Genomic DNA, 72,089 nt, shown 5'->3' on the forward strand with positions numbered 1-72,089 from the left:
GGTTGCAGGTCAGTTTCTCATAAGCAGATTTCATTTCTTTTGGATATATTCCAAGAAGTGAGATAGCTGGTTCATACAGTAGATTAATTTTTAGTTGGTTCTTGATCCATTTAGGGCTGACTTTTGTATAAGGTGAGAGGTGGGGTTTTGCTTCTTACTTCTGCAGGATGTTATCCAGTTGTCCCAACAGCATTTGTTGAAGGTATAAAATTTTTTCATGGGTTATTAATAGAACTATAACCAGGACTGAGCTTTAATCCGTAATTAAATCCCTCCCAACAAGAAAAATCCTGGACCAAATGGCTTCATTGCTGAATTCTACCAAACATTTCATGAACTTACACTAGTCCTCCACAAGCTATTCAAAACAATAAAAAGGGAGGCAATTCTTCCAAACCTCACATTTGCACTAGTTGGTGGGTTCTGTAATCTGGCACAGGCCAGCCTTCCTCCTGTTCCAGCTCATGCTGCTGAGTGCTGCAGCCAAGCCTGGCCTGAAACATTCTGGCTCTCACTGTTGGATGCTACAGCCCAGTCACACCTGGTATGCCCCTCAACACAGCTCTAGCATGATTCAGTGGGTGCAGAGACTTAATCCAGCTGGTCTTACATCACCCTAGCTCCCACGAGCACCAGCGGGTGTTAGAGCCTAGACCAGTCTGGCACACCCCAGACTCAGTCTACACCTATACCGAGGGATGTTGCAGCCATGTTCACTCCCCTTTTCAGCTCTTGTGCTCACCAGTGGGAACCACAACCCAACTACAATCTGACAAAGCCTGTCTCCAGTCACAGATCTTGTGTATGCCAGTAGTTGCTATAATCTTACCTGGCATAGCCCAGCCCTACTTTTGCCTTTGCCATTAGTTGCATCAGCCTGACCTGTCCCAGCCCTCCCCAGTCCTAGCTCTAGCTGGCAGGTGCTGCAGCCCAGCTCTGCCTAGTCTGCTCCCATCCCTGGCTTTCATGCAAACTGGTAGGTGTGATAACCTAGCCTGACATGGGCTGTACTCCATCCTGGCTCCTGCACATGCCAGTGTGCTAAGGTTTGACCTGGCGCTGATCAGTTCACCATCCCTCCCCAATATCCTTACCCTCTTTCCCCTCTCCCACCAGTATCAACCCATACTCTTGCCAGCAAGTGGAGCAACCTTATCTGACCTGACCAACACCCAATACTGACTCACATGCTCACCAGCTGAAGCTAAACCTTACCAGGGGAGTTTCCCAAGTTTCCCACCTGGCCTACTCCCTGACCCAGATCTTATATGTGCCAGTGTGTGTTAAGCCCTTACATGGTATAGTTAATCCCCTATCTTGGCCTTTACATGTGCTGACAGATTTGCAACTGGGCCCAGCCATACCCTATTCCTGGGTGCTCATACAGGTGCTGTAGCCTGGACTAGCCCAGCCTGTTCGCCACCCCATTACCCATGAATATCGGTGGGGTGGGGGAGAATTCCTGTCCCCTGCCCTAGCTCCTGAGCAAGGCAGCAGATATCAGAGTTACACAGCTGTGAGTCCATATTTCCCCTACAGAATCTGTCCCTAGACCTGGTTCTTGCATGCTGGTCATTGTCATGGCTCAGCCTATCATTCATTACTCATCCCCTGTTCCGATACTCACTGGCAGATACTGTGATTGAGCCCTGCCAGAGAGGGTCCCAGTCCTAACTTTAGTGTGAACCGAAGGGTGGTAGCCAGTGGTGATGGATGCTAACTAGCCCAGCTCACGTGTCCTGTGTGGGCAGGTGAATTACTCTGACTCAGAAAGGTCCTCTAGCTTCCCTCTACCAAACTGCTTAGCCTCAGCCGCTCAGTTACCTGTAAGTACAGTGGCCTTGTCAGCATAAGTACCCTGAAAGTCATCCCTTACCTGCAACACACTCCCTCAGCGGAAACCCCTCCCACACATCCTATCCCCCTTTCCTGGTCAGTCCACAGCCCTTGCACCTGGGAACTCAGGTGTTTCTCAGCTCAGTCTCCCATTGGGGCTATATGATGGCCTTGGGCCCTGCCAGCCCACCTGGAGTCCCAGAACCAGTCCTCTGGCACACATGCCAGCCTTAGACCCAAACCCTCTGTTCAGCCAGGACTCAAGCATGTTAATAAGTCCACAAGTCCAGTGCACTAACATATCATGCCAGCATGCGAGCCTGGGGCAATCTGGGACCCAAAATGTTGGGAGTTTCCAGGCCCACTCTGCTCTACTGGCCTTGGGGGAATAATGGTGCCTATGCAGAATGGCACCGCGGCCCACATAATTAATTTTAATATGATGTTGAGTACTGAAAGTTTTCCCTGAAATGAAAGTTAGTTTTAGGTAAAAACACAGGCATAAGTGAAAGACAGAATGCTGAGATCATTGCAGACCACTGGGAAACTTTAATTAAACTTGAAACCTATGAGCCTTTTGCTGAGAAGAGCTTATATACTTGATCCTTAATGTGAAGCACTGGAATATTAGAAAACTTTATTTAATCTCTTCTGCCATGGAGGTCCAATGGGAGACTGCGAATTATGTAGAAAAAGAAATGTGAGAGCATATAAAATGTCACACGATTAAGTCTTGGTATAGAAAATATCTAAAGTTTTCTAAAATATTTGAGAAGAAAATATCTTAGGGATACCTGTTTATAATCATGTAACAAAAGAGAGTTAACCAATTATAAAAAAAACATTGAATATTTGAACATTGCTTGGGTAAGTAGTTTTCAAAGGGTTATTGAAATTAATTGCACACTTCTGGATTTCTTTGCATATGATATAATGAATATTTGAGAAATTTTACCACAATTCTATTTTGTAAATTTCATTCACTGATGAGTTTTTACATTGATTGATGTCCACTGTGTTGCATGAAAAAATGAAGGAAAAAAAGGTAAAAGGAAAATGGTAAGAATACACCAATGACATATCTGCCAAAAATATTTAATATTTGCCTAATCAGCTTATAGAAGAGAAATGGCAAAATCACTATAGCTCTCTTTACAGAGAACTAATTCCTATTGATGTAGATAATTTCTAAAGATGAAACATCAATTTTGCATTATTTGTTTGAAAAAAAATAAATTTGAACAATTTAAGATGAGCAAGCACAATGTTAGACTTACTACAGAGCTTCCTAAGACTTTCAAAGTGTTTTACTGTATTTTATATATGCCTTTGCCTTTAAATTACAGCCTACTGGTACTAAAATAAATTGTTCCAGAGGAAAAAATTTTCTGAAAATAGCAACATGTTTGCCAGTTGAGAGAGTCATGCACAGATATTGACCATTTTATAGTCCTTGACTATGTAGATTACTTTTGTACTTTTGACAGGCATGATTAAAAATTTTGGTTCTTTGCTAGAAATAATTGATACTTACATAAGAAAATCAGGTTCATTTGCCAATTCTATACAAAATATTTTCAGACTCATATTCCCCTTATTTTTGGTTAAGGTTATCTAAATGTGGCAATAGAAGTAGCAATAATGTATTATAGTATGCTGCATCATGAACATTAGTTTTTCTCATGGTGGAGAATAATCTTCCAGGATTGTTCCTATAAGTATAAAGCCCAATAATAACAATTTCAATAGTAAGGTACTAAAAATACAGTTTTCTCAAAGATCTATTGTCAAGTAATCTTTGTAAGTGGGGGTGGGCAACTGTTTTGGAAGAATTTTTTAGGAAATCAGCAAATATTCCTGTACAAAAGGTTATATCTGTACAACTTCAAATTTCTTTAATTCTGCCTGTTTCTATATTTGCAAATTGAAAGTTGATGGCTTTTCAGAAGTTTCAAGTGTTGGGAAAAAAGTAACATTTTGTTGTCAGGAGGAATTGAATATTTTAAAATGCAAAATTGATCTAAATGGGTAACTATGAAAATAGAGAAGCTTTTTAAAAATTACAGTTTTCTTTAATGGCATATCCATCATTAATGGCTTGAATTTAAAAGTGCAAATTTTTATCAGATGTTAAAAAAGAATGCCAAATCATTACAAACATTCAATCCAATAATGTTTTCTGAATTATTTATAGTATTCTGAAGGCAATATTTAAAATTTGGCAGATTGAGAACCTGGTGTGATATTTGTTTGGAATTTCCAGTTCTGCTATACCTTGCTTGCCATTTGTGTGCTGAAGCATTTTGCTCTCTTCCCCTAATGAAGTGCATTAGTGGAGAGCTCAGTGACCTCTGACAAGGCTCTGTACGGGATTATAGCCTGACAGGGGGCAGCTGGAAAAAATACTTGATAATTCACACTTAAACTAATCCTGCTAAATTGCACGGCAGTTATGAGGAAGAAATAATTTGGCTTCCTTGTGAACAAGATTAACAAAAGATATTCAAGCAGAGCTTAGAAACACTAACTATAGTTCTTACATTAAAGCTAAATCATCAAATTCTCTTAGAACCAATCAATAGCAAACATGTTTTCGTGAATAGATTCAATCTACAACCCAATTTCAAACAGGTCATTCAACCACTTTAGTCTGTTGATAGAAACCTCATTCAGTCAATGGATTATCCATAATTGACTAACTTCTTTAATAGAATTTTAAAACATCTCTCATGTGAAGACATTCCATCAAAGGCTCACACAGAAAATAGTTGTAATAAAAAATATAAAGTGGCCATTTTCTGCAAAAATTATTGCAAAAAAATCAATAATACACACTTTGCATGTAGGTTTGTATTGTATCATGTTATTTTATTTAAAATGTGTTTTTAAATAACTACAATAATTTTGTCAAAAATCATGTTGTCTATTTAGCAAAAATATTTTAAAAATAACTTTCAAACATTACACATTTAGTATAGTATATTAAACAAAGAAGCCCTATGTTTAAAGAAGCTATATATAACATATCTGAATAATATATTTAAATTTAAAGATACAGTTTTATTTTTTAATTTTAAGTCTCTCTAGTAACTTCTCCCTCTATCTGAGTCCTAGAATATCAGATGTTTCCATTTCTTTATTTCTTGGGAGGACTCATTTTACTTTATTTCATTTTTCCCTGGAAAGGCAGATTTATCAATAGTAAGAGAGAGAAAAGGATCTTCCATGCACTGATCTAAGTGACTGCAACAGCTGTGGCTGAAGTGGAAAGTTGAGCAGCTGGGACATGAACCAGTGCCCATATGGGATCCTGACACATGCTAGGTGAGGATTTTTAGCCACTGAGCCATCATGTTGGGCTTCAATGTTTCCTTTTTCTATCTGCTGTTATTCTCTTACAATTGTGATTGAAACGCTTTCCACAGAAAAATGAAATAAAAGTAAATGTAATCTATGAATTGTCTTCTTGTACAGTGCATGTTTCTTGACCTATATGTAGCAAGTGTCCAATAAATGTGTGATGGTTTAAATTGAAATAATATCACCATAAGTATTATTACTATTAGCAGTTCTTATAATTATTAATATTTTGTCGAAAATTAACTTTGTCAGGTCCTTCAACAAATAGATTATCATATGATACCCATATTGCAAAATAAGGAATTTCTAATTTTAATAAGTCTTTAAAACAATTCTTCTCTTACTTTCTGCTGTACTCAACATTAAACTTGTAAATTCCCTTGCTACATCTAAGGTTCACATTAAGCATAACTGTTTTATAAGCCCGTATTTATTTAGACCAATCCCTGGTCATTTGTAGCATTCTTTGTGTGAAGGTAGAGTAGCAAACTTTTTAAACCATAAAACATATTATGTTTCTAACTTTCCACCTGACAATATCATCATATCTAGTTATGCAGGTTCTTTCAACATTTGTAGTTTGAGGGTTGACTTCACTATGACCCTACAACCACAAGATGCTTTACATATTTTTACGATGTAAAGATGGTCAAAGGAAACAAAGTCAAAATCCGCTCAGACATGAGAGCAGGTAAAGGCTGACCTCCTAATTCCTTCCTTAAACACATAATTTTGAGGTGTACTAACTGCCTGAGTATAGGGGAAATTTAGATCCTAACAATAATGTAATAAGAACGTCGAATATTGTCCAGGCCTGTAGGACACGACGCTCAAACCCTGAGGGTGGACTGGGAATGCCGGGCTGCTAGCCACCGGGCTGCTGGCCCAAGAAACACATGGACACATGTACTTGGTGGAAAAGAGTGTCTCTTGCTCTTTATTTTACTCCTCATATATATACCTTCTTCTCTAGGGGAGGAGGAGAAAGGGAGGAGTTTCCTGGAATTAATTATCTATATTGAAACAGGGGAGGAACTAATCATCTATATTGGAACAGGGGAAGAATTAATTTGAACAGGAACAAGAGTGGAGGTTCTATTCCCCTTGCTTTGCACGGGATGTTCTGGCTGTAATGTCCTGCTTGCTGTGGCCCTGCTTGCCCAAGGTAAGTTTTGCAATGCAGCAGGTTGTCGGGTAGGCCAAGTCTAAGGTCCATAAGTCTGTGGCTGCTAACAGACTATACAGCAGCTATAAGATAGCATAACAGGTCGAAGGGTCTCATCATTCTCCTGTGTGATTATTTCGGAACTACCGATTTAAGCTGGGTGGACAAGCTGTTTACTTTATGTTACTCAAGTAGATTACAGAATCTTCATTAATTTAGTTTCCCTTCCCCATTCTTGATTGACATTGTCTTGGAAAATGTTAACTAAAGGAATATATGTTTATTGCCTGTTGATCTATATTTATTGAGATCTACTGAAAACAATATTATCTCACATGGGAACCCAAGTGCTAGCATGCCATGTATCATACTTTTGAGTTTTTGTAGATTACTTCAGGTGGTTTTTTTCTCATAAATTATTTATCTTGACGTAAAAGGGGGGTTTTTTCCTGTTCTTGCTTAGATTTTTAGCCATTATTCCATTACATAAGAGTTCCTAGAACTCTTATTAGTAAGATCTCATCTCTATCACCTACATCTGATTATGAGCTACTGTTCAACCCTTTCTAGACTTGCCTAATTTCTGCACTGGTAAGTTTGAGATTAAAAATCTGTAACTCAGGGGCTGGTGTCATGGCTCAATAGGCTAGCCTTCCACCCTGTGGTGTTAACATCCTGTATAGGTACCAGTTTGTATCCTGGTCCTTCCACTTCCAATTGAGCTCTCAGCATATGGTGTGGGAGAGTAGCAGAGGCTGGCCCAAGTTCTTGAGGTCCTGTGCCCATGTAAGATACCAAGAAGAAGCTCCTGGCTCCCAGCTTGGAGTCAGCTCAATTCTGGAAATTGCAGGCATTTGGAGATTGAACCAGTGGATAGAAACCCTTCTGTCTCTTTCCTTCTCTCTCTGCAAATCTTTCAAAAGATATTAAAACATACACACACAAAACAAAAAGTGTAATTCAAAAGATTGCAAAAATAATGTGAGAGGACACTGCTGTGTATATTTTTAAAATTCAGTCATTATATTTATTTAAAACAACATTAAACTATGGTTTACTAATTTCCTTCACATACATATATTTCTGGTCATGAAATTCAACAAAATCCAGTCTACATTCAACAATATCTAGATTATGTTTACTTTTTTTAAAAGAAAACCATATATACATATGTGTGTGTGTGTATATATATATATATATATATATATATATATGTAAAACTAGTGAAAGGTAATTTTCTATGAGAAGATTAGTACTCATACGAGAAATTTGTCCTTTGAATTTTACTTGCAGTTTTCATACCATTCACAGTCTTTCCTCAGAAGTGTTGAAGTAGCTGAATATAATGATGAGAATCCATGGTTGGGGATATTTTTCTAATCAGAACTATGTTCAGTACATTTTGAAGGCCTTGTGTGAGACTTGTCATTGCTGTTAATGTTTAGGAAATAGTAAAATACAAAAATTTTTTTCAGAAAAATGGAATTGCATTATATACAATGTAAAAGCAGCTTAGCCAGAATACCACCTACACTGTTTTGACTGGTATTTCATAACCTCTTTATGCTTTCCTAATTTCAGTTTTAAAATTTTTATAAACCTGGGCCCAGCGCGATAGTCTAACGGCTAAAGTCCTTGCCTTGCACATGCCAGGATCCCAAATGGGAGCCAGTTCTAATCCTGGTGGACTCACTTCCCATCCAGCTGCTTGCTTGTGGTCTGGAAAAACAATCAAGGAAGGCCCAAAGCCATGAGACCCTTCACCCATGTGGGAGACCTGGAAGAAGCTCTGGGCTCCTGCCTTCAGTTTTAGCTGTTGTGGCCAGTTGGGGAGTGAATCAGTGGGTGGAAGATCTTCCTTTTCTCTTCTCTTCTCTTCTCTTCTCTTCTCTTCTCTTCTCTTCTCTTCTCTTCTCTTCTCTCCTCTCCTCTCCTCTCCTCTCCTCTCCTCTCCTCTCCTCTCCTCTCCTCTCCTCTCCTCTCCTCTCCTCTCCTCTCCTCTTCTCTTCTCTTCTCTTCTCTTCTCTTCTCTTCTCTTTTCTCTGTACATCTGACTTTCCAATAAAAATGAATAAACATTTTAAAAAGTATGTTCCCATGATTGCTTTGTTTCACTGTGAATACTATTAGACATATTTTAAATCAATTTAAAAAAAAAAACTGAATTAAAAACTTTGATTTCAGTGAAGGCTCTTTACCCTGCTGTATGTCACTCACAAGTGTCTACTTTCTCCAAACATGTATTTTACATCCTGGGGTTGGGAATATGTTCTTCAAACTGTTGTCCTAAATACTTCAGAAAGTTACCCAGACTTCCATATTTGCCCCCTTCCTTTGAAAACAGCTGAGAATTTCCTTCTGTGAATGTCTTTGGTTTTTGTAGACCTAAAACACAGTATTCAGTGAAGCAAAATCATAAATAGTGGCTCCTGTACCTGAGTGAGGTTAATTATTTTATGTTGTGTTTTTATTAAAAAATTAAATAATTTGTTTTCCATCACATTGGAATATTTTCATGTTAGTGTTTATAATGGCTGTTCTACAGCTTAAGCTCACAAGGATAATCAAGTTGATGACTGATGATACTGGTATTCAAATTCAAACTCTATGCAGCCTCAATCTGTCTCCTTTAAATTCAATTTTCAGCCATGTGTGGATAACTGAAGAGTAAATCTTCCTTTTCCATATCAAATGAAAAGCTAGATATAAAGCAAGTTGTAAATGTAATGAAGTCTCAAGAGTAATGATTAGAGATAATTTTTATCATCCTGTGTATCCCACCATCTAGTACCATGCAAACATAGAGTAAGCCTTATGAAATATTTGCAGAATGGTTAATTGTTGAACAAGAGGCTAGGGAGCTATTGAGAGATGATGGCTTAAAAGAAGTGTGTTGTCTTAAACTTACCAGCTTTCCAGCATGTTATTTGTCACTATTTCTCCACATATCTTTTGACCCTTATCACTCTTACTATTCTCTAGTACTTCTCTAATTTGACTCAAGGGTATGTTTAGTCTTTTTAATGAAATATCCAGCTGTTACATATACCACAGACTGAATATCATTTGTATCATCTGATCTGAAACCTGGCCAATCTGATAAAGTGACCAATGTATACAAAATTCCTTGTAATCCGTTTTACTTTAGCAGGTAGTGGTAAGAACGATATCATAACAGTATAAGAGATGATGAGCAGTTTGATTAAGGGAGACTCATCAGTGTGCAAAAATAGCATAAGCAAAAATCTGGGAAGAATCCTTGACAAAAACAAGAAATCAAGTAGGGCTCATGGAAGACAGAAGAAAATGTTGGTGAAGTTGAAGGGCTAGTGAAGGAAATGTGATGGAGTCTAGTGGCAGCATTTTCACATTTTTCTGACATATGGGAAACACTCAATAGATGTTTAACAAATTACTGAATGTTCTCTTTAAACGTATCAAATATCTCAGAGAGGTCAAATAGTTAAGGACTTGTAATAACTAAAGGCAATTATGAGGTCACTGCTGACTTTTCTAAAAGCTACAGTAGATTTGTGGGGGGCAAAAGTCATGTTTTAGAATAATGAGGAATAAATTTGAGCAGACGAGGCTTTTGTGATAATAATAAATTACTCTTATAAGAATTTTGACCAGAAAGAGAATAGTTCAACTCAAAAGCATCTGTTTTCCATTCATTTTTTGTAAAGGTGATTCTTTTTAAAAGAGATTTATTTATTTATTTATTTAAAAAGTGGAGTTGCAGAGAGAGAAGAAGAGACAGAGAGAGATCTTCAATCTTTTGGTTCACTTTCTAGATGGCTGTAACAGCAAGACAATGGTCAGGCCAATGCCAGAAGTTCAGTGCGGGTCTCCTACATGGATACTAGGGTCCAAGTATCTAAGTCATCTGCTGCTTTCCCAGGGCGCCAACCAGCATCTGGATCAGAAGTGGAGCAGCTGAGCAGATATCATAAGTTCTCTTTGATATAAGGCAATATTTGTACAAAAGAAAAAAACAAATGGGCATATAGTTGAACAAATAAGCTGAATGCCAAGAAAGACAAAGCGTAAGATGATATGGACAATGGAGTCAGGAAAGAAAGACTTAATTGAGAAAAAAAAGATAGCTAGGTAAAACTACATATAATGGGGGAGTTAGACAAAGATTGGTGGGGGCATCAGAAATGAAAAAGACTTTTATTGGCTCTGTAATTGCTGCTTTATACCTATTAATTGTCCCATTTAGCATACTATATTTTATACTTAGCATTTTGTTTAGAGGGCAGATCTGGTGTTAAAGATTCTTATCAAAGTAATAATAACAAAAAGGAACAAAAGGAATATTATTGTTGAGCAATACGCAGGGCTGGGCAAGCTGCTTTCTGCCAAGGGTCATTTCGATGTTTATTATATCATTCATGGGCCATCAGAATTATCAGCTTAAAAATTATCCTGGCTTTCATCTATTGCCTCGCTTGTGGTTGCCTTAGCAAGGATTATCGAATGATTTCTTGAGACTTATGTCTACACAGACCAGAAGTTTCAAACTGTGATATGAAGAGATAAAAATAAGAAAAAGCATAGAAGTTTTAAATTATAAAACAGATATTATTTATATCCATGAATATGCCTGTAATTCATATAATATTCAATTTCGTTAGCATTTTTATACTTAGCAGGAATTTTTAAGTGTCATTCTTATGGATTCTTACAGCTGGGATAAATTAATTTTTTTATTATTTGGTTGCACAATGTAAGAGATACAATGAGAATTTGTCTCTTAGGCATTTGGACCTTTTCCAGAATTTTGTTTTTTCAACACTGTACATTTGAAACATTCATGTATTTAAGCTGTTGTTTAAATTTTTCTTTAGCACCTACCTAAATCATAGAACTCTATAATGAATAGAAATCTGATTACCATTTCCACATAATGTCAAATAAAATTTGAGACCCATAGGTTTTTTGAGGGTGTAAAAGAATTTTGAAATTGTTAGCAGAGATAGACGGGAAGATAGTAGACAAGGAAAAAAATATGTTAGTTCATGTATGTATGTATGTGCTGTTTTTTGCTTTTTTTCAACCAAAGGAACACAGGAGTATATTTATGAGAGCACATAAAAAAACTAACGAAGGGAAAGGTTTTTAAGATAAAAGTGCAAGATGACATAATTAATGGTGGGTTTCCAAAGGCCTAGGGAGAATGTGACTTCAAGATCATAGGTGAGACAGAAAAGAAAAAAACAGTTAAAGCTCCAAAGCATCAAATGAATAGAGACAGCAAGACTAACGTGGGAAAAGAGAGGAAAGAAAAATAAACAAACGAGAGTCTTCCATTCTCACTGCCCTGTGGTGCTTCGTACTGGTTGAAAACTGGTAAAACAAACAAGCCATAGCAATGCAGTGTAAAAGTAAAATGTACTACTCATTAACTATTAAAAATAATTGTTTCAGGTGTATAAGGTGGATATATATACATATACATATAAAATTTATAGTTTTTGCCATATATCAATTCCATTTAACAGATATTAATTAAGTTCATGAGCACAACATTAGAACTGACTCTGAGTCTCTCATGTAGGTGCTAGGGGCTCAACCTCTTGAGACGTCATGCATTGCCTCCCACAAAGTTGGAACTGGAAATGAAGAAACTGATACTTGAACCCACATCTCAGATATGGTTTTTGATATTGCAAGTGGGCCCTTAACCACTGTGGGAAAAACAAACAATAATCTGTCTTTGCAAAGGAAACATTTCAAAACGGTTCTCTCGGATTTATCCCTTGAAAACTGTTTCTTGAAAATTGTGTCACCATTTCCTACAGAGAAAAAGCTGCTTTCTTTAAGAAAGTATGTGTCTAGTTGAATAATCTGAACTATCATAAGATCATTTAGTTAGGTAGAAAGAGGGAGAGACAGGGAAGAGTGATGATCTTCCACCTGTTGGTGCATATGCTAAATGGCAGCAGCAACCAGGTTGTTGGGCCAAAGCCAGGAATCAGGAATCCCATCTCGGTTTCCCACGTGGGTGGCAGGAAAATAGTGGATCATTATCCACAACCTCCTACAAGCCTTAGCAGGGAGATACTTTGTAAATGGAACAGCCGAGAGTCAAAGTACCACCATGATAGCTTGTCTCACTGTACCACAACCGTCCCAGATATTTGCTTTCACTATTGCTTTTGCTGTAACAATTATATAATGGGATATATATATATATATATATATACACATATACATATATACACACATACCATATATATATGGTACATATATATATACCATTATATATATATATATATATGCCTTGACCATTAATATCTGTTACAATTCTAAAATAGGTGGTGTGTACATAAACAACTATTCAAGTTACCTAAAGTAAGGATGTTAGTTAATCATTTGTTCAGGTACATGTGTACATTATGGCTTTTCATTTTTTTTTGTATAAACTCATGTATTTGGAAATTTTTGCGTACATAAAAGGTGTGCATGATCTGTCTTTAGTTCACCTACATGTTTGGACCTTAAGAGGAAAGGTACTGTTTACGATGTTGGAATGTAGGTTTTGATATTCTAACTTTTGCTTCAAGAAATGGCTTTACAAGTGCAATTGTCAGTATGTATTGGTAAGTAAAAATTAACCAAAGGAGCGTTTGTTTCCCGATTTCCACCACTGTTTGTATTTAGGCTCCAGACCCATCAGGCTCTTTGTCTGTTCAGTCTAATTTGCTTGTATTTGATGACTCAATTCCTTGTGTCTACTTTATGTTTTATAAATCCTTAACAATTTGCTTATTTTGTTGTGAAGAAAGTATTTACAGATGAGCTTGAATATGTAAGTGTTACTTATGTAATATTTAAAATGCCTTGATGGCAATCATTGGGAAATGGCTTTATTAAAATCAGTGTCCATGCCTTGTTTTTGTTGCTATCTGAGACTCAGAAGTTCCACATCCCACAGCCATGATGACTTCAGCTTTAGTTAAAAGTAAGCAGCTCTATGTTTGGAGAACTTTTTATAATTTATATGACATGAGAAGTATATTTCCACTCTGCAGGCAAAGGTTTCAAGAAAAGTCTTGTAGATACTCTAATACTTCATATGAGGTCATCAGAAGCACATATGCACTTATTCTTTCATAAAAACTACCATGTGCGTAACATATTAAAACTCAACATGGTTTTTCCATTGCTGCTGGCTCGAAGGTCGCAAACAACGTTAACCTCAGGTGGAAAGATAAACATGTTGCTTGTGGTCTCTTAAGAGAAATAGTTTCCATTTTCTTTATAAACCAGACCCCATCAGAAAAGATCTGTGATTCTTATTTATAAGAGAACATTATAATCTCTGTCTCAAACTTTTGAGTTTTATACAGACTTGGTTTCAGCACCCATTCCCCTTGTCTCCCGGTGGAATCCAAATAGTCTCAATGCAATATGAAATAGCCTTTTTCTTTTTTAAAGCTTCACTTCTCCTCTCCAGACATAAACTTGAAAATAAAAGTTATATGAGGAAAGTAGCAGTTATTCAAAATGTATCTGTCCAGATTTAGGGTGGAATTTAGAAAAAATCCTCTTGTAAAGTGAAAAGTTATAAACTGGCCTCCCAAACTAGCTGCTGATAACCTAATTCGTCTGTCTTATGTCTGAGAGCTGAGCTGAACTCAAAGATGGGGCAACCTTTCCCACTCGGGTCAGCGTGAGAAGAAGCAGGGACAGTGTAGGTAGGAGATGATTTATGCATCCTTGAATTCCCTTACCTTCCTCAGATACCCTGGAAATATTTCAAAGACCTTTTTGCCCTATTTATACACAATATTTTTAAAACTCTTTCCTTTTGGCTTTCAGTGTATGGGCAACTACAATGAGTCAATTAACGTGTCCTTTAAAAGCATTTTTTATAAAATGTGTGTATTTTTCAAATACGTTCTTCGTCATTATCTCATTTAGCTACTCTAGATAATTATAAATTAAGGAGATGTAATGTGATTATTTTCCTGCTTAGAAAACTACTTAAGCCGAAAGTTATAAAAATAAATTTCTCAGAGTCACATGATTAATGAATAGTAGGTACAATTCTAGATTCTTGACTCCTAACCCAGTGCTCTTTTTAATCCTGCACCCTATTTTGTAATGAAATAGGAAGCATTTGTTTCAATTCACGGGCAGAATCTTATTTTGACATTGAGTGTTTAATTTCTTTCCTGGTTAGAATCATGCTTAGACAAATTTGCTATAACCAGTTCTCAACTACACAAAAGCTTCTTTATCTGTGTAAGTATAAATCAATTAACCTCCTTCACTTTCTGCTCAAAGTTCCAAACTTAAATGAATTGCCCTTTAACTTTGACTGTATGCCCAGTGTACTCTTGACAATGAAAACAAGCATCTAACATGCTGAATGCACTATTATTATTATCAACCCAGGCTTTTGTTTTTAAAGATTTACTTTATTTTTATTACAAAGTCGGATATACAGAGAGGAGGAGAGACAGAGTGAAAGATCTTCCGTCCAATGATTCACTCCCCAAGTGACTGCAATGGCTGGAGCTGAGCTAATTCAAAGCCAGGAGCCAGGAACTTCCTGTTCGGGTCTCCCACACAGGTGCAGGGTCCCAAGGCATTGGGTCGTCCTCGACTGCTTTCCCAGGTCACAAGCAAGGAGCTGGATGGGAAGCAGGGCTGCTGGGATTAGAACCAACGTTCATATGGGATCACAGTGCATTCAAGGTGAGAACTCTAACCGTTAGGCTTCCATGCCAGGCCCCAATCCAGGTTTTTAATGTATCCTCTTAAAAAAAACATGAGGAGCTGACCCTGATACTTTTATATCTTGGTAAGATTTTGGTGATAGGAAAGCTGTTATGGATTGTTGACGGCCCTAAAGAACCAACATTCCTTCTAATAGTTTGTAACAAGTCTTTTGATAGGAAAGCCCCAAAATTTCAGGCTCCCGTATGCCAAATAAGTGCACATTCAGCACAAAATTTTCACAAGTATACAATGGGAAAATGAGCCAAATGTGCAATTTACATAGCACTTAGCAAATGATTTATGAAGGCTCATTTTTTTTCCATGTAGTAAAGTAAAATTACTCAATTTATTTCATTAAACAAAGCTGGTTGTCTAAAGCTACTTGAGACAGAACCAAAAATCAAAGAATCAACCAGGTATACCACAAGAAAGTTTACTGGTATTCCAAAGAGAAAATATTTGAAGTGCTGCTTTTCTTTTCTTCTTTCTCTCCCTCAGTTACTCCGTGTCTCCCTCTTCCTAATCCTTCTTGCACCTTCCCTTGTCTCGCTGTTATTGATGAGAGAAATGATTCGTAAATGTGACCTGTCACAGTTTTTTACAGAGTTCGGACCATGTTATATAGATAAATAACTGCTTACAGGTTTCCGTTTTTTAAAACAATTTTTGAATTGCAAATAACTAATTGGCCTATCCTACCACAAGAATGCCATAAAATTCCCACTAAACCTGGTCTTGCCCAAACCCTCTTCAACTAGCCAAGTCTCCAAATCATACGCTTGAATGTTCTGGATAGCAGAAATGCTATTCTGACCTTGTCTCTTCAAGGATTTGTAACCCAGAGTTCATTTACCAGCTCTGAACAAGCCACTGTCCTAGCTTTCCTGGCCTTTGGTGGTGATGAGTTTTAGGCTGCATGTTCTCTTCTATGACTCTCCCCTAACAATATTTCCATATAGAGCCACAGGCTCTTTTAAAAATGTAAATAGCTGAGCGAACTCTGGTTAAAATGCTTCACAACTTCTAGTTTCACTTAACGGCCATCATACTTGGCCAACGGAAGAATCCTCTATGAACTAATGCTGTCATTTTTCCTGCTGTTCCAGTGTTTTCAGTTTTTTACTACTGTTTTGCAGTTTGGCCTTGTTTCTGTGAGTCCGTGTACCCTCCATTTTCTAAAGCTGAGCTCTACTCATCTCTGGATCAAGGTCGGACATAGTCCGCAAAGCCCAGATAAAAAATATTTTTAGACTTTCAGTTTATATAACCTATGTCACAACTATTCAATTAAGCCACACAGAGCAGAAGCAGTCTTAGCTAATTTGTAAATGAATAAGCAGGGTTGCATTCCAATAAAGTTTTATGGACACTAGAATTTCATTTTTATGTACTTTGCATTGTAAAGAAATGTTCTTTATTTGGTATTTTAAATATTTATATGTAGCTCAAGGGATTACTAAAACAGGTAGAATAGCTTATGTATCCTCAACTAAAGTAGCCTAAATGTCATTTTATGATGATTTGATCTTGTTTAATCATCATCATTAACCCAGGACTTTATTAGCTTGCATTTTAATTTCTGTTCTTTCGGTAATTGTTCCAATGTGTTATTTGTTTATTCTGTTTTTTTCCCCATTCAAGTGTAACTCCTCTAGTCTTGATTCTCCCACTGATCTATGTCTAGCACATGGTAGGTGTTCAATATTTGTTGATTAACTTAATTAGTTATGTGAATTCATTTCACTGTAACTCAGAGTGTTTTTAAACGATGAGCTATGTCAGTTCATTTTTGGCATTTAAAAGTCCAGAATAGAGAAATATTTAGTGATAGTGAGATGGACTGAAGCCTGGAGTACTAGCGAGTATAGGAAGAATTGAGAATGACTGCTAATGGGTATGGAGTTTCTTTCTTGAGTGATGAAGATAATCTAAAATTAAGGGAGGTGATGTTTGCATAGCTCTATGAATGCCTAAAAACCATTGGAATGAACATTTTAAATGGATGAGTTATTTGATATGTGAATTACATCTCAACAAAATTGCTTATAAAGCACTGAGAATGGAATTTACTGAGCACAAAAGGCTGGTAACTTTCTCATTATGTTCTGTCTTTAAACTTTTAACTCTTATTTGTTTAGCCTACAGGAGGCATAAACAGAAAGTCTTTACTTTCACGTTAAGCATCTTATTGTGTTTACATAACGATCATACAATGAGGCAGCATATAATTACAATCTTCAAGAATTTCATTTGACATTCAAACTGCAGTCATTTTGATAGAAATAGATTTCTGTGGTATCATTCCAGAATCCTGTGTCATGTCTTTGTGGAATACAGCTAGAAGTAGCCAAGTCCCTATGACAATTATTGCTGGTGCTGATCTGTCATGGCACATATCCCCTCCCTCTTTCTTAGTAGCAGAGTTGTGGGATTGTGTGCCCAGGAAAGCCGACCCTCTTTACGCGTAGAGTGAACGTTAATTCCTCTTAGCCAGTGGTGACACTCTGATCCTTCTTTGCTCATGGAATCATTTGGCAGGAACCAATGCTACCAAAAGAGGTTTGTTACAGAATTTCAGAAAAATTTTCCTCCTTATCAAAACAGACACAAAAGAGTATTGCTTTTTCTATCTTGGAAAGAGGCCACTCAAATGCACAAAGTGTAAGGAATGTGCATATAAAGATGAAAAAAACTGCAGAGAAATTTGCTGGGCTATTAGCTCTCAGTTCTTCAGACATAATTAAGCATTCTCAAACTAGCATGTGCATCCAAATCTCTGGTTAAATGTGTAGTAACAATTCAGTAAGTTTCTCTAGTTGCTGGTAAAGCTGATTTCCAAGATCACACTAAGTGTAGCGAGAGTGAGGTCTCCATTAATATTTCTTTCTCTGAAAGTACCCTAACTGCTGTATTAAGCATACCAAATCTACATAAAAGTGACAAACTGATTTCTCGACCTTCATATTCAAAGAATATACAAGTAAACATAGATTATACAATGCTTAACAATTGTTGTAAAGTGGAAAAAATCATATTCTATCTTCTTAACACTCCACTTTCCTGTGAAGAAGTCATCAAACTACAAGAGACTCATTTTTGTGATGGCAATGAGTTACAGAAAATAGCAACTTAAAACTTGAGCATTTTTTCAATCGCAAGAACTTGGAAGCAACCTACATGCTCATCAACAGAAGACAGGATAAAGAAACTGTGGTTCATCTACACTATGGAATATTACTCGGTAATTAAAAAAAATACATTACTTTGTGGCCAAATGGGCCAAACTAGAGACCATAATGCTAAGGGAAATGAGTCAATACCAAAAGGTTAGATATCGTATGTATGATATAATATAATATAATATAATATAATATAATATAATATAATATAATATAATATCCAGAGATATCATATGTGAATCTTATTCTGTGTTAATCAGTATTACTTCATACTTGTTTGTACCTAATGTAACAAGAACATGTGATGTGATTCATTGATTAATGATCCACAAGAGGTGGATTGTTCATAACCGCCTGTGATTGTGTCAACATATAACTGTTATTGATATAGCCCATAAACAACTAAGGCCTAATCCTCACTGTACCTATATTAGGGTGCTAGGATACAAGAATAAACCTACAATGAAAAGTTATTCTTCTACATGGTTGGGAGATACTTCAGTGGAAGCATGATGGACTTGGGAAAATTCACGATGGACACACATTATGATTCTAGAGAGGAGAACAGAGGGGAGGGAATTTGGGGAGGGGGAGGGGAGACCCCACTGCCAACTAAATTGAATCAAAAAAGAATAAAAAGTACAAAAACACTTTAGTTTTTGACATTTAATAATGGTGTGCTTTTTAGCATTATTATTCAAAATTGACAAATGTTGAAAATAAATATTTGGGAAATCTATTATGTGAAATATGTTCATTTGGAAAATGATTTAAATTTTTTTTCAGCTAAACCAGCTGCTTAAATAAGCACGTACACAAATTTTTCTGCACTAGTGGTTTTTCAAGCATTATTTTTATAGGTATGTCAACACGACTGAAACGTAAAAGGTAATCAAAATGATGAAGAATAAAGGATGCATTTCTAAGTCCTAAACATGTAATCTGAGCTTTCTAATTTGGGCCTTCATTTTGAGACTTTTACATTCACAGACCTTCTAAAACAATGTGAAGATTATGACACTTTGCAGCAGAACAACAGACTGTGAACAATAGTGTATCAGTACAAGAATTGAAATGAGGAAATATATGGGATTCTGGTGCATGCAAGCCTAGGACTTTAGCCACTAGGTTACCACTGAAATGAGGAAATAGAAATTACGTGTTGTAGATGAAAACTCAATCTCACGCAACATATAATGAACTGTCTCTGATGATTTGTTGCTACTTACAGGAAATCAATACTGTTTGTTTATTACATTTTTCATGATTATTTCTGTTTACCTAATATTGCTCATATAATATCTATCAAATATGTTTTAAATGATGCAAAAAATTATTGCGAAGAAGTCTGATTTCATCATGCTCCCTTTTCATATTTCCTCAATCAAAACAGAAATTAGGTTAAAATCAAAAGCTCATTCCTTCTGTAAATGAGTTGTTAGCTAGATTAGTAGTCAGCCAGATGCAAGGCCATTGGATAGGTTATTAAACAAGATCAGCAGTACATGAACATAATGTTGATTTTGGCCATTCTCTGAATAAGGTTTATCAAAAATCAGAGAGGAGCTGACTTTAGTTTTAACATAAAATCTGCAAATCTCTATGTGAGCTTATTCTTTAATGAAACTATGAAAGAAATACCTTCCAATTCATAGGTTTTTTCTAGCTATGTATCTATACACATTTTTAAAAAATATATTTATTTATATACATAAAAGGCAAAGTTACAAAGACAGAAGAAAACATAGTGAGAGAGAAATTTTCCATCTGCTGGTTCACTCTCCAAATGGCCACAATGCTGAGCCAGAAAGGCTGAGAGCTAGGAACTGCACTGTGGTCTCCCACACTAGTGGGCCATGTTATACTGCTTTCCCAGGCACAATAGCAGGGAGCTGGAGGGAGCTGGAGCAGAAGAAAGCTAAACAAGCACTCCATTTGGGGATTCTAGCAGATGTAATTTATCCCACTGTCCCACATGGTTGGCTCAGATATTTGTATTTCTAGAGAAAAAAAATCCATGTCTGACTGAAAGAGATGAGAAAATGACATATTATTTTTTAGAACCCCAGTGTTTAGACAAATCAGATTAAAGGCTAAATTATATTTCCTCGTCCTGTAGACTCAATATTGGCTCATTCCATCCTAAAATTTAAAATACTTTATGTCTCTAACCACATGGTGACTTTGAGAATTGATTTATTAACAAATATCTATTACTTGTGTTGGGTGTATATTACTTGTGTTATGTCTTATTACTTTTTATATGTTTTTAAAAACAGCTCATACTATGCATTTTGCTATTAGAAACAGTAACTTGTAAACTGAATCATCATTAAGAACTAGATATCAAAATGGAAACCTGTTCTGTAATAAATTACTTCTAATACAACTGAATAATAAACATATGAGAATCTAACATCTCATGTTTACATAATATAAAAAGAATTGAGGTGTGAACATGTCTTGTTTTGAGAATCTTTAGATAGGATTTAACTTGCAGTGAGGGTCTGTTTTCCTCTTGTAATAAAAGAGTAAGTGAACAAATCAATACATCTTTAAGTTTTAAAAGTGCTTTGGGCCATTGTTAAATTCTAGATTACTATGGCTACTGAGAAAAGAAAAATTAGACAACACTGTTTTCTTTTAAAAAGATCAATAGAAAGTAATTTTATTTGAATTGTGATTTTCAAAATTATAGCCTAATGGTATAGTTTCATTGTATAACCAATTCTTTGAAGGGCTGGGTAGGATCATTAGGCTAGCTTCACAAGAACAAATTGCTAAAAGATACGTGTTTAGGCATCATGTGTTTGGTTTTCTATGTTTAAAGAAGCATCATAATTCATAATAAAAACAGCACTGCAATGCATATCTGGAACATATATTCTGGAATAATAGAGTCAAGTACTGTTTGTCAAGAACTAGCTTATGAAGGATTGGCTCTAATAATGATGCCTATCACATATGAGTTACTCACCATGGGCTGGATGCTGTGCAAAATGCTTAACGTAAATCTCTCATCACATTATGCTACAACAGAAAGGTAAGTGCTATGTTTCTATTTAAAATGCTGGAAACTGGGGCACAAGGTGATTGAATAATCTATTCAGGGTAAAAAAATGAGCAAGCATGTGTGAATGTCTGAATCCATATTGTATTGCAACTGTTCTTAGTGAAGTCTTGACAGAGTTTGAGATCCTGAATAGGGCTGTTCAATTTTTTTTCTCTTGATAGCAACTTAAGTCCATGCTCCAACCACTTTCATTTTCAAGGTTTTTCCTTTACACTCCCTGGACCTCAATGCACAAGCTGTAGTCATCACAAAGCTAGGCAATAAACAGGTAAGGGCAGTCTTGTTGCCTTAGAGAATCTGCAAATTATTCAAATTATCCAGTCCACTGGGATTTCAGGAAATCTAGCCAACCCCACCCCATGGTAGCATACTGGAGTCGCTCCCTACAGCAACAACTTGCTTTTTCCTTTGCCCAAAGAACAACCACTTGTTGGCTCTGCTTTAGAACTTTGCAACTGTAGGTAGCAAACAGTTTTGCTTTACTTCTGAGTGTCAGTGTATTGTGTCTGATGAGCAAAGCAATCTTAAATTTCATAAAACACTGGGTCTAGTTCCCAAAGCTTTATTCCTTCTTCTGTATGGTAAAGATAATCTGAAGCTATAGAGGAAAGTTGTTTAAGTTATTATTCTTCAGTTTAGATCAGTTAGTTCTGTGAAACATCTATACCAGGATTAAGACTTATAAATCTATACACTTAGTTGGTTTTAACTTGTTTTAGTTAGAATTTATTACAAGAATTTCACTACCTACTTTTTCCATCTGTGACAAGAAGTATTACATTTAAGACAATATTGAATTAATTGACAAAGTGAAGCTTATAAAATATAAAAAAAGAATAGACTTTAAGTTACATTATACTTTCTGGCAGGTTTATGAATAATCAATTGCAAAGATAATTTATCAGAACAAGAAAAGGATTATTAAAATCTAAACAATTCAATATAGTTAAAATTTAAAAAAAAAACCTCCATTGAATAGTAACTCCAGTAGTCCCCTCTCTCTTGAGTACTTCAGAGATGAAAGCATTTGTAATCCCCTCTAAAATGTAGAAAGGAAGTGATTACGATGTATTAGCCTGCTATGGATTACTTGAATAGACTAATATCTGAATTTTAAAAGCTCTATAGAGTCAGGTAGTAAATATTTTATGCTTTGTGAGATGCAAAGCCACTGTCCCAACTTTTTAGTATGCACTGCTTTTTAGTATGAAGTGATGGAAAATAGATAAATGAATGGGTGTATCTGTATTCCAATAAAGCTCAACCTACACAAACAGCTAGCCAGTTGAGTCTGGCCCTTGAGCCATAGTTTGCTGATGGCCAGTGGTTTTAAAAAAATTCTCTGAAAGTGAATCAGGCTTCCATTCTTATTCATTATCAATACACTCTTATGTAACTGACTTTGACACTTAAGACAATAGGAAACACAAAAACTCTCTCTCTCTCTCTTTTTTTTGTCTTGCCATAATTCAATTAGTTTTAAGGGATACTTGGAATAGGTCACATAGATAAAGAGTGCTTTGCTGTAATACTGGCAGTTTCACAAAACCACCAACTTTAATTATGAGGTTTATTAGTTGCTGGTCTGGATTTTCAATTTGTCAATTTACAAAAACAAAAACAGAAAATTGAATAGCCAGTGAGGTATTCATATTTCATATGAAATAAGCTTTCAGTTGGGGCTAGAAATAAGTAACTCCATTTTGTTGCCAATGAATAATAATAACAAATATAGGAATAATAATTGCCACTAGTGTTGAATATTTCCGTGTGAAATCCTGGTTCTTTTCTAGGCTCAGGTCCATTTTCCGCAGGAAGCCTTCTTTAACTCCATGGCCTAGCTTTTTATTCTCCTATTTCCCCACTCTTCATGGCTGTTTTTCGTTGGGCTGTGCTACTTATTACACTCCAAGGTCCAACAGTTAACTCTCTTCAAAATGATAACAAGTGCCTAGGGGTCAGAAACCATGAACCATGATTTTTTTCAGTTTTGCATCTTTGAGCTGTCACACAATGCCTGTCTTGTAATAGGTTCCCAATCTGTAAACGTTTATGAAGGAAATGGGTGAATTAAAAAAATTTACAAGTTGTCAAAAGACAGATTTACAGAGATGAGAGACAAAGAGAAAGATCTTCTATTTACTGGTTCACTCCCAAGTGACTACGACGGCCAGAGCTGAGCCAATCTGTAGCCAGGAGCTTCTTCTGAATTGCCCACATGGGTGCAGGATCCTGAGTCGTTCGACCACTCTCTACTGCTTTCCCAGGCAACAAGCAGGGAGCTGGATGGGAAATGGAACAACTGGGACATGAACTGGCACCTATATGGGATGCTGGCAGTTGGAAAGTGAGGACTTACTCACTAAGCCATCCTGCTAGGCATGAACAGGTGTCTTGATACACAGTCGGTGGACTGGCCTCCTGAAACTTTCAGAAACTGCAAGGAAACACTGACGCCTGGTATATCGTTCAGGTTCAGTTGCAAAGAAGGCCCATGGCTCTAAAGCATTCTAGCTCTGCAAAAGGCTTGCCAATGATTTGTTTTGAGTTCACAGGGCTATAAGATGTCTTAAATTTCTGGGAACTCACTCATTCTGATGGCATGTTGGTTTGTTCACTCGTATAAGGGACAAAGCAGGTTTGAAAACAAACCATGATGACAGATGGCTTTCCCTGTCTGATCCTGACTTGATTTTTGTTTACCACAGAACCAGAACTAGGATGCCTTTACAGATGTGTGCAGATAGGTTATCTGGAATGAGATTTCAATTCCAGTTTGGCTCGAAATAAGTTATTCTCCTGAATGTCTTTTACAATGTGCTGACTGTAATACTTTGACCATAAACCACTGGTAATAACAAAAAATTAGACCTTGGTTAGAAACATATTACTTCATTGCCAAATCCTTCTGTGGAATTCAACTACTACATATTTTTACCTTAAAGAGAACTAAGTCTTTTGTACCTCGGAAAAGTTTTACAGTTCAGATTACTTCAGAGGTAATTTTTTTGCTGATATTTCATTTTATACAATTTGTTTCACATAGAGGTGTATTTATAATATATCTGGTAAATAAACAGATATAACAGCCAAAGGCACATGCATTGATACTTATTAATTACAGTTCTTGGTTTAAAATATTAAATACTTTTTGGGAGTAGGAGAGAAGCAAGGATGGACATAGAACTTATCATGCCTTAAGTCACTGGAAATGGGATATAGTGGGAGTATGTGCAAGTGGAAGTTTGAGGAAGACACTGAGAATTTTAGAGAAACATCTGAAAGAGTCAAGGACCACATTCTAGGGACCATTCATGCCAGGTTCGCACCAAGGATGCTTATTATAATTGGACTTGCTTGCTAGTTAGGTTCATGTAAATCACACTTAACATAGCTTCTCCTTTAACACAGCAACAGCTAAACCAAGTGCATTGCAACTCTAACTCCTGTCTTGTCAATTGCTACCCACGTTTGACATTATGACTGAGAGGCTATGTGGAAGAAAGTGGTGTTGTTTTAATGTTTAGCGTTTTTAAGATTCTTTTTCTCTTTTTTCTTCTTTCCTTCCTTCCTTCCTTCCTTCCTTCCTTCCTTCCTTCCTTCCTTCCTTCCTTCCTTCCTTCTTTCCTTCCTTCCTTCAATATAACTTGGAAGTCGTAGTTACAGAGAGAGGGAAAAACAAAGAGTTCATACATCCACTAGTTTACACTTCAAATGACTGTAACTGCTAGAACTGAGCCAGTCCAATGTTGGAGCTTCTTCTGTGTCTCCCATATGGTTGCAGGGGCCTAAGGCCTTGGGTCATGTTCCTCTGCTTTCCACAGGCCATTAGCAGTGAGCTGGATCAGAAGTGGAACAACTGGAACAGGGCCCAATCCCAAAATGGAAGCTGGTGCTAGCAGGCAGAGCATTAGTCCACTATGCCACCACACTGCTCTCTGAGTTTAGTGTTTTTCTTTCATGAGTTTAATATTGTTTTTGTTTGTTTGTTTCATAGTATAGTCTGTTCTGATCATTTAACTGCTTTCTGTACATATTTTGGTTCGGGAAAGCTACGCATCACTGAAATAACATCAGTAAGGGCATGAATAATACACGTATGTGTACCTGAGGTAGTACAGTGAAAGTTAATTTCATTTGCTGTACTGATTTAAAAGCAGATTTCTATTTTTAGAACATTTCTGGCTTCATAGAATATTTGAGAGGAACAAACAAATTTCCAATTTACTCCCATTGAATCTCTTCCCAACCGCATATAACAATTAACTTGTCACCTGGGCCATTGGAGGCCTTCCTATATTTGGTCATTTTATTGTTAGCTTTTTTCTATCTATACACTAGAAACTCAAATTCCACTTTGAGGGCATCATGTTGGTACAGCAGATTAAGCCACTACCTGCGACAAACTGGCATCCCTTGTGAATATCAGTTCAAGTGTTGCTTGTTCCACTTCCCATTGACCTTTTTACTAACGCAACTAGAGAAGCAGCAAAAGCAATCCAAGTGTGTGGATCTTTGAACCCATGTGGCAGTTTGGGAAGAAGTTTCTCATAACCCTGCTCAATTACTAATGGGTTTATGACTTTAGTCTGCCAAGATTTTCTTGTAATTTCACCTTTCTTCCAGACCCCAATTTCTCTTGTTAGCAAAAACTTTCTCTACTTTGTGTTCTTCAGGCTCTAAAACTCATAATTAAGCATTACCAATTTCTATTATCTCTAACCACCAAAACATTCCTTCCCCTCTAATGTTTAACACTAGTATGTTTACTACACAATTATCTGGGACTCACGCTATCCTCCATCTTCTGTAGTTTTTGAATTCCGAGAGTGTACTTTAAGCACCATATTTAATTTTGAATTTCACCGACACAGATCTTCAGCTTGCTATTAGTCTGGCCTTGGGGAAGCTAGTTATCTTTGGTTATTTTAGGTTCTTTTGGTTATTCTTGTTGCTTTTAAAATAGAGGATAATAATAAAATTAAACCATTGGGGTTGCTCTGAGAATTATATGCATTGCTTGTATATAGAATCCTAAGCATGTATCTGGCCAAGAGTGGGAATTGAATTAAGTGGTAAAGCTATTAATGCAGCTATGGTCAGTAGGTTTTTTAAATATAACATTTGTAAAAGTTCCAATAGTGTATTAGCCATTTAATTTATTTGAAAGGTGGCGAAAAGAAAAAGATGAGAGGAGAGAGAGAGAGAGAGAGGAGAGAGAGAGAGAGAGAGAGAGAGAGAGAGGAGAGAGAGAGAGAGAGAGAATCTATCTGCTGGATCACTCCCCCAATACCTTCAACAGCTGGAGTTGTGCTAGACTGAAAACAAGAGCTGGAATCTCAATCAAGGCCTCCCCACATGGATAACAAGGACACAAAATGATAACAAGTGATCACACATTAAGAAGTGATCACACATTAAGAAGAAGCTGGAAGCTGGAGTCAGAGTTTGAATCAAAATCCATGTACTCAGATACAAGATGCAGAGATCCCATGGGGCATCAGAGCTGCACTGCTTTGCCTTCTGGGGCTGCATTTTCATCTTGAACTATTAAGCTATAAAATTCTCACAGTTCTCTTGCTTTTGGTGGTTTTTCCTTTGTGTTTTGTTTTTTTTTACCAAGTAATCTTATAGTCTTATAAATAACCATCCTCATTCTGCTTACATACAAAGAAAGATAATGTCATGTTTGTGTTTCCAGTGCTTACCATAAAGTGAACACTTGTATTTTTGCTAAAATAATAAATGAGTGCTAGCTTATTTGTCATTCACCGCAATACAAGACTTAAAAATTTTAATGGTCATCAAAGTATATTTACTATTTAAAGTGCAGAAGAAACACATAAAGAAAAAGATTATTTTTCTACATGCAGTCAAAATATGTGGTTTGTAAAATGCCCATAAGCAGGGTAAACTGTAATTTCTGAAATAACATCTTTTAAGTTTGAATTCCACATGCTATTTAGAAGAATCTTACACAGTTGATTGCAGTACTTTTGGTTTAATCAACACCTCTTTGTCTAAATATGCCCCCTTTGGTTAATCCCTTACAATTGCATGAAGTCAATTAAAAGCCACTCCTGAATGTTTTCTTAGAGATTTAAGAATCAGTGATAGGACCTCTCTAACTAATCCTTCTTGGAAATCCAAGAACTGTAGTGATAGTTGAGCCCAGCATTAGCAGACAAATATATGAAACTTTGCTGTTCTCCGAGTGCCCAGGACAACACAGTAGGCTCTCTCTTTAGATAAAACAAAAAACAAAACAAAACTAAAAACTAAGTTTCCAGTCCATGTTTTCCTCTTAAGGCGAATCAGAATCTTGAATGAGACTGATAATCATTCAAGAAAACAAAATAGTGAAACCCAGGATTCAAGGATAATAATTTCTTCTGAGTGTGTTCTTTAGATATAGTTTAACTATACGAAAAGATTCATTAATTCAATTAGTATAAGCATTTAGTCCAAACCATCCTGGGTAAAATCATCTATTTATTCAATAATCATTACATTCACATCAGGTTTGGAAATAATCATAAAGTTAGAATAACTCCAGACCCAGGCCAAATGATGGGTTTTAATCGGCTTGAAGTTAATTGGGATATTCTGAAAGGAGAATTATATGTTTTTCTTTTGTGGTGAACTATTGCCTGAGATTTAAAAGTAATTTTTCTGTGGTTCTAGATGTCAAGAACATTTACTTCTGAATGTGAAAGGATTTGTGCATAACTACATGCATTATAAACACTAATTTGAAACTATCATAATATCCACATCTATATTACTCAAATGAAAAGTAATGGTTAGGTCTTCAGATGTTACTCAAATATCTGTGTTAGAGTTTTGAGCTTGTCCCTTTTTTAAGGTTTGGTGCTTTGATACGTTGTATAGTTCCTTTTTTTTTCCTACCTTGAGAATCACAGAGAGGAAAGCAAATAGAATGTGAGAACACCCATTGCTGTGGTAGTCATTCCTCCTAGGCCTGCAGCAGCCTCAACAGAGTTCTCATATGATGAAGGGAAGGGATAGAGGGTGAGGCTGGGGTGGAAGGGAACTAGTTCAAAACTAGGAAGTCAATCCAGGTGGTTAACAAGGCCCCAGTATTTGCAACATCATCTGCTATCTCTCAGGGTCTGCATTAGCAGGGAGCTGAAACTGGAAGCTAGACCCCAAGATCAAATCCAGGCGTTCCCATGTGGGATGAAGTATCTTTACCAGAGCCTTCACTGCTATGTCACTGTATACTTCTTATTTGAAAAACTGTCTTTGACGTGACCTTGTATTTTCTTCTCATATCATTGTTAATGTATTGGACACAAGGGGAAGATGCAGTATGGCGATTCATGAGGACTGCACTAGCCACCGCATTAAGGGTTTGAGTCATTGCCACAATTCCAGTGGAGACAGTGAACTGAAAATCAGACTCTTCCATAACTACATTCAAGTAAAGGGAACACACATGCCAAAATTTGTGTACTTACTATCAAGTGATTTCACTGCCTGCCTCAAAGATGTGCACAGGTAAGTCATGACGCTGAGGTTTACTTGCCTTCTTTCTTTACTTCCTTTCTTTCTTCCTTCCCTGGAACAGGTAAACACCAGTAATCAGGAACTTCATCCAGGTTGCTCATGTACGTAACAAGGGTTTAAACAGTTGCACAATCTCCCAATGCTTTTCCCAGTACATTAGCAGGAAGCTGGATGGAACTGGAGGAGAAGAACATGAGCATAGCACATATCAGATTTCTCCGGGTACTAAATATTTTTTGGGAATACTTCAAACAATATTTCTGTTCCTAATGGTTTCAAATTGTTTTTTTACAGGTATATAAACTATAAGAACAAAAAATGGGCCAGGCGGCATGGCCTAGCGGCTAAAGTCCTCTCCTTGAACGCACTGGGATCCCATATCGGCACCGGTTCTAATCCCGGCAGCTCCACTTCCCATCCAGCTCCCTGCTTGTGGCCTGGGAAAGCAGTCGAGGACAGCCCAAAGCTTTGGGACCCTGTACCCACATGGGAGACCTGGAAGAGGTTCCTGGTTCCCGGCATCGGATCGGTGCAGCACCGGCCCGTTGCGGCTCACTTGGGGCGTGAAACATTGGATGGAAGATCTTCCTCTCTGTCTCACCTCCTCTCTCTATATCCGGCTTTCCAATAAATAATAAATCCTTAAAAAAAAAAAGAACAAAAAATACCAATTAATACAATATGTAATTCATATCTATTCTGAAAATGTTTTCTGTATTTTTCCTACAATTTGGGATTCTTCTAAAAAAATATTCTTATTGTTTCCAAAAAATGGTGAATGTCTGCCTTTCTGATGCTAAACACATAAATCTTGGAGTATACATAAAATGTAAAGTGTTAATTAAACTCTTAATAATAAAATAATAATTATTTCTTTTTTATGTGTACTATATCATTCAATATTTACAGAAGTTAAATGAAGCTATTTGTTTTTATTATTTCATTTATCTATTTATTATCTCAAAACACATCAAGTGACTTCTCTAGTGCTTCTCATATAAAGAAGTCCCCATTATAAAACCAAGTTGCCTTGAAACCAGATAACTTTCAAAATGGAAAACTCTGGAAACAGATCAGGAATGTGTAGAACTAGAACGCAAATAATGTTAGAATACTCAGGCTCTTTTTCTCTCCTTTCTCTTTTGCCTCTTTTCATCTCTTTTATATTTTCTCATCAATCACATATTTTTTCATGTGGACTATCTTTGCAGGATAATTAGCATGGTGATGTATAGAAGCTTTAATGGACATTACCTTAACTAACAATGATATATTTTCTTTTTCCATATTCTAAGAAATAAGTCTAAGGGCCAATATGGTGGTACAGCAACTGCAGCCATGACCTGACTTGCAGGCATCTCATGTGGGCATATGTTCAAGCTCTAACTCCTGTAATTCTGATCCACCTCCATGCTTATCCATGTAGGGAGGCAACAGAAGATTAAGGCACACGTCCTTAAGCTCTTACCACCAATGTGAGAACACTAGATCACGGTGTAAGCTCTTGGCTTTGACCTACCTCTGCCAGGTCACTGCACCCACTTGGGATGTGAACCAGCTAATGGAAGATCTTTCCCTCTCAGTCTCTTCCTCTGCCTTTCAGATAAATAAATGTAGGAAGAAAAGAAAGAAGGAAAGGAGGGAAGGAAGTGACTCAACAGAAGAAAGATATCTTCTTTTTTCTACCTCTTTCTCCTTGTCTCTCTGTAACTCTTTCAATAAATAAATCATAAAGATATAATGATAATATTCAATTCCCCCAAATGAATTATTAATTTCAAAAGAAATTTGAATTGAAATTCCTGAAGTTTTCATAGAGTTTGATGAAATTATTGCATAAGAGTAAATGTCTGAAGTCAGGAGACTTAGGAGGAACAGTTGCTGTATCCAGTGAAAATTTAGTCTGAAGTTACATAATCAGACAGGGTAACATGGGCTTGAAGAAAGAAAGAAGATGATCTCAGTACAGATCAAGAAAAAAATGGGCGTGTGGGTATGCACTTTAGCTAATGAGGTCGTGTGTTTCTTGGAGTTCTCAGTATTTTGCTTGCAGTGACATTTCTGAAACTGTTATTTATTATAGTCTAGGACTGATCCACAGTCTCTTTTATAAATTTTTGCTGGTGTCCTAAGCTTAAATGTAGCCATGCTTGAATCTTTGTGCCATCTCAGTAGAAGTAGTGGTATGGCACCTTATTTCAGAAAAGTAAAAATAGGCTTCCCGGTATAAAAATTGAAGCACAATGTGGAAAGCCAAGGTTGTTCCTAGTTACAGGGGCTTTAAAAAGGATCTTTTGCTTTTCTTGGATAGATTATAAAGTTCTGTTCATGACACATTGAAGGAATACCACAATATTTAATCCTCAATTAAAGTAAATAACCACAAAATTTATCATTCCAACGTTGTTGCCTGGTTGAACATTTTATCAGCATGGCATTTAAATTTACAGAATAGAATTTATTAAAATTTGGGGCCAGCACAGTGCCTTAGCTGCTGGAGTCCTCTCCTTGCAAGAGCCATGATCCCACATGGTTGCCAGTTCTAATCCCTGCTGTCCCACTTCCCATCCAGTTTTCTGTTTGTGGCTTGGGAAAGCATTCAAGGATGATTTAACGCCTTGGGACCCAGCATCCATGTGGGAGACCCAGAGGGGCTCCTGGCTCCTGGCTTCGGATCATCTCAGCTGCGGGCTGTTGAGGTCACTTGAGGAGTAAATCATCGGACAGAAGATCTTCCTCTCTGTCTCTCCTCATCTCTATATATCTGGCTTTCCAACAAAATAGAATAAATATTTAAAAAATAATTTATTAAACTTTGCTTCTTAAATATATTACAAGTTACTCTAAAAAAAGGAAGGAAGGGAGATAAGGAAAGGAAGAAAAAAAGGGAAAAAGAAAGAAAAAAGAAATGGAAAAAAAAGAAGGTACAGTTGATACATTTCACAAATGCTATCAAATGTAAATTACAATGACAGCCAGCATACAAAAGTACTGATAGGGAAAAAAATGTCTTTTTCAGAATTATTTGTATGCAGAACACATTTTTACCCCAAAGTTCACATTTGTAATAAAACAAAAGAGTTCATTACATTTAAATTTCCTGTCCCTGTCTTTCACTCTCATGGGAAATACATATTGAAAGGAATTCATTATTTCTTTATTCTAGCCACGTACTATTCTGGTAACTTTAACAACAGAACATGTCTTCACATTTTGAATCTTGCTAATGTAAGAAAATTAAATTCCCATTCACTTTTCTGCTTCTCAATTGTCTTTTAATTTTGCTCTGATCACTTTCTGTGTGACATATAAATGACTAGTATCCAAATATACAATATATTTAATCATTCTCTGTGTGTGTTCCGAAATGTTTCCCCCTTTAAATCATCATTAGATCTTCTGTTTCACCTACTTTTATGATTGAGTTGCCCTAACAAAATTAATTCAAAAGTCCATATTTGCCAATGACTCAAGTTTCAGTCTTCTTCTACAGTAAAAGTGATATTTGTAATTGAATCAACTTTGAATTCTGTTATTTTCATATCATTTATCGCATATGCTCTAACATCACTCTGGTTTAATGATCCAAGTTTCATATTTTCATTTGCTATTTCACTATGTGGAATTGTACTGGCTATTATTGCTTTACTTTTCTTAGCTAACTTTAGAATCAACGTTATTTCTTCTAGAGTAGAAAATAAAACTTGTGTGAATATGCATTATACTTACATGAATTTTTAATTCTTTTCGGTTGCTATGTTAGTGCATGTTCTAGATAGTTCTTGTCATTTTTTATAACTAATATCTTAATATCATAAAATTTTAATTACTGTTCAAGTAAAGCATCTTATTGTATGAGTAGAATTTCAGTAACAATATTTTAGGTATAATAGTTTATCAAAACTTTGTTTTTGCACACCTTTCTTTACTGTTCTAATTTACATTCACTAAGTAATATTTCTCCATTATATAAGCTATATAATACTGAAAATTGCAGTCTTATCTTTTTCTTAAGGCCTTTAACAAAAATGTATTAAATGTTATTTTCCCATTAAGTCTGATGCTGACTTTCTAGATTGATATAAACATAAAAAGAATACCTAAATTTATCTATTTACTGACACATCCCTAGCTTGAAATCTTGCTTGTTATATATTCCCATAGCATGCTGCTTCATTTTGTTTATCATCCATACCATTAATTTATTTATTTGTTGTAAAAATACATTTATTTGTGCTGCTGCACTGGCTCAGTGGGTTAACTTTTCACCTTCAAGCTCTGGCATCCCATATGGGTTCCACTTCATGTCCTGGCTGCTTTACTTCTGATCCAGCTCCCTGCTTGTTGACTGGGCAGGTGGTGGAAGATGGTCCTAGGACCCTACATACATGTGAGATAACCAGAAGAAGCTCCTGGCTCCTCTCTTCTGATCAGCTCAGCTCCAGCCTTTCAACCATTTGGAAAGTGAACCAGCAGATGAAAGATATTTCTCTTTGTTTCTCCTTCTCTCTGTAAAATTGTCTGTCAACTAAAGACAAAATCAAATCTTAAAACAATATTTTTATTTTTGAAAAAGAAAATGATTAAGATGGGGAAAGAGAGGCACACACACGCGCGCGCACAAGCACACACACACAGATGTTACAATCTTTCAATCTCTCATTCATTTCAAAAACAAACAAACAAAAAAAACCCAAAACCAAACAAAACAAAAAATGCCATGGATTGGCCAGGTCAAACTCAGTTCCTGGGAACTTCACCTTGTTCTCTAACACTGTAAGGACTCAAGTCTTGCACTTTCTCTTCCTTTCCCTGTTTAGATCTGTGATTTAATGTGGAGGATAGTCCCAGCCCCAGTCATTTCCTGTTGTTTGAGAGCAAATAGTCCTCTGTGCAGTGCCTGAGAGGGAGAAGGTGAATTCTATGTTTTGAGGGGCTTCACATTCCAGATATTTGCCTTTCATTTTATACCTGAGGAAAGGTTTAAGGGGATGTGTCAAAGATTCACGTGAAGTTTGACATTAGCTTTAATATTGTCCTTTTTCTCTATGTGAAAAAAATCTTTCTGCTTGCCTGAACTCTTTAATTTAGAAGTTTAACAAATTTACACAAAAATGCATCTTTGTCCTGAGCAAATGTTTATTGGCAGATTTTCTTGTTTGGCTTAAGAATATGTTCTTTAATTACATATTTATCTTTTTTATACTGTTGTTTTACTTTCTTCATAAATAATTTTAATTATATATAATATATAATATACATAATATATAATAATACATAATATATATATAATATATATATTTCTTTTGGTAGATTAAACCTTTATTTCTGAAAACGTTTTACTCTTTAACTGCTATTTCATTTTTGAGTTTTCCCAATTTCTTCATTCTCTTTCCAAATTTGAATGTGTGTTATTGGTTGAGTTTGTACTGCAACCTGTACAACTGTTCTGAGTTCTTGTATTTCTGATCTCCCATTACATCAACAATTACTACTCTGACTATTCTTTGTTGCTTGCTGGTGATGCTCATATGGCAATGCAGAGTTACAATTTCTGTTTTTTTTCAACATTTATTTATTTTTATTGGAGAGCATATTTACAGAGAGAAGGAAAGACAGAAGGATCTTCTGCCCTCTGGTTCACTCTCCACGTGGCCCCAATGGCCAGAGCTGAGCTGATCTAAAGCCAGGAGCCAGGAGCTTTTTTGGAATATCCCACATGGTTGCAGAATCCCAAGGGTTTGGGCCATCCTCTGATGCTTTCACAGACCACAAGCAGGGAGCTAACTGGGAAGTGGAGCAGCCGGGACACAAACCAGTACCTATATGGGATTCCAGTGCATTGCAAGTTGAGGATTTAACCACTGAGCTATAGCATCAGGCCCAAGTTATAATTTCTAAAGCTTTATGACTTTTTCTTTGTTAATTTTTTCTAGTGGATTTTTTTTCTACCTAAAATAGTCATTAACCTTTTTTCTAGAAAAATTGCATGATTTTAATTTTTTCTTGAAAATATTTATATGCAAGAGATGAAATTTCTTGAATAAGCTATTACCCTGTTGCTTCTATGTACATGTGGGAGGGGTGGGCGTGGAGAGAGGCAAAGAAGACCAATGTAGCATCCAAATTTATAATCTTCTCTCCTTGTCTATTTTTAAATGTAGGATTCAGTAAGTTAGATAGCTACCTGGTCTTTGTATAATTATTTTACTTTGACGACCTGCTCTGAAAGTGAAGCACAGTGTTCCTTACATAAAGATCATGTGGTGCACGGAAATTTTCGTTTTAAGTTTGTTTTGACCTGATTTGACGTTGCCATAAAAGTTATAAAATGATTGGCTTCTGTTGTAGCATACATTTTTAAACATGAGAAGCAAGTAAATGTTGAAGTAATATATGAGCAGTCAAAACCCTGCCTCAATAAGTCTGTGTACGTTATTTTTGGCATCAGCCTTATTGCCTGGGACAAAAAACAGATACCAACTTTAGCCGACTCTGTGTAAGGAAACTCTTTGATATTGTTAATCATTTGTCTGCATAGGAACTTAACAGATGGTGGAAAGAATATTATTTCAGAAACAACCATCCACATCAGCACTAAAAAATACCATTGACCTAAGTAGCAAAAGATTCCTTTGTCATGGCATATTAATTGATCATGTATTGTATTTTTATAGGACAACCAGTGGGAAATATTAATTAACATTAATTTAATATCATTACTCATGGTAAAAGACAAGTTTTGACATACATAAGAAATAATTAAAAATTCTATTCTGTAAAGTTAATTAAAATATTTGTATATACTTAATAACCAAATAGTATTTTAAAGTCTAATGTTACAACAGCTTGGTCAAACCAATGAAGGTGAATAAAGCATAAAACAATTAAAATTACAACTTTAAAATGTATAAATTCAGCATGTACATAAAACTTACTAATACTGTTTATTGAAAAAATAGATTTCTAAATTTTAGTGCGTAAGTTACTCTAGTTCAATAACTATGTGAAACTGGTTTTTTTGTGGCTGTGCATTTCTTAGTAAGGAAGTCATCTTGTTATGTTAAGAGATAGGGCATCTTTAGTAAATTTTAATAATAAGTAACACACTAACATCTATTTTTGGATATATCTTCCAATGTATGCTCTCAAAAATTTGGATAATTTATGAAATTGTTTTTGGCAAACCAACAGAGAAAAAGGAGAGTCATAACTTATGTGCTTTGGCTACTGTATTTCAGCATCTTTCTTAAGAAACAGCTCTTTTATTTTAACAGTTTTTAAGGAGAAAAACTTGAGAAACATTAAAAAACCAAAATTCCTTGTCATCTATTAGAAATTGAAATATTTACAAGTGTTTATCCAAACATGAATGGATTTATTTTTGTGCTTTTGGAATCAAACCTAAAAGCTTATTGAATAAGAACTTGCTCCTAAAAGTTTTACAATTTTTCATTCTTTCTTCTGATAGAAACAGAAATGCTGAAACATCATTTTCTCTCCAGAGGGGAGGATTTGTGTTTCAGAGCCAAACTAAACTGAAGCCATCTGGGAACTTGCCATTCTTCACCTTCTAATTCACTAACTGAGTGGATGTGATGAACCTTAGCTCTTATTGTTTTAGACCTCAAGTTCACCTCCACAACTTTGAATGAATGCCATTCCTTTAACCAGGTGATTTTTATCTGACTTTATTAACTTATTTCCTATATATCTATCACATTATCAACAACAATATAACATGCTGTAAGTTCTTAACAGTTTTTTTCTTTACTCATCTACATAGTTAATGTTGTTCAAAAATAAAGTAGTTGCTCCAGAATTCAACAGGCAGTGATTGTCTATAAGACTGAAGAGATTTTAGTTTCCAAATCTTTAATTCCAATAATTCCTCTGAAGAGGATTATTTTGTTGTAAAAATCTGTTCTTTCTCCCTCTGATTCATGCTTTCTTCTTTGTGTGTGTATTTCATTGCTGGTTACCCAAAAGATCAGATTCATGGAGGAACAGTAAATCTTCCTTCATGGAGGTCTAACTACTTTAATTTGATTAACTAAAAAAGGAGTAAGCAGTGAGCATTTAGGCTTGCGATTGTGATGAAGGCTAAGATACCTGGACCCTCACTATAATTCTGAGGTTCAGATTCCTAACCTGGAATTCCTTGGAATTCCTTCCTTACTATATCTTCCTACTAATGTGGACCCTTAAGGAGCAGTGATGTGGCTTTTCCACCCATACAAGAGACCTGGTTTGAGTTCTAAGCTCCCAATTTGATTCTATGTAGTCCTGGCTATAGTGGGTATGTGGTAAATCATTCATTATCAGTCTTAATCTAGCCACCTTACTATTTCTATATTTCAAGCAAAGAAATTACATTCTTAAGGAGTCTAGTAATTTAAAAATTCCAAAATCTGTAGTAAGTTATGCAAAGTAATAGGTTGGGCACTGAGATCTGAAGTAATAGGAAGATTTACTTTCAACTGGGCGATCAGGAAGTTTGCTAAGAAGGGAAATGTGCGTTTGGGATGAAGCACAAGCTGTCAGCCATATATAAGCAGCACCATGACTGTTTGCTGTTTATAGCTCTCCTCAATGGTTCTCTGCTTTGTGTGTTTTTGAAGAAGCAGAAGATGACCCAAGTATTTTTAATCCAGCTATCCACATGGGAGACCAGGATGGTGAATCCACAGACGGAAGATGTCTTATTTGTTTTGTTTCTTCCTCTCTATCACTTCACCATTCAAATACATAAGCTAAGTCTTGAATGAATGAGTATAAACAATTCATTCTAATAAGTCAAATTTTCAGTCATAAGCGAATATTAAATAAACAAGGCATGGGGTAATGCTTAGAGCTGAAACAGATTAAAATAAATAAGTAAATATTAAATCCATAAAATCTATGAGATACTGATAATTAAAGAAAGTACAACTAGAAATCCAAAAATAAAAATGTAAATATTAGAAATAAATATATGTACCTATAAACATTGGAACAATAGCAACAAATAAAGAAACAAGAATAAAGTAAATTATAGTAACAACGAAGAGGATGAATTTTGTGGAGAATAATAACATTACAAGAGAAGTCTAAGATAGCAACAAACTTTTTGAAGAAAATTAAGATATGGGCCAGTACCATGGTGCAGTAGGCTAAAAATACAACAGAGATGTGTTATTTATCAACTAAGATTGATAAGTTGTCAATTTTAAAAGTGATATGTTTGAAAACCATGCATCAAAAATTTGATTACATTAAATGCTAAAGAAACGTTAATTTAATGACATATAGAGGTTGTCTTTATATTTTATATGCTATTATCCATTATGGAATGGTTAGGAACAATTCCATGAAACATGAAATTTCCTTTCCAAACAACAGAAACATTAAAAATCTAGTTTGTGCATTTGTGAATGTATGAATTGAATGAGTGTATGAAACATGTGTGAATGTTTGTGTATACTAGAATGATCTTGATTCCAAAATGATACAGAAATGCATTCTAGAGCCTTTGACATAAGAAACATCAGTTAAGACTGGCATAAGAAGTTTAGATTTCTCTGATTTCAGAGAATGATTAAAATCTTTATTCCTTTGGAAAAAGAGTAAAGTATATAGTTTGCTTGTGAAAATATCATTAAAATTATAATTTTCATTAATGTCAAAGAGGAATAGAATTAGTCTTAGCGATTATTTAGGAGACCATTACATAATCCATCAAGTGACCAGAATTTGAATAGCAATAGATTCACTGATATGAAAAGGATAGAAAAAGATGCATAGGATATATTTTAAAATCAAATATAATTCCTTGTGAGTGTGAATAGGTAAAACTTTAAGTTTGATTAACAAGTGAAGTTAAAACTTCCTAGTGCTAACAGGATTTATTGTCAACACTGGGCACTTTCAAAAAACAGAATATGTAGAATTTCTTAGTAACTGAATGTGAGAGGTGAGAAAGGATTAAAATTGATTTCCAGATTTGCTGTTTGGGCTACTGGTAGGCTGTGCACGTACATGAGGCTGAGATAATTAGTATGCTAAAGACCTTGTGAAACATGCAGGTGGAATAGAACCTGAGGATTTTTCTGACCAATCCCAGGGGAGGAGTTTGGATTGAAAATATGAACCTGGCTGGTTTCAATATATTGCAGAAAAGATCTCTGAAAACAAATTTTTCAAAAAATTAGGTATGATTTTGTATGGGAAGTTTATAAATTTTCTATTGGGTGTTTTCAGTTGTATAATACAATAACTTTTATTTTGTAAAGTGAGGTAAACATGGTCCAGAAAAGCTAATTAATTCGTTTAAATGATTCCAGTGAGTTATTGATCTATCATTCAAGTTCCTCACTCCTGAGGAACTTGTTATTATTAAATAAGCAGAGAGAGATGGACAAAGAAAATGAGAGGAAGGGAGAAACAGAGAGAGAGTCTAATTTGTCAGTTTACCCTCCAACAACTCATCATGCGCTGGGTTGAGCTGAGGCTGAAGCCTGAGCCTGGGATGCAATCCAGCTCCCAGATGGGGGTTGCAGGATTTCACAATCCAGCTCCCAGATGGGGGCTGCAGGATTCCAGCTGCTTCAGTCTTTACCTGCTGCCTCCTGAGTCTGCATCAGCACAAAGCTCTTGTCAGTGGGTACACATGGGTACACAGTCACTGTAATATGGATGTGGGAATTGTGCATCTTTTATAAAGATTTATTTCATTTTTATTGGAAAGTCAGATATACAGAGAGGAGGAGAAACAGAGAGGAAGATCTTTCCACTGACTCACCCTCTCCAAGCGGCCACATCGGTTGGAGCTGAGCTGATCCAAAGCCAGGATCCTGGAGCTTCTTCCAGGTCTCCTATGCAGGTGCAGGGTCCTAGGGCTTTGGGCCATCCTCGACTGCTCTCCCAGGCCACAAGCAGGGAGCTGGATGGGAAGTAGGGCTGCCGGGATTAGAACCAGAGTCCATATGTGATCCTGGGGCTCTTGCAAACTGAGGACTTTAACCACTAGATTTTACTTTCCAATTGGCTGAGAGAAATTCCTAACTAGTGTCTTGCTTTTCAATTTGCTTTCAGTTTAATGAATTGTTCATGGTACTTCTATAAATGTTTTCACTAAAGCTTAGTTATAATCAAGTGACTTACACTCTCAAAACCAGTCTAACACTCTATCTTGCCAATCATTAAATATGTCTCCACCAGTATATTGGTGGCAGTTTATGCTAGCTTCCCAGAGTGGATGTCAATTTGTTAAATTTTCAGACATTATTTAAGCGAGTTGCTAAATACAGACATTTAGAAAGGTCATATTATGTAAATATAATAAAATCATTTCTTATAAGCAAGTATTATTAGTTTAAAGCTACTTCTTTTGAAATTATGTTGTTACATTTCTGACCATTGTGTTAGAAGCAATTTAATTATATTATGTTCATATTTCTTCAAGGCTTGTTCCCCTAACTCTTCATAGAGTAATGTGCTAATAGAGTGAAATCAATATGATGGGCGTGTTTACACTGTAGAAATGGGAAAATGTTACAACTCAGGGGCTAAAATCTTTGAGTCTCAGTTGTCTATAGTTAAGGTTAGCACACCGACCTATTGACCAACTGCCAGTTTTTGTATTGTAAAACATTTATTCTCATTCCTCTATGTATTGCCTACAACTGGCTTTTCACCGCAATCACAGAAGAGAGTAGTTTTGGTGGAGATGATTGGCACCATGTCTTTAGGCTTTAATACTTTCCTATTGCAAGAGAAAAGTAATCAAAAATAATAAGGAAACAAATGACAGTGACAATGTTTCAGTAAAATATTGCTTAGAAAAACAGATGATAGGCCAATATGTACACTGAACAAAATTTGTTGAATTCTGTCTAAGAGTTCAGAAAATGACAACAAATTATTAACATTTCTGAGGCTGCCATCATAAGCTAATTGTAAAAGATGGGAAATATTGATTACCTTGAATTGATCAGATTACATTATGCACATGTGTTTTAAAATGTCACAGAATAACCCAAAATAAATGAAATTATTAATATTTTAAATATTAAAAATATAAATAAAACTTAAAATTACATCATGTCTGTGGTCCTAAAATTGCAAGCATCATAATATAGTCAAGAAATATTCCATTTCCTAAGATTTGCTTATTTATTTGAATATGGAGTGACAAAGAGTCAAGGGGGAGAGAGAGGAAGAGGGGCAGACATGGACAGTTGCCGCACAAGTGGGTTCACTTTCTAACACCAGGCCCAGGAGAGGCTAAAGCAACAGCCGGAGACTCCATCTGAGTGTCTCATATGAGTGACAGGGACCAAGGCATTTGGGCCATCTTCTACTGCCTTCCCAGGCACATTAGCAGGAATCTAGCTTTGAAATAGTGCAGCCAGAACTTGAACTGAGCCTAAGTTGAGTTAATTGCATCAGCCCCCAACTCTTACTATTCTAGGGTCATATGGCTTTCTCTTCTTTTCTGAATACTGTGTTGATGCTTCAATATATAAGTTGGTTCCTATTTGAAACAGGAAATGATTCCTGAAAATAAGAGCAAAAGAAAACTTTTTCAGTATTTTCACTTACCTGTTATTTTGTTTCCTAAATTTTAAAGGTTAAAAAGAGCATGCTTCCTTTCTTACCCAGTTTATAAAAATGTCATGTTCTCAGAAACAACAGAAACTTATTTATCATAGTTCTGTTATCCCACGACCAGGATACAAGCGTACTTGAGTTCTGGTGAGGGCCCTCTGTGGGGTTCAAGGTTAATCTTTTTGGTGTATCCTCATAAGGGAGCAACAATGACAGACAGTTCTGAGAACTTACGTAGGCACACAAATCCCCTTCCTCTGCAGTCTATCTCCAGGACCTAATCACCTCCTAAAGGCCCCTACTTTCCATCACCATCACCTTGGGGATTCTGATTTCAATTGATGAATTATGGGGCATACAACTTTCAACTTCCCTAGCTTTATGCAGGCTTCTTGAATACGGGGATTATTTCTCCCTCATCTTTACAAGGCATAGAGTATTTCCAAAGTGGTTAAGTCATAGACACACACTCAGGTACTCAGTAGAACATTTCTTAAATGCGTGAATTTCTCTTGTTTCTCTATTCCCTATAGAGCAAAACGGTGCTGAACACGTTGTAGTCACTCAATAAATAGCTGTTGATTGATTGATTTGCTGGTGAAACAAAAGCTAAAAAGGAGTTGAAAATCATATTTTAGTAAAATGCAATATAGTTGTCACTGGCTTTTAAGAATTTGAATGCTTTCAACTGCTTTTTAATCTTTCCATCACTGCTAAATTTTATGCAATGTCATGAGGTTATTGTCTGCTCAAATTTGTAAGACAATGAAAAATCCTCAAGCCCTATAGCAAGGCCAGAATCTAGGAAATCTGCAGTCATTTATGATTAATGATGCTCTGTATTTTGTGAAGCATTATTAAAAACAGAAGCCAATGACTTCACTGTTTCTGACAATATCTTTGAACACAAGGTCAGTCCTTCAATGTTAACATTTCTTTGTAAGATTAAAAGCAAGTAAAAACAATCTCATTGGGAGCTTCACCCAGATGTGACAAAACAGAAGACACAAGTTTTCAATCTGTTTCTTCCAATGAAACATCATCTCATTTCATAGAATATTGATGATGAGCAAATGTTACTGAAGGGTAAATCTAGTCATCAGGAAAACATAGAGTTCAGGACTCTATCAAACATCACATAGTCAATTCAGAGAAGATGTTAACCGAGAGACTTAAGAGTGGCTTAGGAACTGACTCATAGCAGATGCACTTTAATATTTGCATTTCCTTCCAGATGAATGATTGGAAAGAGAATTACCAAGTTGTTTTTTTAAAGGAAAAGTATTCAAGATTTTATAAAAAATGTAAGCAAGTACTTCATGTTTCCGGGAAAAAAAAGTTGTATATTATAAGGACATTTTTGTTCAATTACATAAAAATAATAATCATGTGCTTCTACAAATCTAGAAAAATAAGAAAAACATGGTAAGCTGTTTCTGACAGGAAATTTCAGATTAAAGAGCATGCAGTACTCTTCCTCTATATAAATAAGAGAAGATAAATATCCATAAATAAATATTTTATATGTAATAAGATTGTTTTTAGATTTTTATGAATATAAAGAGAACATATTTTGCAAATGCCACCATAAGATAACTTCTCTCCCTCTCTCCCTCAATACTGTGCTTCAGGCTTCCTTTCTTCTTTTTTTCCTTTAATTTTACAGTAACATAATTTCTGTATCCTTTATAATTCATCATAAACCATAATGTTCAACAAGTAAAAAAGCAGAATGACCACTGTTCCACGTGAGTATAGACAAGGGCTAAGCATTTTGATTACAATCATTAAATCTAGAAGGGATACATGTTTTACCAAAAAAATAAAATAAACATGTCAACTCTAACTGATCAAACATGGCAATTGAGGTGAAATAAAAAATGAATTACTTAGAAAAATTGGTACAGCTTTCAGAGTACAGCATTGTACTCAATCCCATCTTTCCCCCTGTGTTAAAAGTATCTTCTTTATTGTCAAGCCACGTGGAAACAATATTCAGGGTAGTTGTATAATTCTATAACTTTTTCTGTGTTACAAGCACCTCACTGATGTTGTAAGTCTGGCCTTAAATTTGTATGAAAAATTGAGTGGAAGGCCAATAGTTGAGTTGTGGTTTCTCTCTAGTTAATATGATTGCACTGGAGTCTGGCAAGGAAGGAAAATTAAAAAAAAACAGCTGCTTGATAGGAATTGTCACTTTCTAGTTCTTCAGTGAAATAGCGCTAAGAGGGATTTAGTTGGAGCCAGTCTTCAGCCAATCATTCTTTCTGAAAACGTGATGACATGAGGATAGAAGGGCTAAAGGAATAAATGATCCAAGAAATTTCTTGCACACATTATTACTAAAAGTTAACTTTTAATTTTTTAAGGACCCACTTGTTCTGCTTACTTCAAAGCAACAAAATAGTGTATCAAAGCTGCACAGTTAAATTAAGCAGTCCTCAGCTGTGAGAAGGTAGATCCTATCACATCAAGCTTTTAATTGTTACAGTAAACTCAATATAATTTAATCAAACAATGTAGCATTCATTCGTAACTCTAAGCCTTTTTTTTCTATTTAACTGAATAAGATTTGTGAATTAGGAGTTGTTGTACACAGCACTGAAATAATGCCCTTTGCTGTTACTATCACAGATCTAATAGGTTTTGTAATAAGATATTTTTCTCCCTAAGTACTAAGAGTTGTGGTGCTGTTTTCTACCAATGTAAAAGTGGTCCTCATTACACAGTTTTTGGAGATTGTGAATGTGTCTTTTAATTATTTAGCCTTTTACTTCCATATCTTCAGTATTTGCTAATTGTTTTTAAATACCATACTGTGTAAATAGTTCCAAACGCGGTGATTGTGGATTTCCGAAAGTGTTGGTTAAGTTTTGAGGAGTAGAAATACAAATAATTGGCTCAAAATGTTGCTGATATTCTCTCTCTATATATATGTATATGTATATTTAGGTTTATTAATTTTTATTGGAAAGTCAGATTTACAGAAAGAAGGAGAGACAGAGGGAAAGATTTTCCTTCCAATTGTTCACTCCCCATTGTGTGCAATGGACAGAGATTAGTCAATTAAAAACTAGGAGCCAGGTGGTTTCCCCAGGTTTCCCACAAGGGTGCAGGGTCCTAAGGCTTTGGGCCATTCTCTACTACTTTCCCAGGCCACAAGCAGGGAACTGGATGGGAAGTGGAGCATCTGGGACACGAATTGGCATTTGTATGAGATCTCAGCGCTTGCCAGTTGAGCCATGGAGCCAAGTCTCATCTCACCATATATTTTCTAGATCAAAACAAACTAGAAGGGAATGAATAGAAATGTTCAACAGTTCGATCTAGTTTGTAAAATCCTCATATACGCAGAAATGGAATCAGCAACATAGCACATCTGTCCTCCTTGCCTCCTGAAGGAAGTACGTTTTAAAAAAACAAGGCTTCTATGCACTCATGGCTTTGGTTCATTTACCATCTACTAAAACAATTTGTTGGTCGCCTACCATGATGAAACATTATGCTAGGTTCTGATGAAATAATGATAAGCATGGCAGGTATGGGATCATTCTCATTGACTTTAAAGTTAGACTCTAAAGAAATACAAAAGAGACAGTAAGTTAAAAAGTTATACTCTAAGAGGATAATCTGTCACAACAGTTAAAGTATCTACATCCCTTATCAGCCTGCCTGGGTAGCAGTTGCAGCTTTCCTTTGATTCCAGCTTTTTGCTAATTTGGACTCCACAAAGCAGCAAGTGTTGACTCACGGACTGGGATGCTTGCCACCCACATGGGACACACAGATTAAGTTCCTGGTTTCCACCTTTGACCTGGTCCTACCTCTTCTAATGCTGGAATTTAGGGAGCAGAATGGTGTCTGACACACCTCTCTTTCGTGGAAAATTTAAGACATGGAAAGCCTCTGCTTGGAAGTAACTTGTGAGCTCAGTTCTGAATGACAAGAAAGCACAACCTCTGTGAATGTCATAAGGAAAATTCCAGGTAGAGAATGAAGAGGCCCTGAAGGAATCAGTTTGGTGTGTCCAAGGACCTGAAATAAATTCGGACCTGGCTACAGCCCAGTGGGAGTGGGTCCTAGAAGGGTTCAGAGGAAAGCACAAGCCAGATGACGCACTGCTCCCAGATCAGAGTAAAGAGTTTGCATGTTCTTTAGCTGCAAAGGAAAGCCTTTAGAAGATTAAGCTAAGAGTGATGCGACTTGACTATGTATGCATGTATGTGTGTATGCATGTATGTATGTATGTATGTATGTATGTATTTTAAGATGCTTTGAGGGCAGGGGATGGGAGACAATGTGGTGATGCATGTTAATCTTCCATTTGTTAAATTCTCATCCTATAGCTTCTACTTTCACTGCTTATCTTCCTTCCTGTGAGTGTGCTAGGAAGACTGATTTCAGACAATCTTGCTAAAGTCAAACTTCTTGAAAAACTATAGTGAGCTTCTCTTGCTAGACCTTCTTTTTGGCCAAGGAAATAGATTACAATACTTCATTTTCCTCATGCCTGCTTGGATGCTGACTGCAATCTTAGGCTATTGAGGTGAGTAGAGATTGCCTCTAAATTAATCAATGCAAATCTATTTTCTTATATGTAATGTACAATTCAGGAGATGTGTTTTCCTACCAGTGTAAAACTTGATCCAATATTAAAGCTTGATGTATAGCTTGATTATTTCATCATTGCTGATATAGTTACTCACACTATGTCCTACTCAACTAGCTTAATAGAACAAGTTCAATGTTGCATTGCAAGCACTTTGCATTATGAAATTCTGTGAGTTTAATATGCACTTTGATTTATAGTTGTTCAGTTATAGTAGGATTTTATAAAGATATATATATATAAAGATATAATATCACATCCTTTGAAACAATAACTTGGAATAATTTTCCTCAAAAGGAAAACTTATTTACATTTCCATACAAAACATGGAACATTCAGTTAGGCAACTGATAGACTCATTGGTATTGGGAAGTAGTAATGATTTTAAATTTTTATTAAAATAAACAGAACATACTCCATGCAGTTCACAGATACGATTTTAAGAACATAAGACTTTTAATTTTACTTCTTACATAGTTTTGTACATAATTTAGAAATAATCTTGAATCAATGTTTAATGCAATGTTATTTTCAACTTAATTTATCCAGTTTTTTGAGATAGCATACTTTAACTTATTTATTTGGTCAAAAAATTAATGCCCCACTGAATAAAGCTTCAACCAATGAAAACTTCAGTAGATGTACATGCAAGGGCTGCAAGCAGTAATGAAATGAAAAGATGTTCGACTTCACTCATAAAGTAAATTTTACTTTCCCTACGCCTATGGAACTGTATCATGAAAAACAAAACCCAAACAAAAATGAATAAAGACAAAATTATTCTTTTATTTGAAATTCAGAGCTACAGAAAAATAGAGAGAGACAAAGACATCGTCCAATTGCTGGTTCACTCCTCTGATGACTGCAATGACCAGGCCTGGCCCAGGCCAAAACCAGGTGCCAGGAATTTCATCAGGATTTTCAACATAGGTGACAGGTAATCAAACACTTATGACGTACTTCATTGCTTTTCCCAGGCCATTAGCAAGAAGCTGAATCAGAAGTTGAGCATCCGGACATGATTGCTACCCATATTGGACAGAGGGATCAGCAGGCAGCAGCTTTACTCACTATAGCATAGTACCAGCTCCTAAGGTAAATTTTAAAATAGTTACAGGTAGCATTCTTTAGAATGAAAGACATAGCTCTCTCTTCTTGTTTGAGGAGAGAGGTGATTGTCAAAAGGAGTTGACTTTCATCTGAAAGAAGATATTGTCAACATCTGGAAACATTTTGGCTCTTACAACTTGGGGAGAACGGTTATGGAAATGCGATGAGCAGAATACAGGGGTGCCACTAAACATCTTTCATTGCACAGCACAGTCATATTTTCCCAAATGTCAGTAGTGCTGAGCCTGAGAAACACTGAAGTGTATAGTATTAAAGAAACTTGACAGCAGAGAGTTAAATGTAACATGACAAGAATTGGAGGGACTGGTTATATGGCTAAAATTATTGTGAATCAACAAGTAAATGACAATTGTTACCTGCCTATTTCTCAATTTTATTAAGTAAAAGGACACCAATAATCATTCTTTTCTGTGCCAAAAGCAAGTTATTGATCACTGCTGTAGGCCAATGTTCTATTCATACTATGGAAATATTAAATATTATTTTGTTATGTTTATGAATGTAGATGAGGCACTCAAATGTATTTCAGCTTGTAGTATAAAAGGAACATGAATATGGGCTTGATAATACCTATACACGTAGCCGTTTTATTATACTGTGAAATTTCTGCTCATTCTTATGGAACAATATAATTTGGGAAAAGACCTTTTTACAATTTTTAGCCATAAATGATAGAATTCTTATATACCCCAGGCAGCACTACTACTCATAAATTTATACCATATACCACTTTAATGTAAATTCTTTCTTTCTTTCTTTCTTTCTTTCTTTCTTTCTTTCTTTCTTTCTTTCTTTCTTTCTTTCTTTCTTTCTTTCTTTCTTTCTTTCTTTCTTTCTTTCTTTCTTTCTTTCTCTTTTTCTCTGGAGGACCGATCAGAGCCAAACCATATGCTGTGGCTTTTGCCCTATGGAACTCTCATATATACTGCAAGAATAATTAGTCTGACTTAATGGAGTTATAGAAAAAAATGCGGAGCTGTATGGTAAGACATATATGATCTAATGAAAACCCTCTGTGAACTCTCTAAAGGCTTATGCTATGAATTTCTCAGTTTCGTGGGTTTTCTCTTATTAAGGGACTAAATGGATTCCAAGGACCCAAAAGCTTTCCTACTGGGGGATTCAAATGCAAGTGTATAGTGAAGAGTTCTGATTGTAAAATATCTTATATGAGAGAGAAAAGAGGAGATGAGAGAAGAAGAGAAAAGGAGAATGAAGAAAGGGAGAGAGCAGGAGGTGCATGGGGAAGAGAGGGAAAAGGACTTTTATTGCACTCATCAAAAACATATCATCTCAAGCTTTTCTTTATTTGGAAACCTATCCTCAGAATGTTCAATCCTTCTGAACAGGGCAGAATAGTTGTAAAATCTTATTTAACCTTTCTTGTCAATGATATCCCAACTATTCATGCTCTATCTAAACAATCCTTTCTCTGTGTTTTATAAACTTGTTATGCTTTCATGTCTCCAATTATTCTTTTTTGACTGGATAATGTCAAGATTACTTTAAAATGCAATATTTAATTCTTCCATCATCTTCTGACTTCATCCCTCTAGGTCTTTAAAAGAATGTCTACAAAGCTGTATTGAAGAATTTACCATAGCATATTATACTGATGTGTTTGATCATTTTCTTATGGACTGCCATATCTGTGACAGAAGGAGCTATATTGTTTCCTTTTATATTTCTCTCTTCATGACACAGTAGGCTTTTTAAAATTGAAAAATGAGCAAGTGCATCTGTGCTAGAATATCTGAAATAAAACAAATAATCAAATAATGTAAGTTGAGTCAAGGATATAGAAGAATTTTTTAATTTTTTTTAGATTTTTGAAAAATTATTATTGAAAAGCCGGATATACAGAGAGGAGGAGAGACAGAGAGGAAGATCTTCCCTCCATTGATTCACTCCCCATGTGAGCACAATGGCCAGGAACTTCCTCCAGAGGTCTCCCACACCAGTGCAGGGTTCCAAAGCTTTCGGCCATCCTCGACTGCTTTCCCAGGCCACAAGCAGGGAGCTGGATGGGGAGTGGAGCTGCCGGGATTAGAACCGGCGCCCATATGGGATCCTGGGGCGTTCAAGGCGAGGACTTTAGCCGCTAGGCCACACTGCTGGGCCCAAGGATATAGAAGAATTGAAAGGCCAATACAAGAATGTGATTTGGCAATTTTTCTTCAATGAAAGTATATATTTAGCCATGACCTGCCCCTTTGACTACACAATTACTGAGGGTAGGGAAGGAAAGGTAGCATATATTCATATAAAATTTGTTTATGAATGCTTATGGATATTTTATTTGAACAACCCACACAATAAAAAATCCAAATTCACATCAACAGGTGACTGGTATAATCAGTGTTACAGTCCCACATATAATGCTATTTATAGAAATAAAATAAAAGATGCATTTTTGAGAAATGCATTAAGATGAATAAATCTCAAAACAATTATCCTAAATAAGAGAAGTCAGACTAAAGCAACTACATGATGTACAAATCAGTTTTTATAAAACTGTAGAAAACGCAAGTTCTCTATAGTGACAGAAAACAAAACAGTGGTTGGTGGAGTGGGGCTGAGGCAAAAACAAGAGGAAAAGTACATGGAGGAAGAAATTTACAAACGACCTGAAATAACTGATAGGGTGATGGATATATTCACAATCTAGAGTTTGGTGGTGGTTTCATGGATATAAACACATGTCAAAACCTATTAAATTATATATTATAACTTTGTGAAGTTTTTCTGTGTCCTTTTACTCCAATAAAGCTTTCTTTAAAGAGAGAAATAGATGGAGCTGGCATTGTGGGGTAGTGTGTAAATCCATAGTTTGCTACACTGGCATCCCATATGGGTGCCATTTCAATTCCCAGCTACTCAGCTATTGATTCTGCTTCCTGATAACATGCCCGAGAAATCAGTGGAAGATGACCCAACTAATTGGACCCTTGCATTCACATGGAAGATTTGGACAAAGCTCTGGCTTATGGTGCCTGCCTTGCCTAGCCCATCCTTTGGGAATGAATGAATGTAGGTGGAAGTGCTCTCTCTCCCTTATTTATTTTTCCCTCTGTTGCTCTCTCCAGCCCATGCAGCTCTAACTTTCAAATAAAAAAATCTGAGTGAAATCAGAATGAAAATGTATTTCTCAAATAATTTGACTAGGTATAAACTACAGGCTTTCTTAGGGCATAACAGGTAAACTTAGGAAAGATATTGGTGATAGACAGTATTCATGGCCACTGAAATACTTCAAAATCTACAAGAGAAATGAAGTATTGCACAATTTTTTTAAATTACTAGGTTGATGTGGAAATGCTATGAGCAAGAGAGGCACCAGATGCTTTGCAGGACAATGTGATCTCTTTTGTCTGTGACTGGAGATGGAAGATAGCTCGAGAAAGAAATTCCACTGGAGCCAGCCCTGAAAGAATGTGTGAAATTGCAATCGGTGCAAGTTTCCTACTGTGATCAAATACTTTATAGATTGATAAACCTAACAAAGATATGAAGAAAGATAATCTAAAGATATACTTTGACTGTAGAACACAGAAGTGATAAAAGGAAATTGCTGCTTTTGATCCAAAGAGACTATTACGATGAAAAAGTAGAAATGTGAGATGAGCTTGACAATTGCTTTCAGCAAATTGATGCCTTGATTCTCATGGTTAAAGAGTTTAAAAGTTTGGACTCCTGCTTAAGAAAATGAATTTGTGACATCCTATGCTTTAGCAAATCCCCAGAGTGAGCATAAATGTTGTTTTTTGAAACAGATTTTGAATGAAGAGCTCTGATGCTCATAAGCAAGATGTAACACAGAAATGAACTGATGACCCACGGAGAAGGTGATTGAACTCAGTTTTAGACACGTTGCATCTTAGATGTTAGTAGAACAGAGAGACTCTTTTGTCTGCTAATTCATTCCCCAGATGGCTAAAACAGTTCCAGCCGGGTCAGTCTGAAGCCAGGAGCCAGGAAATACTTCCGAATCTCCAATGTGTGTTTCACGAGAGCGAGGACGTGGGTTATCCTGCACTGCTTTTTCTGGTACATTAGCAGGGAGATGGATCAAAAGTGGAGCATCAGGGACTAGAACCATCACGTGTATGTGACGCTGGAATCGCAGACGGTGGCTTTACTAGCCGCAGTACAATGCCAGTCGGTAAAAATAGTCTTACATTTCAGATCCTGTCACTTTTGTTGCTTACTTTGCTTAGCAAGGTTGAGAGTAAATCTAAAGGGGGACAAGTAGACCTTTCAGATCTGAAAGTTATAACTTACTTCACTGTTCATGCATGTTATTCAAATTTTATATTATGAAGTCAAAATAGAATAAATTAAATAGTCTGACATGCTCATAAAATATGTGGGGGCTCAAATGTACCCCATTGATGTGCACATTTCCCTGCAACTGCTAGTGATCGAGCAAGAACTTGATTCCAAGCTATTTCTGCCATGGCGTAGTATTTTTTTAGATAAACTCTGTCATCCTGTGGTGCTTTTGAACATTCAGTGTGCACCAATATTTAAGATAATGGTGTTTCAACATCAAAACATAATACATATGATGGACACTGCTTTGCACTGAAATTATTATTTTATACTGCTGAAGCACACCAAAACATCATTTTGTAACCAACTGAATGAATGTGAGAAATTCACTGGTTAGTTACAATGGCCAAATGTAATGGTTAAAGTGAAGGCTTAAACATCTAGACCAGATTAAAAATATTAGTGCAAGAGTGTCATTTCATTATCCTAGTCACTTCAATCTATAATTTGATTTTCATTGTGAAAAAAAGGCTGAAATAGTGTGAGATTGTGACATTGCAGTCATTACACAATTAAGAGGAATGTTACGAATTCGATGTGTTTGTAGACACAAAAAGAAAATGTCAGTGTATTTTAATTTATTGTAGAAGCTTAGGTGATATTTAAAGTCTTCAAATATAATAGAAATATCGAGTAGAGACTAGATGAAGTAGTTATTATATTTTTCTATTAATTCACCCACTGATTTTTTTTAAAAAGGTCTTTGCTAGTGAAGTGGAAATACTTGTACATTATTTGTGGACTCTCAGAGTGATTGACAGGACTACCTAGAGTGCCAGTGTACTCTGCGCTGGCTTATCAGTTAACTGGTGAAATTTAACACGGATGGTGTCAGCCTTATATTTAGAGTAGTCCTGTATAAACAGATGAAGCCACTGGGAAGAACTTGTTTTGGAAGTTTCACCTCATTTAAATTCTTAATTTGTCCCTTCAGTTTATAGAAACTTATTGCAGTGTGGTCCTGCTTCTAATTAATGAGCTGCAGAAAAGGATTAAGTTTGCCTCTCTCAGTCTTTCCAAAATAGACTAACCTTGAATCTTACAAACTCTAGGGAAAGATAAATACTCTGCTCTGATTCAAATTAACTCAGACAGGGAAGACAATTCTAGATTGTTTGTTTTATTATAGCTTGAACCAAGATATCCATGAGCTAAAGTTCATAAAAAGAGATAGGCATTTTATTTAAAGTTAAAAAGAATAAATAATAATCTCAGACACTTGTTACTTATATTCTGCTGTTTCATTTATCCATTATTTTCTACTTTTATTCATTCAACAGTGATATTCCATTCCTAGTGGCAGAAACTAACAGCTCTTTTAAATGTGAAGAAATTTAAACTATTTGGGAGATTTGGTTTTTGGGAGTTAAACTTTGAAGACTTGGTTACCAAAAAATTCATTAAGATATCAAGCGCTTGAAATATATTATGAGGTTATAAAGAGAAATTTAATTGTTTGCATATTTTTGAGGTCACTTTAAGGATATAAATTCCCCTGTGATGACTTTTCTGGAGCTTCATAGAAATCAGGACATCTGATTACAATCTAGCTTCCTTTTGCATGAAAATATTTCAACATCATCCTTGCAAACCCATTCCCACACTCTCGATTAAAACGGTTGCATGTAGCGGGAGTGAGAATGGAGTCATATTTTATTTTAGTCCATCTTTGGCAAGTTCTTTGAATATTCCAACTATATCTGATTAAGGGTGCTGATTGCTGAATTTTTTGACATCAGAAATGTTCTCATTATTATAACAAGCACATACACTTTCTAATCCCCACTAAAGACAGATTACCTTTTTAGTTTTTTTTTTTTTTAAACACGAGAGAGGGCTGCAATACAACTGCTGAAATTCACTGGTGCAGTTTAGCCAATTTTCAGTAGTAAGAAAGCAGTAAAAATTTATTTGTAATTACATCAAATCAGCCATGTTATTAAAATATTACATTTTCTTCAAAAACTAGTTTACTTAGCACAGATTAAAGCAGTCATCAGAACTGCAAATGAAAATATGCTTGTGTTTTTAAAAATAGGCCTAATATTCTTAAATATTGATTCTCACAGCAGATACTTAACAACAGGCAAAACTTGTACAAGCTATTTGTAATCAACACTCATTGTCTCTTCTAAACTAACAAGTCATGCTTCCCAGTGGGAGTGTAAACAAAATCCTAATTGGAGATTTTGCTGACTGTTCTCTCCGGCTGTGAACACTAGTTAGTGTCTAGTGTTTAAACAGTAACATCAGTTACAATTAATAATTGGAAACGAGAGCAGCTAATTCTCCAAATTCAGTCAATGAGTCTCAGTACACTTAAAATGAATCACTCTAAATCAGTGATGTCTTCATCACCAGCTAGTATCAATCACCTTTTGTCTTTTAAAGCACAGGCAGTGTGTGTGTGTGTGTGTGTGTGTGTGTGTGTGTGTGTGTATTTTAAATAATTTGCAAAATAGAGAGGGAGAGCAAAACATATGGAGGACAGATAAAATGCCAAAAGGTGTCTAACCAATTTTTAAATATTTTATCTCATATAATTGTCACAAATTATAGAACAGTATTATTCTTTCCAGTTTACAGATGTGGAAACTGTGCCCATAGAGCAACTTGTCTTAAAATATCAGGGCCACTAAATAAAGAAGATAAGACTTCACCCCAGGCAGTCTGAGTCCAGAAACCTTGCCTTGCTTTCTATTCTTAAAGAAAAATGCAAATTAAAAAAATAGCACCCCATTTGAGACAATTTAACACATCTGCTGACAAGGGACTTCAAGCAAGCATCCAGGTTTTGTACATTGCTTATGTATTCTGAGTAACAGGTCATAAGACAAAGTATTGATTTGAAGGTGTTAATTCCTAATTTCCTAATTTTTTGAGAAAGTACACAATAAAATCTAAAAAATGGGAAGTAAAACCAGTGTTAATTCAACAGAATGTGTTTTGTTTTATATCAAATATCTATTGTTTTACATTATTTAAGAATATGATTAGCTTTTCTACCTTTTGCTTATTATGGCCATCTACATGCTTAAGGCTAGATTTTCCTGTTCTCTCAAGTAGGTACAATTGAAATATGTACAGTTAATTGGAAATAAAGAATGCAAGTGTGATAAAAAGAAACAAACAATGGGTGGGTGGCAAACATTGGCAGGGTGGTTAAAAATTAAAAATGAGAATGGTAGCAGGTGGAAGTTATAACATGAAACTATAACACAGCATGCAAGGTAGAAGCAAGTCCAATATTTAGCTGAGATTCCTAAAAGCCAAAGTGGAGATCACTATTTACTTGATTCATAGCCAGGAGAATAGTTAAATTTTTGCTCAGAAGCAGTTGAAATATGTCTGGAATTAGAGAATATTATTTTCATGAGTCCTAGTCTAGAGAGATATCATGATATTATTTATCTATATATACATATATATGATGTACATGCATACATATGCATATGTATACATGTATACATATAAAATATATATATAGGTTTGTGTGTAGATATATGTGTGAGTGAATACTTTATTCGTTCTAAAATAAACATGATGGTTGGTTCATGAAACTATTCCACAAATTAACATTAAAAAATTAACAGACAATTAGAAATATCTTGGTAAACACAATAAAAGAATGATAAGAAAATATGCAAGTGCAAACTTGGAATACATATAAAATTGTTAGGGATTTTCAGAATGCTAATGGAAAGTGCATGTTAGGAAAATAATCTTTGCACAGCTTTCATTTTGCTGCAACAAAATAAACATCTTGTAAAAAATTTTCTGTGAACCACTGAAGTACTCTTGTGTATGATATGGAAGCATGAAAAGAAAGACACAGATAAGACATAATGATACCAAAGCTCAAATTTGCATATAAAACTTTCACTGATAATATAATCCGATATCTTTATATATATACTAGTATACATTCTTCTGAACAATAAAATTTTTCAATTATATTTAGACAAAACTTACCAATCATAAATTTCCCAATAAACACCCCTTTGCTAGACATGTAGTTTGCTACAAATTTTTTCAAGAACTTATCTGTAACTGAAGTAATTATTCCTATGCATAATTTCATGCTTTATTTGCTTTGGATAGGCTGGTATAATTGAAAATTAAGTCAGTGGGTTTAAGCACATTATGGTATTCAATAAAATATTGCAAAGATTGCCAAGGACCTGCTGGATGAAGTGATGCTTTATTTGATCAATCTGTACAACCAGTACATTTTTATAAAACTAAGTGAATACGCTAGTTAACACTATAAATATTTAGCACTTTCAATCTTTACACATAAAAATAGATCACTATCTCTAAGAAAACCAGAACAGACCTTTCAATGTTCTACATGAAACAAACTGTATCTTTTTTTAACACTCATTGAATTAACATTCTGCAATACTTTTACTCAAACCCTTAAAATGTGTAACATTATGTTTTCAACAGCCTTGCTAAATACTCAGAAAGAAAGGCACTGTAACATCTCAATAGTGTAACAAGTGCAAACTTATATTCCAGTCGCCTAAAAATCAAAGGTAGCTGTCTGGTTGAATTTGAGGCAGAGCCCTGTTCTGGGGAGTCCTTCAGCGACCCTAAGCTGCGGGAGACTGCCATCTCTGACAATGGATTCCACAGCTGCCCTGTATATCAATATTCAACTGAGGAGATGGTGCGAGATGGCAGAGAAACAGAGTCTGTCCTGTCTTGTCCACAAGGTGACACAGAATTTTACTGCGATTCTACTGGCAAGAAATAGTTACATGGCATCCCCTAAGGACTGTTTGGGAAGTCTTGGGATAATTATTTAATCCTTCTATAGTTCAATTTTCCAACTTGTTAACTGAAAATAACAACAACAATCAGCTAATTTTTTTCCAATTTGTTAACTGAAAATAACAATAGTAACCAGCTAACATAGAGGTTAATCATATATTAATATAGGTTAATTATATATTACATAATTAAATGTATAGTTATCTTAGTGTCTGATTCACATTAAGGGCTCAATTAATAATAATATTTTTATTGTAAGTATCACCATTTTAAAAAAAGATTTACTAATTTTAACTGGAAAGTCAGAGATACACAGAGAAGATCTTCCATCCTCTGCTTCACTCTACAAGTAGCTGCAACAGCCAGCGTTGAGCTGATCTGAAGCCAAGAACCAGGAACTTCTTCTGAGTCTCCCACGTGGGTTCAGGGTCCCAAGTCTTTGGGCCAACCTCTGGTGCTCTCACAGGCCACAAGCAAGGAGCTGGAAGGGAAGTGAAGCAACCAGGACAAGATTCACTGCCCATAAGGGATCATGGAGTATCAAGAAGAGAACTTTAGCCACTAGGCTACTGCACTGGGCCCAGTATCATCATTTTAAAATGATTGTTTTATTTTTATTAGAAAGACAGAGTCACAGAGAGAAGGAGAGGCAGAGAGAATCCATTAGTTCATTTCCCAAAAGACCACAACAGTTGGAGCAGAGTTGATCCAAAACCTGGAGCCAGGAGCTTGGTTCTCCCAAGCAGATATATTATGTTGGGCCATGCTGTACCACATGAGATGCTGGCACTGGCACAGGCTCCAGTATTCTCAGTTTTAATAAAAGAAATAGCATATAAGTAAACATAAATTAAAAATATTTTAGTTATGCAAAATTACATGTATGAATATCTGATCTCAGACACCTGTGTAGCATGAAAGACTATAATTTTTTAATGCAAAAAAATGCTGGCTCCACAAATTTGCTTGCTGGATTAATGCATAAGCAAGAGTAAGACTTGTTTATATGTGTAGTTACATATTGCATGAAAAATATTGAATATATGCTTACTTTAGAAAGCAAATGTAGATACCTAATAAAAAACAGAACTTGGTATTAGCATTGTGGTACAGCCAATTAAGATGCTGTGTTCTGTACCAGCAATCTATGTTAAATTGCTACTTTTTTTTTACAGATCTGGGGAGGGCAGTCAAGATTCAAGTACTTGGAGCTCTGTCACTCATGTGGTAGACGAAGATGAAGTGCCTGGCTGCTGGCTATGCCTGACCCACACCTTAGTGTTGCGGCCAAGTAAACCAGCAGGTAGATGGGCTCTCTCTACTCTCTCTCTTTCTCTCTTCCCTCTTCCATTGCTTTGTCTTTGAATAAATATTTTAAATTTGAATAAATACCTTTTAGTTAAATTCAAGAATAAAAGATGATATTGGCTAAAGGAATTGGTGTTAAACCCTAACCTTCAAAGCTCAAGGATTCTTGTAAATATTAATTGAAAAATAATTTAAAGTTGAGGAATAATTACCGAAATACAATGTGTTGTGAAATTAATGAGATAAGTTCATAAGTTGAAATGGATGAAACTAAGGGAGAACCGAAGAAGCTGTGAAATGAGGGCTGAAATGCCAAGAAAGGATCAAGAAAGAAAGGTCTGTGTCAGTAACTGAACAGCTATTGAATTGTCAAACTATATGGCAGAACATATGATGGTATGAAAAGATCTGATCTTTTTTTTTTTTTTAAAAAAAAAAACAAAACAAAATGCAGTTCTTTGTGGCCAAATGGGCCAAACTGGAAACCATAATGCTAAGGGAAATGAGCCAATCCCAAAAGGTTAAATACCACATGTTTGCCTTAATTTAAGATGATATGATGTTATGTATAACATGTTATGTTACGAATGTTATATGTTGTGTATAAACTAAATTGAAGTATAGGTGAGGTGATCACAGAAGGTGGCTGGGAACTCGCATTTACTTTCAACATGTTGGTTACTCATTACTATGTCAATTAATTCCATAATGATGTAAATTTTTGCTGATGGTATGATGGAGCTTTCAATTGACTGGGATAATACTCTGCTAGCTCTGTCTTCAGACCAGAGAGGGTATACCTAAGAAGACGTTGAACTTGACTGGACAATAAGATGCTGGACTCTATGTTTGGTGTATGCTTGCAATGGGGAATCTCAACTGAACTTGAGCTGTGGTTATGCAACAAGGTGGAGGAATCCACCATGGTGGGAGGGTTTGGGGAGGGGTGGGAGAACCCAAGTATCTATGTAACTGTGTCACATAATACAATGTAATTAATGAAGTTAAATAAAAAAAAAATAAAAAAAGAAAATATTTAATGAGGAAAAAAAAAAAAAAAAAAGAAACTGTTTACCATATCTTGACAATAGAATGCTGGACTCTCTGCCACTGTTCATGTCCACAATGATGCACATATGACTTTGTATGAAGAACTATATATTTTTTGTGGTGAACATTCACTTTGTGTTTTTTTTTTTATTCATTGATTACATTGTATTATGTGATACAGTTTCGTTGGAACTGGGAATCACCCCACCCTTCCCCCCGCCCTCCCTCCATGTGGAATATTCCACCTTGTTGCATATCCACTGATCGGGTACAGTTGAGATTCCTTCTTTGCAAGCATAAACTAAATACAGAGTCCCACATCTTATAGTGAAGAACTATATTGTAGTAATGATATAGGGACTTAGTGAGGGGAGAGGGAATTGGGGAGGGGATAAGGGAAATCCCAAAGCCTGTGGGATTTTAGTGTCATTTTAGTATCATAAAATGATAATAACAAAAAGAAATAAAAAAATTTAAAAAGGTTCATGTAAGACAGAAATGCATGGTATTTCTATTTCATTTATAGACATGTTATGCAAAGAAAGGAATAAAACCATATTTAATCACAGGAAAAAAAAAAAGAAAAGATCTGATCTTTTAGAACGTCATATGAATGCATTTTAGTGAATGAACTGGAGAAATCTATTAGTGGTGCGGGAATCCAATTAGTTATCAGTTAAAGAAATTTAATTAGGAAAAACCAGTAGCTTGAACAAGGTGTTTGGCATTTCACTGCAGAGACATGATATGCTTGAGAGTATTTAGACGTTATAAATGGTAGAGTTAGTCATAGATTAAGCATGTGCATTAGAGAGAGATGGAAAGAGGCTGGAGAAGTGAATAGTAGGCAGATACCAATCATGCAAATTGCAGGAGAGAATTTGCATTAGTTTGTGATAACTTAAGTTTGAGTTACTTTCGGATATGCAGGTAGAGATGCTTTATAGGTAGCTGGACACATGGATAAAGATTTAAAGGGACCGCATGTAGTGAAAATGTAAGCTTATAGTCATTCTGGTAATATCATGGCAGCCTCTACCTGAGTTTCTCAAACTTGGCACCACTAACATTTAAGGCCAAGTAATTTTGTTGAGGACTGTACTTGGAGTAAGAGCATTTTCAGCCTTTACCCAACAAATGTTTGTTGCAGCAATTGGATCTTGAGTACCTAAAATATCTGCACACAATGCCAAATGAATCAAGTGGATCAAATGACACTCTGTTGATTAACACTGCTTGAAAGATAATAACTAAGAAGACAATACAAAATAATAAGAAAGCCATGTAATAGTACTGAGACCAGAATCCTTAAGTTCAGTTTGTCTTTAATTCGAAAAATTGTCATGCATTTAGAGTGGATAACAGGAACAAGAACACACGTTTTGTATGTTTTCTATGTGAGACTAGCTACAGTTATGATCCAGGGGATGTGGAGAAAAGAAATCAGATGACCCAGCAATTCCACTGTGATTGATGATGAGATTTACCAGAAATAAAAGATTATAAAAAGGTATGAAACATTTGCAAATGCACCCTCTTTCCAGATGTGCTTAAACCTGTATCTGCCTGAATAGATTCAACGGAGAGACAGTGCTTTTCTGATTCTGTATTGAAGAAAAAAACAGGGAAGATTTGAACCTCCAGTAATAATGTGAGCATTGGCCCAGCCAGACTTTCTTATTTGGTAGAGAGTTCTAACAGCATCATGGAGGGTATGTTCAGAAGCTAATAGTTATTAGAACTTTGTTGAACCTTGTAGAGAAACGAAATTGGTTACGTGAGATACCTAACAAAGTTTTAAATACTTATTTTTAATTAATTTGTTTGCATAAATCTAGGTTATTTATGTAAAAAATCATGATTTTTATAGGATTGATTATTTTTCTGTTAAAGAAATACTTGCTTTATTTTGTTGGTAAAGAAAGTTAATTCCTATAATTCTAGTAAAATAGTCAAATATATAATTATTTTACACAATAAAACTAGTGTGGCACAAAGTGGTTAAATTGTGCAAAATTCTCTTTTATTAAAGTTTTTGCTTTATTTATGAACATTCAATTGAATAACATTCTTGTGTTTAATGTTCATTTGCATTTAAATTTCACGTGATTATTTGTAGTCTACAGCATTTGTGATATTATAATTGAGTTTCCCCACCGTATAACTTTTATTTGGCATACATACTTAGTAGAGAAATTATAAGTTGCCACAACTGCCAAGTTCTTTGAAATTGAGAATGAAAAAAAGAAAAAGAAATCTCTTTTAAAAATAATTTAACGTTCTTTTTTCCCCTCTTGATGACCAGAAATTTCTAAAATCGTGGTTTCTAAAAACCATGCCATACTGAAATTTCCCTGGCGGACAGCACTGCTCTGCTGTCTTACATGTGGTTAATGTTAGTCACATCCCTGATGTATCATAACACAGGCTGGCTAAGGTAATCCGATGTGACACATGACAGCATTGTGAGCCAGTCTGGGATGTTTGAAAATATGCCATCTTTCAAAGACCATGGGCAGATAGTATAGTACGCCAAGACTGCAAATTATACTGGCTTACTTTTGAACAATGATATAGGTTCTCTGATAATTAAAAGATAATTTCCAACTTGGTGAATTCTCACCTGTTAACAAAGTACCTTTCTTGCTTGCTGCAGAACATTTATACTTAAGACCACTCAAGTAAAATAATTAAAACCTAATGCTAAAGAAATGTGATTACTTATCATTGCAAGTATTGTAATAAGTAGAAATTTCTGAGATAATACACAGATGAGCTAATACCAACTAGTAATAAAGAGGTTACAAGTAGGCATTTGGTTTAAGGTTATTTGTCACTGATGAGATGTTTTCAGGTTGAATCAGGTGTCATTTTATTAACATTAGAGGGAAAGCAATCTAGAAACACGAGTATCTTAGCAAAAAGCTGTTTTTCTACATATGTTGTGGAGTTTCTCTGAAAAAAGTCTTTCTGTCCTCAACCTAATTTATTGTGCAGGCTGTGGAGAATTTGAAAACCATGTTTTCTTCTAGGATTACTTCAAGATCAGCTCCTTTGGTTCTAAATTTGTTTCAGATTTGTTTGAGTAGAGAATACTAGCACTAATAATTCCTGATGAATAGTGATGAGTTACAGAAATGAAAATAACCTGGACAGTAAATTAGATAGAAGATGGAAGAGGAAATTGAACATAATATGCACATCTTAGAATGGAAAGGTAAATTTGAACTTACAAGGTAAGGATCAGGAAAGCTGTTCTTTTCTGTGATATTTAAAACTGTAAATCGTAATACACTATTGCCTTCTTCAGTTATAGCTCAGAAAGTCTCAAACGCAAAACAATCTCTGTTTCCGCATAATTCTAAATCGCTAATTCCTGTTCTCCCCTAATAACATGATTTGAATAAAGATGGAAAATAATTTGCTTTCTTGCAAATTAAAAAGTCTAGATGTTGTATTTCTGAAAGTTTGAAAAGTTGATAGGAAAACCTCATTATGATATTTTTGTTCCACTTTTTGTGAATTCTTGGAATAAATACATGTAATCAATTTTAGAAATTTCCCTCATTATGTAATATGTTATGTAATATTTTTAACATGTTAAGTATAGGTTTTCTGAATTGCTAAGATGACATAGGGTAAAGAATAAACATTCACTAAGAAAAATTCTAACACTTTAACATTGAGCTGTATAGTAATGTTTAAAATTTTTTAACTTTTGAAACTGAAAACACACTGTTGAAGGAATACTTGCATAGCCTATTGAGCAGAAAGGAACACTGAGACTCTTGCTTGTCTTATCAACTGATGTACTCTTAATTTTGGTATAGGCTATGTACTTGTAGTCCACAGCCTTTCTCTTGCTGGCACTCATAAAATTGGAAGTTTCCTGAGGTGACTCAAAATACGATGAATACTGCAAAAAAAAAAAAGATAAAGATAAATAATTTAACATTTGATGGAGCATAGATCAAATAGGAAATGATTTCCCAATTCTGGTTGATAAATAAATTAAAACAGGTACGCATTATACCCCTTTTAATATTTTACATTTAGTGCTAAGGGGCATGTTAAAGACAGAACAATGTCTAATGATTGTGACATAGAAGATCTGAAACTTTTGATGTGGTAGAAACAAACAGAGCATTATTACCAAACATGCTGATAATATAAAAAATCTATGAAGTCCATTACACAAAAAAAGTGCCTCTTTGGAGAAAATTGAAGATAAAAATGTAAACAATAAGATTGAAATGAAGGAAACTTATTTTTTTGGTTTTGTTTAAAATTTGTATTGAAACGCAACCCATTTTACAATCTATTCTAAAAAGGTGATATCTAACTAAAAGGGGCACAACACATTAAGAAAAAAATGTTAGTTTTATTAAGTACCTATAATGCCTACATTTTTCATGGATTAGTAATTTATTACAGGAAGCCTGGGAGAAGTATTATAAACTCATTACATACATCAAAAATTGAGACTCACAGATGTTAACTGATTTCAGAATTTTTTGAATTTCAAAATAGTTACAAGTTACAAAGTAGCAGTATGTATAAGAAGACCACACACAATATTTATGTTAATCTTGGAAGAAATGTAAATTATTGACAGAAAACAGAAAAGTTAAAAGAAGACAAGCTTTTTTTTTTAATTAATGGTCTAGCACTTATCTAGGTCTACACAGAAAGAACTGTGTGCTTCATTTAAATAAATAATTCTGTTTTATCTATCTGGGTTAAGCAAATAAGGAATCTCCTAGATAGTGAATTTTTGCACATTTTGCCTTAGAATACTGCAAGGTAGAACATGGAATGTGGAGTCAGGTATTTCTGAATTTATTTCCTTGTTGCCTAGTTTACCCAGTGCTTAACTTAGGTTACTTAACCCAATTCCTCCGATACTTAAAGTACTCTCAAATGAATGTTAATATTGTTAATGTTCTTTTCCTATGTGCTGTTCAGTTATAGTGTTGCAAAAAATTGACACCCAAATTTGAGTGGCTTATGACACAGGACCTTTTCCTGCAGGCGTTGTAGATTCTTTTCAGATCAGCTTCAGCTCTGCTCTCTACTTCTTCTTTCTGCTAGAACCATCCCTTTTGAGATGTGCTGGTCTTAGGGAGGGACAAGAGAGGTAGATGAACCAGAGCAAGGCTTTTAAAGGAGTCTAAACAGTTCATGCATTACACTCATTGACCTTTAAACACTTTAAGAAAATCACACAGGCAAGCCTCATGTGAGTGGAGGCAGAAAAGCAGCATTGTCTCATTGGGTGGGGCAGAAAATAATAGAACAATTCTGCATCTGCCACAATACCCACGAGATTAATGTGATGATTAAATGAGAAGAAAAAAATGAAGCTGCTGGCAGAATTTCAGGCCCACGACATGTGCTGTTGAAATTTTCTCCAATTTCATTCCTTGTTTGGGGTCCAAACTGATCATAGCTGTAGAAAACAATCCCCAGTTTTCATTTTGTCTATGACCTTTTTTTTATTAATAATCAAGAGAATTATAAATGAGTAAATTATTGTGCTTCATGTTAGAGACAGAGTTAGAAAAAATAAGATTATATTTGAAAAATCACAATGACTTGGAAAAGACTATAATCTGCCTACTTAGCTCTCAAATTAAATATTGCCACATTAAAAACTTTCAAAAGTACACTCCTACTACTCCTAATTTCCTAAGAATTCCTAACATCCTAGAAATTCCAAATATATATGAATTATAATGATGATAATGATTATTATCTTCCACCAGAAGATAATAATTTGGGTTCCAGATGACAACAAATTTTGGAGAGGATTAGATATCCAGTGTGAAATATCTCAGGTATTTTTGCGAACGTCAGGACAGAAGGAAAATTCCCTATTGAATGCTCCTGTAAAGGTCTCTCTTCTGTGACATGTGGTAAACTCCTACAAGAGTTTTGCATGAGTGATGGATTTGGTCATGTAAATGTCTGCATGAGTCCTTGAGGAAAAAGCCCAAAATTTTCCTTCCCTTTCTGAGATCAAAGGCACCACTGTACTTTTGGTATGAAAAGGGTTTTGCCATGGTTGGCAAAAATACAGTTTCCCCAACAGCTGTGTGGAGTGGTTCAGGCAGTATTTCTCTAGGGTGGTTCCGTTTCAGCTCAAAGGTAGTACTTACTTGGTAGAGTATCTTGATTCCCTTTAGGATAATGATTATAACAGTGTAAAAATAGCTTTCCCTTGCAGCTGAAAAATAATCAACACCCAGGGTGTGAGGTGTTACTGAAGCTCCACATAACCCATCATGAATATGTGAGATACATTTCCATGTGTAAAGACCAAGAGATTCAGTTGGTATGATTTATGTTTCTGTTTCCCTCCAATAAAATTTAATGGAACAAAAAGCAAATTTTAGCCATAACATTTTGAAGATATCCTTGTGAACATTATTTGTACACAGTTGTCCATTATAAACTCGTTAAGAACAGAATTGTTTTCCCATGAGTTTAGATGTACTGTAGATTGAAATGCATCTTCTGTTATTTTATGACACATGCAATGAAGAATCAGTGCTAGTTATTCTATTGAACGATCCTACAGAATGGGATCCATTTTGCTATCTTAATGTGAGGAAAAAAACCTTGAAAATTCATGATTCTTCAGCATGTTTAATTCTTCTAGTACACTGCAAAATTAAATACTTTGTCAATCAGTAAAAATTTATTAAGAATGAGCACAAATACTTTCATTTTGGGGAGAGAAAAAGATACGTAGATAAATAAGTCTTTTAGAAGAGTGTGCCCATTAGGTTCAGGTTCAGTATAAATGACAGTGGGGTGTTCAGTTGACTGAAAAAAAAAATACTCCCAGAAAAGTCTCTGTTAGGAACTACCTGGTTCCACACTAGTGTTTACAGTCTTAAGATAAGCTACATTCCCTGGCTTTTCCTTGAATCTCAGGTTCAACCTAATGAAGTAATGTGAAACAAAACACTTGGGCACTTTACGCCGCAAATCATAAAGCTAAGGATATGAGCTCTTGAATGATTAGAGCTAATTGGTGACTACATATGGAGATCAAATTCACCAGAAAGCTGCCTTACTTTTTGCTTCAGTTCATAGGCACTGTTTAAGATCAGACGTAAAAGGGAAAAAAAAAAAGGTTGCATGTTGTGTTAATTGGTTTGGGAGTGTGTTTTCTGCTCACGTTTGATGCTCTAAAATGAAATGCAACAGTTTGGAATGCAAACTGAGACAGGAGGTAGCATGGGTGTGGCCATTTGCAGCCTGGACTCTTTTGTAGTTTTCCAGTCCCCATTCATTCATTCTAATATTTGGGCCTTGCTCCAGAAGTGTTTTTGAGAAAACGTAAGAAGATCCACATGAAATGATTAAATAAGGCATTCAAATCTGTTCTGAAAATTTCCTTGTTCCAAATATCTTCATGTTTTTTGAATTCTATTTCACCTAACTTTTCTAAGTTCCTGTTTAATATAGCTCACATAACTTTTCATGTATCTAATTCTAAATATGCTGTTCTCTGCAGGGACATGCTGAACTATATTCTGTCATTTCTTCAGTCGTTTATGTGCAGAAATGCAAGTTTTAATTATTTTATTAAATAATAGAAGCTGTTAAATGCAATTCATGAGGCTATAAAATCACTATAGCCCACTTATGTAATTTTATTTATAGGTTATGCTGTTTATAATAGTAATTTGAAGTGAATGTATGCGTGCATCCTTTGCACAAGTGAAAATCGAAAGGTATATCCTTTCTTTAATCTCTACTTTTCGAATGTTCAAGCTCATAAGACAGCTTATGCTAATCTATGATGAGAGTAAAGCCCCCATTTGAAAGACATGCCTGCTGTGAATTTAAATTGTTAAATTTTTAAAACATTTGAATGATGACTATCTAAAACCGAGTCTCTTCTGACATTCCAACTTTCCTTTTCACTACTACCAGATTCATTATGAGGAAGTGCCATTTTAAAAAAGATTTCTATAAATTGAGAAACTTTTAGACAGATTTTCTTGTACTATAAAATTGATTTTCTTCGACTGACAACAACCAAAGTTAATAAGGCAGAGCTTTTACTCTAAACAATGAATTTACCAATAGAGTAATATTGCTATTTGAGCTTTAAAATTAATAAAATATATGCAATGTTACTAAAATGGTTTACTGATATGTTTTAAATATGCTAAAGAGAAACCAAATCCATTTTGCGTTTAAATTCCTAAAGTTTTGATTAAACCCTAATACATATCATGCAGCTGCACTGAATTCATTTGATGGAAACACTTGATAATCGCTCACCTTATACCCTTATCATCTATACACATTCTTTCGAACTCTCTTCTTGAAAAAATAAACTTAAGCACCAAAGGGGGAAAAAAATTAAACAGCAGTCTGAAAACTGAATAAAAAGTAGCAATCTCTGAAAATAAAAACAGAAACCTCTAAAATAATGTTTTATTTATCACATACAAACGTGTTTTCCTAAGAATTATTTCCAGTGTGGGCCACCATATGGAAGTAGAAAGCTATTATAGAAATGAACTAAGATGGTTTGTATCACCTGCATAACTTGTTTTGTTCTATGCCTTCAGGCTTCAAAACCCGCTTCCCATATTTTTTTTCCTTTCTTTAAAATAATGTACATCAGTTTAATTTATCCCAGGTCCTGACAGAAGGATCGGATTCTAAGCATTTAATGCTGTGGTTTCAAATCCAATTTCTCAGTGTTCATCGTTTCAAAAGTGGCAGAATTCGGTTTCTGAAAAGGTTCAAGAACTTGGGGAGGATTGGCATGCTTGCTGAAGTCCCACGTTGATGTTAAAGGCAGCTCTGTCCAGGAGAGCAGTTTGATCTGGAATTTTTCTCTAGTGCTCCAGGAAATACTCAACCCTCCAACTCCTCCAACAAGAGCCTCCTCTCATTGGCGTCAACTTAGGAATCCTTTCTAAACTCATAAAGCATCTTGACTAAATAATCTATTTACAGATTTCTGAACAAGAACACTGATTGGTTGACGCGTGTTCCTAAACGGAGGATATCGAAATATCAGGGTAAAACTTCATTCCACTGAATGTGTTCAGAAACCTCTTTTCTTGAAACCAATGGATTTTTATCCATACAGACACCCAAAGCAGTAGATCTCTGCACAGTAAACTCCTTGTGGGCTTTCTTTATTGGTGGTGGGGGAACCTCAAAAGGTCAGGAGTCCAGCTTGCTTCAAATAAACATCCAGAATCTCAGATGCTTTTTTGAAACGAGCCCAAGTTTATTTGAACCTCTTTCTCTGGTTTGGAAATCAAGCTGAAAATTTCACAGAAACAGATTTTCTTGTGAGATCTCAGAATGTTGTGGTTTAGGTGAAGTAATAAACAAACTTGAAAAATGAAAGGCAAAATTGGCTCCAACTCACCTGGTTTCATTCTATTAGATGTCTGAAACTGAGTGGCATTGTGTGATCTTTTTTTTAAAAAGTGGGAAAAAAAAAATCACTGAAACGAGATTGTGGCTGTAGCTTATCCTAGAATTATCAGAGAATTTTCCTGAGTAGAATTAGAAGAATTCTTTGCCTTTCTGTTCTGTTCTGTCCTTGTTCATGGAATTTAATCTGTCCTGTTTTCATCATCTAGTCTGGGGAATTTCCATGATGATCTTCCATTTTTAAACTGTTAATGATGAATAAATCATCAACTACATGATTTTTCTATGTACATTTGCTGGTATGCTTGCCCTGACTTGCATGGAGTCTATATGATATTTATAAAATGAAACAAGGTATACTTTTTACAATACTCACTATAAAGATGAGGCAGAAGTACACAGGTCATATTATTGGGGTATCATAGTAAACCCTTTAAGCAGGTATCTCTAATCTGTTTTTAGAGATACAGAAGTGGCCAATGAAGGTGTAAGGATGTGATTTAATATATAGCTAATTTATTATTGCAACTATTAACCAACCGATGCAAGACTAAAACCAACGCAGTGTGACTTCAAAAACCCACACTTGACGAGTAATTGATGAACTTTTCTGTGTCGTTATGAAGGTTTTCCCAAGGGGGTTTTATTTTCTTCCAGTTTTTTCCTACGTAAGATCTTGAACCAAAATCACTATACAGAATGTACTGTATATTGTATGTACTGCCTGGAGAGATTCCTCATAACTGTGAATAGGAACTTCATAGTTGAGGAGTATATTGTAATGATAATGCCTTATGTTGATAAAATACTTCAAAGTATGCAATTATTTTATGTTTTCCTCTTATATTAATCCTTCCTACAAATTAAGAAGTAGACAGGTTAAGCCGTCCTGATTCGCATGTGTGGATGAGGAAGTCTGAAACTTTCTGAAATACAGATTTCTCCATTTTCTCCACACAAATCAAGACTCCAGAATTCCAGTCTAGGTTCATCTTTCAATTTTATATTTTTTTCTCACTTCTACCTCTTTTCCAATTATAGTGTATTTTCTCCACAGTATCTTTGCATGTTTCGGCTCCTTATATGTAGCCGAGAGTTCCGTGCTAACTGATAAAACCCAAACTACTTTTGCAAAGCTCAAAATAGTCTGGACACATGATACCAATGCCGTTCTTGGGCTACCCATTTAAGTTATGTATCAAGTCTAAATTTAATCAGGGCCACATTTTATTTATACATTTCATGCATTAAACTCATTTAAACTTTTAGTCAGATTTCATTAGAAGAAATACTACCGTGCACATCACGCGGTAGTAACGCTAATGTGCTTCAGGAATTTGAAAGGAGCTGGAGATCGAGGGTCTGATTTCAAAATGTCTTTCTTTCTCTCCTTGGTGCTTGCAGCAGGTCTGCAAGCAGCACAGTTTGTTTCCTAGGACACTAATACAGTCAGCATGCTCTGGACAAATGTGTAAACACAGACATTCCCTGTAATCAGGGAGGTTGGTGTCTTAAGGCAAGATTATGTTTTTTTAGGAAATGCAATTTATGTTCAGGATTAAGTTTCCCTTGCAGACTGATAACGTCTGAGGTTCAGGGAGATGATAGTCAGTGTTGTGTCCCAACTGCCTACCCTGCATCTGAAGTCCTGACTCAGCCTTCCTGCATGGCCCCCATTCTCAGCATCCCAAGTCAAACTAGTTAGATTTCTTCCTTGCTTAGACAGAAGAGAGAAGTAAATGATATGAAAATAAGAAACACATTTTTTCCAAAAAAAAAAATTCAAAGTACCTATAAATCTCTGATGGGCGCAAAGAAACATAGAGAGACATGAGGGAAAAATACAGAGGACTAGCGCTCTTCTGCACAAGACAGGAAATTTAAATTTATGTCTGGTACTTTGGTATTCTTGAGGTTGAGTTTTGGGGGACGGGTAGTGAGTTAGACATGATTGATTCACAGAATGCAATCATCTTAGTCTACTTGTGGCATTGCCCTAATATTGTAAAACAAATTAAATATATGACAAACATTCTTTCTCTTGTTAGGTAAAGGTTGGAGGAAATTTACCCAGAATGCCAACTAAGCCTTCTTTGTATATTCTTCTTTTCCAAGCTCAATTTTTTTTCACAAGTTAGAAAGACAGTACCCATGTAAAAAATATATTTTGACCCAACAATAAGATCACATGGTTTATTCTCATTCTTCTTATGTTTCTTTCTCTCTGTTTTTGCCTGCTGGAGTCTGTCCCTCAGCTGCCTTTTGAGCAGTGTGGGCAGATAATATAAGAAAGTCACGGCTTTGGTCAGACAGCCTAGTTGTCTCCATCTTAAAAAAAAGAAAGAAAAAAGCAATTTGAAATGAATCCAGTAGTCAGCCCTGGAACCTTTCTAACCACATACTTTAAGACATGCTTTTCTGTCATGGGAACAGGTACTTCACGGGGAAGCACTGCACCACAGAAACCTCGTCGGCCTGGGTCGTAACTTTGAGAGCCCAAATCACGCTGGGCAGTGTGAGGGAAGTGTTTGCTTGTTTGCTCAAACATATTTTCTAAATTGCCTGTTTATGTCAGTTAGGGAGACAGAAATGGAGAAGGCTGCTTTGACCTCATTTTTGCAGAATAAAGTCCTTGTGTACATGATAATACTGTGGTTAACGAGACTCACTCTGATAGTCAGGATTGCATAAGCTTTCTCCATGCTCATTCCCTTTGCTGTTTTCATTCCCTGAATTTGAAAAAAAAGCACGGTTATTTCCCCACCGCCCGTGTGCTTCACCTACCCTAAATAAACTTTTATAACACTAAATTTTATTTCAAGACCATTTATTTAATTAAAAAATGTTCTCCTGGCCTGAGATGAAATATAAATGAATAGGTATTGTTTTTTTCTTTTTCATACAGCTAATGTTTAGGGCAGAGACTAAAACACTCAGACTAAGGAGCTGAAATGGAAATTCTGAGATCACTGTAGCAGTCCTGCTGACTTGGCTGGGGAGAAAAATATTAGCTCTTGTCTAACTTACCTTTCCCATAAGGTGTAAAAAGCACCCTGTACGAAGGGAGACTAAGAAAGCCAGAGCTAGTCTGATTGCCTGCATGTTCTTCATCTACACACCCATTGTTGTAAACTGGCACTGGGTGAACTGGCTGATTCTAAACAGATGGCTGTATGCGCAAGTGCATTGAGGAGATTTCTTTGGGGTACCCACATCATGTCCTACCGGCTTCCTGGGCTGCAGAAAAATGAAAAATGTAAGTTTTCACATAATGAGATTTCATCCAGATGTTCATGAGGTTATACTTTAAATGATTCTTGGCCTTTAAAGAATGTTACCATTTTAAAACTTTGCAGACCATATGCTATTCTCCACCTGGTGGCGCTCGAAGGCCAAAATATTAAACAACTCAGAGACTGGAACCTGAACTACTGATTTCAAAAGTATCACTTAAGGGTGGATTAATTTAGAGCTACTATTGTCTTACTCCAATTGTCAGTTTGTATTGTTATTGCCGTTTAGACTGCACTTGTACTATTTTCTGGGTGATCAGTTATAATTCAGCATTGCAAAAAGTACATAGAAACTTTTGAGACACAGGAATGACATCTAATGGTACAAAGAAAAGTGCTTGAATAACCTGCAGCATAAAATATGCTCTACTTAAGGTTTATGTTGAGTTTTTCAAATAATTATGATTTTTCTACAAAGTTTTGTTGATTTTACAATCTTACAGATTTAAATTAATGCAATTGTTTTCCAAGTATTGTTCGAAATTTAATAAAACATCATTTCATTTAATCTGTACTATTTGTTTTGACACCTTATTAACAGTGCCTATGAACAATTCTGACAATTACTGGGATGAAGTTTTAGAGACTGTATGGGAACTCATTACAGTTTAATAATGTCCAGTTACATAATGTTATGTGAACTATCAACTTTCAATAGGAAATTTTATGTGGAAATTTAGAGTTCAATAGGATGTAGTCATTT

The sequence above is a fragment of the Ochotona princeps genome, chromosome 15 (assembly GCF_030435755.1).
Source record: "Ochotona princeps isolate mOchPri1 chromosome 15, mOchPri1.hap1, whole genome shotgun sequence".
Classification (NCBI taxonomy): Eukaryota; Metazoa; Chordata; class Mammalia; order Lagomorpha; family Ochotonidae; genus Ochotona; species Ochotona princeps.